We start from the raw sequence: 52,174 nt of genomic DNA, 5'->3' as shown, positions 1-52,174 counted from the left end.
TTTTGTGGAATGCATAGCCAAGAAAAACGAATTAACAACTCTTAAAGGATTCTTCATAATAATATATTAAACATGAAAACTTGATCGACAGAAAAAAAAAATATTATATATCAAATATTACAATGTAAATCGATTTACATCTCTGCCATGCACCTTCTCTCATGCATTTATAATTTGTTTCACATACCAGAAAAAAACAAAAGAACCATCTGGTCCATCTTGAACAAGATGTCTGAGGTCATGTACGTCAGCCCTATATATATATATAAAAATACTTTAAAGTTAACTAATTAGTAAAATAAACTTTAAAACTAACTAATTAGTAAAATAATATAATATTCAGTAGTGCTAGATATACCACATTTTTATACCATAATTTCATACCACCTTATGTGGCAACTTACATGGCATTCATACATTGGATACTAAAAAATAAAAAGAAAAACCCAAAAAGAAAAAGAAAAACTTTGTCCAATAAAATAATGACACGTGAGATGGTATAAGAATGTGGTATAAAAAATGTGGTAAGAATAGCATTATTCTATAATATTAAACATCATTTTGGACTCACTACACAATATAATCTCATAATCTAAATCATTTATATTTTAGGTTTCCATTCAAAGATTAACCTTGTAAAAAATCAATTAAATCATAAATCATTTAGTCATTCAATTATCATTACAATCATTTCATATTTTATTGAAAAACTTGTGTTTGTCAATTTACATAAGCACAATTACATTACTAATAGTTACTTTTTCTGATTTGAATGGAAAACTTGTGTTCGTCAATTTCATTTAGCCTAAACGATTTTTGATTTTGTTACTTTTTTCTAAAGATGATATTTGAATGAAAATCTAAAAAATAAATGATTCAGATTATGAAATTACATTGTATAGTGGACTCAAAATAATAGTTAGCGTTATATTATCTTACTAATTGGTTAATTTATAGCACTTTTCTGTATATATATCTACCGACATACTTACGTTGTAATGAGGTGGCTAATTAATTAGATTTAAAAAGTCTATTATCCCAATTATAGTTTTAATCGTTTGGACTTTAGCTATAAGTCAATATATTAACGATATATATATATACCGACCTGAATTAGTAAATTCAGAAAGGCTATACTTGCGTTGTAATGAGGTGGCTAATTAATTAGATTTAAAAAGTCTATTATCCCAATTATAGTTTTAATCGTTTGGACTTTAGCTATAAGTCAATATATTAACCTAGGGTTGAGCCCCCTCCGATCCATACCAAGTAGCTATATAGCTAGCTATAGCCTATAAGTTCCTCAGTTCAATTCACCGATCTTATCCTGATCCAATTACAAATCATACCATGTAAATATGTAATGACATGAATACCCTTTAATTATAGGATCCATTTGGATGGATTGATTTAAAGAAAAGAGTTTAATTTAAATTTGATGAAATTAAAGAGTAGAATATATAGTTTAAAAGAGTTATATAAAACATTAGCTCAAATTATTTTAAATTAGTTACTTGATAACAACATATATAGTTGAAATTGAATATCGAAATAACTATATACAAAGAATCATATCGATCCATATGTTTTAATTTTTGTTTCTTCTAATCAAGTCTTGGTATATATATATATGGATTTTGTTATATATAATTAGTCTTTTAAGCAATTTAACTATTTAGAACTCTAAAAATCTCTAGATTTATTGATTTATGTGTAAATGGCCATTTACAAATACAAATCTATTATCTCCTTTAAAATCTGATATAGCTTATTAGTAAGAAAAATCTAGCTTTGTTTTTTTTTTTTTTGCCATGGAAAATAGATGCTTAAAAGTCTAGCTTTGTTAAATAGTCTCTTTTCTTACTCTAATTTACACCATATATTACACAAGCATGATGCATGCATGCATTATTATACTTCTAGATAGTACGTGATCATTGCAATAGTTACATCATACATGCATGATAACCGGCCAGCTTGTAAGATCAATTGTATGTGGCATATACGGATATACCTGCAGAGAGATCGGGTATATCTGAAGGCTAGCTAATAGCTTGAGACTGTATAAAAAATCCCCACAATACAAAACAAACAAAACTTTTATATATAAAGAGCTAGCTAAAGCTACTATATTACAAAGATAGCTTGTATTAATTTGTGTCCTGCTTATCCTCTCCTTAATAATCAACAAGGTAATATATTGCAGGACTAAACAAAACGAATGACAAATATTTATATATCAAATTACACATGATCCTATCATTATTATTTGATAATTAATACACGTACATACATGATAATGAATCAGCTAGAAGCCTAAAACTGATTAATGGCAAGCATCCGAGACGGGCTAAGAAGATGATAATTAGACCCAGAACGCTTAGCCAAACCACATCCATGAGGAACCTTCTCACCGCAGTCGTCCATCTCCACCAACACCTTGTAGAAAACATCAACGTTACAAGGAAGCACGAGAGGACCTCGACTGTCGTACCCGAATTCGGACTCCGCTTCTTCAAGCAACATCTTGAAGAGAGGGTGGTTCGCGTATTCGGTTTTGACCACAAATCTTTGATTCTCTGGTCCCACGTACACCGAGAAGCAACCATCAGGCGCCACTTTGCGTCTGCTGGCTCGTTTTTCTTCTTTCTCGTCCGCCACGCGGATGAGCGGCCAGGATTTGCTCTTCACCATTCCCGGTGAAGTAGTGGTGCTGCTCTTGCCGCCGCGTCCTAGGGATTTGCACCGCTCCCATGTCTTGATTATCAAGCCCTTCTTACCTTTTCCCTTCATTGTGTGACAATTAATGGTCGAAAACAATGAAAATAAAGAAAAGTAGATCAATATGGATTGATGTTGGGCTTAAAAACCACACATAACACCACCCTCCATCAAGATCATATGGTATATATGATGAACTTGTGTTATCATGAATGAACAAAATAAACAAATTAAGGACTGAAAACTTGTTAACCCCTGTCATAGACCAAGTAAACCATGACCTTTACCCTTGGTTTCATTGTATTGCTCATACTTAGTTAATGAACAAACAAATCATGCAAAACAGGGATGACTCTACCCCAAAAGAGGGAAAATGGATGAAGCCCAAAAGATCCACAAAGATTAATAAATAGCGAATTATAACCCGAAAAGAGGAGGGGAATGAATAGAGGAGTATTTTGAAGAATGAGATGATCGACGAGATAGGGAATTAAAGAGAAGGATAAAAAGGGAGAGGAAAGCCTCACGAGATAAGCTCTGATCGAAATTCTAACTTGCGTCTCTGATGGGGCAATCTGAGCATGGAGAGGATGTATATAAAGCCCACATGTACCAGATATTATTCTTAAATATACCCACTTGTCAACGCCACACAGAGGGCCTGTTTTTCTCTCTGTCAATTAGTTTTTAATTTTATCCTTGCAATAAGCCAATGACACGTCAACAGGCCCACTAGCTACTGTGAATTGTTCAAATTGTGAAAGCTATCATATAATAAATTCATAACATTCATTACCCTAATTTTATGGGTTGGAAGATTTCAATGAATTAATTAATGGTGGACTACACTGGCATGGAATTACGAGCTTGAGATAATTAAGCTAGATACAGTTGATACTTGATACCATTAGCGGCAGTAAGATTAATTTATTTAATTAATGCTCTGATGAAAATCAAATGAATATTGACCAATTCAGTGCCTATCTCATTATTGATTTGTTGACAGAAGATCGCAACAAGTTCACTAGTGCATATGGTGGCTCTGAAGTCTGAAACTTTGTTAAAGCACAAAACTTCGATTCGATGAACCTAACCCCGTTCTATATATCACGTGGAAAATAAATAAATATACAATCAAACATTAAACACTTAGTCAGTAGCCTAGTATATTTGGCCGGTGAAGTGACCAATCAAGTACGTTGGTTCTGACTTTTAAAACGCATGTATCCCTTCCCTTATTAGTAATTAAACAACAGAACCAATAATTCAATTTTGAAATCATAGCACATCTTATATATTATATTAAGTGTTATTTTTTCTCGTCTTTTTGTTAATTTGTTCAAATTACATGAATATTTATTCATGTATTTTATGTTATATGTAAACTAATGCATTAGTCGTACAATATTAATATCACCTCTATGAATTGTGCACGCTTCTCTAAACTGTCTCAAAATTTAAAGAAATTAAAACCATAAATATCCAATAGTGTTCCTCAAAATATTAGAAAATGAAATTTTAAGAATCAAAATCTGATATTAATTATTTGCTTTCTTTGCCATTAATTGGTCATTGATTTTGGTTGGGTGCTGGCATGCTCCATGCACACCGTTCTTATAATTATGTATTAAATTTATATTTCAAATTAATATATAGTATATATTGCATTGAAACATTTCTATAATTTTGCCTAATATATTGTATATATTGCATGGAAACGTTAACATGTTTGCCTAATATATAGATATGTGACATATATGGATGCACTTCTCATGCTAAAGATTGTTTTTTTTTTTTTTAGGGCCGGATAAAACTTCAATTTCATTATGCTAAAGATTGTTCGATCGGGAAAATTTCATATCATAATATTAAGGGAGATTTAGGGGGGGTGTCCCCAACTCAGATTTTAAAGGAGTTTAATGGATTTTAAAATCCATAGAATCTATCAAAATCCAAAAAAATTGGGTGGAATTCTTATGAAATTTGTTATGTGTAAAAAATGCATTCAAATCCAACCAAATTCATCGAAATCCATTAAAACCTTTCACTTAATGAAATTCATGACTTTTTGAAGATACCTGGATTTCATTGGAATCCATTAAAATCTGAGTCGGGGACACCTAAAGTTCATTGGAATCCATTAAAATCTAAATTTGGGACACCTAGATTTCATTAGACTTTTAAAATCCAATGAAATCTAAGTTGGGGACACCCCCTTAGAGTTCAGTCTATTTTATGAGTCTTTCTTAGACTAAAACCGGTAGTGATTTAGGGGAGTGTCCCAAACTCATATTTTAAAGGAGTTTAATGGATTTTAAAATTCATGGAATCTATCAAAATCCAAAGGAATTGAGTGGAATTCTTGTGGAATTTGTTATGTGTAAAAAATGCATTAAAATCCAACTAAATCTATCCAAATCCATTAAAATCTTTCACTTAATGAAATCCATGACTTTTTGAGAACACCTCGGGGGGTGTCCCCAACTTAGATTTCATTGGATTTTAAAAGTCTAATGAAATTTAGGTGTCCCCAATTTAGATTTTAATGGATTCCAATGAAGTTTAGGTGTCCCCAATTCAGATTTTAATGAATTCCAATGAAATCTAGGTGTCCTCAAAAAGTCATGGATTTCATTAAGTGAAAGGTTTTAATGGATTTGGATGGATTTGGTTGGATTTGAATGCATTTTTTACACATAACAAATTCCATAAGAATTCCACCCAATTCCTTTGGATTTTGATAGATTCTATGGATTTTAAAATCCATTAAACTCCTTTAAAATCTGAGTTGGGAACACCCCCTAAATTGGGATACCTAGATTTCATTGGATTTTTAAAATCTAATGAATCTAAGTTGGGGACACCCCCCTTAGAGTTTTTAATAAAGTCATTTTTTTTTTTACGGCTTTATGTTAACTTTTAACTTTGGAATTTTGGACTCCGCCCAAAATTCTGGAGTTAAAACCTAACATGCAACCTCTATAAAGCCCACTCTACACCCTAGGAGGGGAAATATCATTCAAATCGAGAAATGACTTTGTTATGAATTAAAATGATTTTTTTATAAATTAAAAAGACTTTATTATGAATTTTAAAAAATTTCTTATAAATTAAAAGACTTTATTATGAATTAAAAAAAATTTCTTATAAATTTTAAAACACGTCCAGTCTCTATTTAAAAATTATTTTTCTAAAGAATTCAAGTTTAATTATCTCAAAAATGTCTTAAATTAGCTTAGAAATTACAGGAAATTAATTCGACATTAAATATTTAAGTGAAAGTTGAATGTTCGCAAACGACAAAATTGGTCGCAAAATCCTTCAACCACAAGACATCACTGAGACCTTAGTTTATTTTTTTAATTTTAATTTTTTGGTCTGAATTGCCCAATTATCTATCAACAATGAAGTGACGATTTAATAGTCTAAGTTTAATTAACAGAAGAAATGACGGTGCTGAAGTGACGACTATGGATGTATTAATTATCGCTTTCCTAAACCACGATAAATTGCCACGTAAAGGATGACTAATACTTGCCACATTTCCTAGCTAGTATGTTAAGTCTTTAATTATACTTCTTCAGATCTCAAATTGCAATTCATCAAGTAAACAGAAAGAGTAGTGTTATTCCCACCTCCCTTTCCCTAATTCCCCACCCACCAATTAATAAAATTTTAAATAATAAATTTATTCATTGTATTTACCTAAAAAGACAATGATTTGCAGGAAAAAAAATTTTCCTTGATGCGGTTCCAACCATGGTGGCTGCCATGGCAATCTTCAAGCATGGTGATTATCATTTTCCATGGCAGCTGCCATGGTATTTGCCTTTGATAAAAAATTAAAAAACGAAAAGAAAGAAAGACACAATATCCACATGTAATCAACATAATTTGATGGTATAATTAATCTGTGAGTGAAGGTTGTGGAGTATAGTATTCTTTGGTCTTACAAGATGTTTTGTTGTTGAAGAAATATGAAGATGGTGATGGCTCATTGAATGTTTAGAATGACAAATAGCAATCTAGGGGTTGTAGAGATATGCAACTACCGAAATGGTGATTGTAGTTCAAACAAAAATATAATGGACTTTTAGGGATTAAGGGTATTTTGGGTATATTGAGTTTATGAGATGTGGTGGGAAGAGTAGAAGTAATATTTCTTTAAGATTTAGTGGGGGTGAAAAAATGAAGGTGGATGATAATATGGAGATAAGGAGTGGGAATAGTAGTGCTCAAACAAAAAATGCCAGATAAAAAAAAGAGTGACACTATTCTCACCCACCAAACATATTTCCCCACCCTTTAAAAAAAAAAAATTAATTACAATTTTACCATTTTATAAAATTACTAAAACATACATTTGAAAAAAAAAAAAAAAAAGTTGGAGCTATATATCATGGCTGCCATGGAAAACAATATATGGAAGGGTTTGGACATCATATGTGCAACGCACTCACAAGGTGAAGTTGCTACACTAAGGGCATGTTTACTAACCAAAAATGAGAATGAGAATGGGAGGAATGAGAATGATTTCATTCATGTGTTTTCTTACATTTGAGAATCATTCTCATTCTAATTTATGTGTTTACTTAAGATTTGAGATTCATTTTCATTCTCATTCATGTATTTACTAACATATAAGGAAATGATAATGGATGTGGGGTCTACATAAAATTAGAAATGAGATTCATGATTTTGAAGGAATTGAATTCCTTAGGGGGGTCCAAAATAGGAGAGGGAGAATCAGAATAGAAATTTTATGTCTAAAATATCCTTACATATTTTTTGATAATCCAAAAATACCCTCTATAGATAAAATCCAAAAACCATAAGATGACACCATGCTCAATTTAGATGAGGTTAATATCTATTTTTTGTATAATGAAGGCTTCTATTATTAGCATTTTTAACAGAGGTTATATCAAATTTCTATTTTTTCTTTTTACACCACATCAATATTTCCAAAATATTATAAATTATAATTAAAAGTATAAAAATTAATTTTGTTCAAAATATTGTGGTAGGATTTATTTTTAGTAAAATGAATTTTGTTTTCATTTAAAATTGTGACTATTTAATAATTGACATAAATATTATTAATTTTGTATGAGGGCATTTTAGTAATCAAATTGGTTTTGATTCTGATTTCTGCCAATTAGTAAATACGTTTATGAAGATTAGTTTTATTTTCATTCTAATTCCTAACAGTTGGCAAAGCTTGCACGAACATGCTGATTCATGCTGATTCCTAACAGTTGGCAAACCCTTCCATGTTTTGAAGGAATTGAATTCCTTAGGGGGGTCCAGAATTCATTAGGTTCATGCTGATTCCGATTCAGACTCATTCTGATTCTTACTTATTTTGATTCATAATCATTCCTATTCTTCTTCATTTCGATTATATTCATTATGATTCTTACTTATTCTGATTCCAATTTAGTAAACATACCCTAAAGCATTATAATGAACATATACTTTTCTCCATCTCAAACTATATTCATGATTCAATTTACATTTTGTAAGATTTTGTTTAAAACTGTAATGTGAATACTATTAAGGAAATGGGAGATGCACTCAGACTAATTAGTATGGAAAATATCATATCAAATCTGTGCCATTAAGGTATGGAGTAACTCAAAATGAGAAAGCATGCACGAAGTCTAGTCACAAAGATAAGCTTCATTTATCTTCATGAATGAACTCGATCTGGGAGCATCAGTTAGCCATCGTTTTTTCCAAAAGCAAAGCTTTGCTTACCATGGGAGACTGGGAGTTGTGCCATGGTAGTTTTTATGAATAACCTTCAATATATTTTGCACATACCTACTTTCTTTTACCGTAACACGTACATACCTACTTTCTTTTTTTCTCGTCTCATAACTTACAATATATTTTGCACGAATATCATCCTCAAATTCACTTGTTGAGATTTTTGGTCCCACAGAAATTGTATAGATACTAATTTTAATACGAAAGAAGAAATAAATATATATCTAATATAAATAAACCAAATCTCATATGGTAACGTAAATATCATATGATAACAATAATATTATACATAATACACAATGAGAATTTCATATGTTTAACAGTAATATTGTACCAAACACGTGAAGTGGGCCCTAACAAACGAGAAAAGCTTGATTACTAATATAAATCATCAATTATGTGAAATTTTATTTTATTTGTACAACGTCTAATATTTAACAAAAGACTATTTTATAAAGAATCAAATGTAATAATAATTAGAAAATGTTTTTCATTTTTTTAATACTTGTATTTATTAGAATTTTGTTTATAATGAAATTTATTAGAATTCAAATTAATTAAAATTCCAAGTTTATTATTTTATTACGAAACACAAAATATTACTTGTTCTTTTAAGAAAAAAAATATAATGGTTCAACATAATTTTTTCTCCAAACGGAAAAACATAATAATTTAATTTTTTTTCTTGGAAAAGCATTTGAATTTGAACTATTGCTGTAATGAAAAATAAAACTGCAGCTGCCAATTTTTATTTTATTTTTTATGAAAATAGCAGCTGCCAATTTAGCGAGCAACATAACTACATACGACAGCATGCAGATTAGTATCCACGTGCTTCTCACGTGCAAGACTGGTTCGGTTGGCTCTATGTTTTTTATTTAATTTTATAGAACAGGGTCGCGCCACTCCGCATAAACGTCTTAGAAGTTAGAACCGAATATAACTCTTCATCTTCTCTTCTCTCTCTCTCTCTCTCTCTCTGTGTCGTTATCTCCCTTCAATTTCAAATTCCTCAAAAAAATTTCTCTCCCTTTCGCAGCCCGCATATAAACCCTAAATTTGAGAAACCATCACTCTCTCTGGATCGCTCTAAACCTCTCGCATTGTTCTTTAAAGTTTAAACCATATGGACTCCACCGTTTCCGTCAAGCAAGAAATCCCCGCCGAGAAAACCAGTCAAATTCCCAATCCCTCATCAATAGTCATTAGCAGCGATAGTAGCAGTAGCAGTAGTACTTCCATTGATTCTTCGGACATCGAAGACCTAAACAACAATTCCGTCTTCGATTCCTTGACAAGCAAGTTGAATAACAAACGTATTTCGGATGGAGCCGAAGAAGTTATAACCAAGAAATCGAAAAGGGAGGGCGAACGGGGCTTCGTGTTGCCTGTAGGGTTTCTGCAACCTCTGCCGCCACTGTACCCGTCGATGACGTCGTTGCCTACAGGCGGAACTTTGGCAGTGACAAAGGCGGTGCCTTTGGCTCAGGTTTTGCCGGACTCAACGTGTTTGACAGAGAACGTTGATAATGGGAGTAACCAAGTGGCTCCGGTTTTACGGAGTTGCAAGCAGTTTTGGAAAGCAGGGGACTATGAGGGTGGCATTGACAGCAATGCCAATTGTTCGTTCTCTTCTGGTAAATTAGTGCAGGCTTTGCTTTGTTTTAAAACTGTTTGATGTTATGCATGAACTCATGGATGAATTTAAATGTCTGTATGCTTTCTTATTGGTTCAAATGGGAATTGTTAATGTGTTTGAGGAGAGATGTTAATCAAATTCTAGTGCTTTTGGCTTCTTGCAGTTGGCATGGATCATCTCAGGGTCCATCCTAAGTTTTTACATTCAAATGCCACCAGTCATAAGTGGGCTTTGGGAGGTACATTATCACTAAACTTGTGAACCTTTAATGTATTTCTTTCTTTCTTTCTTTATTTTGTTTCTTATGTATGCTAGATTTTGATTGACTTGTGATCTTTCTTTGCAGCTTTTGCAGAGCTTCTAGACAATTCTTTAGATGAGGTAATTGAACATCATTTTTCTCGTTTTCCAAAAATTTATGGCAATGCATTTTTATCCTAATGTCTTTTTCTTGACTATTTATGCTGGCCAGGTCTGCAACGGAGCTACTTATGTTAATATTGACATGATGAGAAGTAAGAAAGATGGCAGTGTGATGTTGGTGGTTGAAGGTATGTTGCTGCATCTCTTTGCCTTTGTTTGCCTCGATACCTTTTCAATTTCACTTATGTAGGTGTTGAGAATAGCTTTAGGTATCCAGTATCAATTTAATTTGGTATTCACTGTATCATCTGTGTTATAGGACATATGTGCTCTGTCCGTGTTTTGGCATTTGCAATTGAATTTTACCATTCCCAATTTCTTTTGATTTTACTTGACAACATGACTCCACTCTCTTTATACAAATGATAATGGTTGTTCTTTATTTAACCTTTTGACTGCAGATGATGGTGGTGGAATGACTCCTGATAAAATGCGACAGTGCATGTCTCTTGGGTATTCCGCAAAAAGCAAAATGGCAAATACTATTGGTCAATGTGAGCTGTTTATTATTTACATGAATTTTACTTTACAAATTCCCTATGTAATTGGTAGTAGAATAAGCATTATAACAGAGAAGATAATTTCACTAATCATTATTCTCATTTTTTTCTTCAGATGGAAATGGTTTCAAGACGAGTACTATGAGGCTCGGAGCAGATGTGATAGTGTTTTCTCGTTGTGAGGGGAATGATGGAAGAAGGTTTTTCTTTCATCTGTCTAGATTAAACCTTGGATTGAATTTTACATGATTGTGCATTTTATTAGGCAACTTGCTGAAAAGTAGAGACTTGTTATTTTTTCTTTTTACTTTACACTGCCTGCTGCTTTACATTTGTTTGATTGTCAACTTTAAAAGTAATCAGCTCGTATTCTTTTATATTAGCCCAACACAGACCATTGGAATGCTATCCTACACATTTCTGAGGGGTACCGGAAAGGAAGATATTGTGGTTCCCATGGTAAGAACAATTTTTTTTGTAAATAATGGTAACAACAATGGCAACATGACTTAATACTTAGTATGTTCCTTGCCTTGCTATCTGTTTAATTTTTAATGAACAGGAATTTGTATTTTAAAGAAGCCCAAATTCTTAATTTATGATGATACTTTTTAGGCCTGGGTAATAAGTTATTGGGTTTGTTTTTGCCTTGATTCCTGGCCTTTCTGGCTGGGACTCTGGATTTGGTGTTGGAATTCATGCCATCATCTTTACTGGAGGAGTTTGATTGTTGTAAACTCTAAGATTTGCTTGTTGGTTTGAGTGTTCTCAACTCAAGGATTTGCTTGCTAGCATAACCTGTATGTTGATCAGTAAAAGCAGTAAAAGATCAATGTACTTAATTAGTGCTGAATATATAAGAGAAACTTATAAATTGGAAAACTGGGGAAATGATGTAAATTGATCAACTGCCTCCACTCAATATTTTTTTTCAAATAAACTTGTAAGAATTAATTTCTTAATTGTTAGTTTTCTTTTTCAACTGCAAGATTGACTATGAGAGAAAAGGTCCAGGTTGGGACAAGATGAGACGGGCTTCTCCAGATGTTTGGAAGAGAAACTTAGCTACCATAGTGCAGTGGTCTCCTTATTCAAGTGAACAAGATCTTCTTCAGCAAGTAAGTCTCTTCCTTTTTTTTTTTTTTTCAAATTCTGTTTTTGCTTTTTCATATTTGTGGCATAATCTAACTATGAGAGAGTGATCTAATGTAGTGTGCTGTTGCTTCTTATTGATGAACTATATTTTAGTTTTAGGGTTTGATTGTTATCCTTTATTCATTTTAATCTCATATCTTATATTCTTATATAAGTGTGCCATTTTTGTATACTATGTGAGTGCTTGGGTTTATTCTCTATACAAAAAACTGCCTTAAATAATATTCAACTTATCTTAGAAAAAAAGATTGTTAACATTTTTAAGCGCAAGTGCAGGAATGTATATCATAGTGTTAGTTCAGGTGTTTTAGTGAAACACCAAATTTTTTTGCACAATTTCACTAGTATTGTTGTCCTGTTACTAGCAAGTGAGCTAAATATAACCTGCAAGTGTTTTGAGCAAACACATTTTCAATTCATAGCTATGTTTCAGATCACCTTTTCTTTTTTGTCTTTTCTCTTCCTTATCTGATATGCTTTTATTATACTTTGTTACACTGTAGTTTAAGTTCTTCAGAAAGCATGGGACGCGTATAATAATATACAACCTTTGGGAGGATGATGAAGGACAACTGGAACTTGATTTTGATAAGGATCCCAATGTGAGCTTCTGACTCTCTTTCAGTTTCTGACCATTTTAATTTAAAGGGTAACTGTAGTTTCACATATGAGTTCTTATTTTTCACATTTGAAATGACAGGACATCCAAATTAGAGGAGTCAACAGGGATGAGAAGAACATTCAGATGGCAAAACAATATCCCAACTCTAGACACTTCTTAACTTATCGACATTCGTTAAGGGTATGTTTGAAGTGCTCATTCAACTTGAATGAATGTTGACATACATTGTGACAGGCAAATTTTTTTTTTTTTTTTTAATTCCACATATGCTCTTTACATCAGTATTCATGCTACCTCATTCATCTTTGCCAGAGTTATGCATCAATCCTGTATCTCAGGCTTCCATCTAACTTCAGAATTATTCTGCGTGGGAAAGATGTTGAACATCACAATATAGTGAATGACATGATGTTAGCTAAGGAGATGACATATAGACCTCTGAATCTTCCGGAAGGAATGTCAAAAGATGCAAATGTAATACGTTGAACTTAATCCTGGAACTAGCGTTATTCTCTGTCTTCAAATTTATAATATCCTGACTTTTTTCCTTCTTTATACAGATGATTGCCAATGTGAAACTTGGGTTTGTAAAGGATGCACGGTTTCATATTGATGTCCAAGGGTTCAATGTTTATCATAAAAATCGACTGATTAAGGTTAGCTGTCTGTGTTTTTCTGTTCAAATTGTACCATTTTTTCCATGGTCGAGAGAATAACGCCATGTCATGTGTTGTGGCTGTTAAGTATTCTAGGTTGTCATACCTCTTTAATCCGTTCTAGATATGTTTTAGGATTATTCTTACATGGATTAATGAAGGAAATAATTACAATGTACAATATGATATACTTGCTTTGTCTTTGCTAGAATTAGACGCCGGAAGAACTTGCATTCTTGTTATGTTAACAGTATATTCTCTGTTCTTGTCTTCTTTTGCCTGAAAAATCTTATTTGTCAGCCGTTTTGGCGGGTTTGGAATGCTGCTGGTAGCGATGGTCGTGGAGTTATAGGTATTTTGTATTACTTTTCAAATGAATTAATTCTAGTGCTGCGGTGACTAATTGTGATAAGAATTAGTTATGTTACCCCACTCTTGTCACATTTTTTCTCTGTAACAGGTGTGTTGGAAGCTAATTTTGTTGAACCAGCTCATGACAAACAGGGCTTTGAGCGGACAACTGTGCTTTCAAGACTTGAGGCGCGATTGGTTGCAATGCAAAAAGATTTCTGGTTTGTTCTTTTCCTCCTTTATGCCATTTGAGTAACTTGAGGTTTTATGCATTTAATTTATTTAACCATTTTTCCTAGGTCTAAAAATTGCCAGATTGTTGGTTATGCTCCAAGAAGACGTTCTAGTGATTTCTCAGAAAGAGAACCTTTAGTAGCTGGTAAAGAGAAATCCTCACGCATAAATCAGAATGGCCATGGTTCTAGTAGTGCAGGGCTTAAGACAAAGTCCAGTAACAAACTTGAAAAAGGATCATCACCAGTGAATGCTTCAAGTGAAGATGGGAGCTGTTATGAGGCATCGCATTCTTCTGTAGAACCTCAGCAAGAACCTGCTTTAGAAGCAAGGGGCCATCAAATGCTTAAGCGTTCACATTTAAAGGTCACCTTTCCCCATTTCTCAACTATAACTTCTCTGGCACATATGATTTAAAATTTTTTTGGTGCTTACACAATAAAGAAAAGAGTCAGTCACGACTCCATATCTCTCAATAACCAAAGAACTGACTATGCAGTGTTTGCTTCCTCCAAATAGTCAACTTTCCTCCTATTTTTTCCCCCTTGTATGCTTATATTCACTTCCCATTAACAGATAGCCGCTAAAACTGGAGAGGGGCATGCTTCTACTGATCCCAATATTGAGAGTTCAATTAAGTTGAGAAAAGATTGTCGTGAATCGAATGAAAGGTTCTGTCAACAGTATTTTGAAATTCTTATGTTGTTTCCTTGTGCCAATAGTTTTTTATCAAAAATTTACCGTTTAAATTTGTCTTTTTCTTTTTTCAGATTGAAGGAGACTAGTGGTCCGACTATGGCTAAATTGTTAAGTGATCTCAGTTATGAAAGAGATAGATGTAAATCTCTTCAAAAGGAAGTAAGTGCACAACTAGTTGGTTATGGTTGAGTTGGGTGCGAAGGCATGTTTTAAGTTTTAACATCAATGTGTTGCTTTTCTTCCTGTTATACCGTCTTAAAATTGGTGCTTTAAATGTTTATTTTAAATTTTTATTTGCATACAGTTCTAGCATATTCAGGATAATAATACTATTGATAAACATCAAAGGAGTACCAAGGTCATTCCACTGCAGGGCAGGCTGGATTTCCTTGCATATTTTGTACAAACAATTATTTTACTATTGATAAGCTGAATTCAAATTCGCTGCTTAGCTGAACTGAAAGTTTATTCTACGGCTGATGTGGTCTGTTGTAGCCTTGGGTAGTTGATGTTGACTATTACTGCAAATCAGTCAGCTTTGTATGGCATTGAAGACTTCAGAGTGCAACATTGACACAAAATGGATGTCTTGAAAGAACTTTAGACCACTGGAAATTAATTATGAAGAAATGAACTGGAAAAAAACTTGCTGGTTTTCATTGATGTTCAGTAACACAGGCATGCTGCATCAGTAGTTATATGTTGAAAAGGTTTTTCTTTCTGGTTGCATATTATATTATGACTTATGAATTTTCACCCCTCATACTTTTTTTTTTTTCTCTCAAATCAGCTTGAACAGGCACAACAAAGAATAGAAGATCTGGACAAAGAGCAATTAGCTATAATTGAGATATTAGTGGCAGAAAGGGCTGAGCGAGAACAGGAGGAGGAAAGACTAAGGAAAAGCTTAGCGGTGAGAAATTCCTACCAATCATTCTAGCATATTCACTTGTCCATCATCTCTATGACCTTATGTTCATTTTCTGGTTGCAGGATGCATCTAACACCATTGATGAGCTGCTTGGGAGGGTGAGACAGCTAGAAGGAAGGAAGGTAGTAAAAGCTGAGCATCAATGAAACAATAACAGTATTTGTACTAGTGGCTTATTTGTGCAGATATTTGTAGTCATGTAAAGTAAATTCCAATGCCCTTGTGTAGTTAGAAACTTCAAGTGGAAGTTGAATCTGAAAAATGGACGAACACAAGCCTTGTATACTTCACTGGCTCATTGTTTGCAATTAGCAGTTGCCCTATTTGCCTTGATCGAATCACTATGAAGGCATTAGCAATTACATTGTATAAAGAGCATATCAACTTTTTTTATTATTTTGAAAGGAGTTGAATCCTTAACTAATCCATTTATATACACTCTTGGACTAAGTCAAAGGACCTATTAATTTTGATAGCATTTGCAATGCGTCTGTTGAGGTGTTTAAAATTATTGTAGGTCAGTGTTATTCAGATCACCCTAAATTGCTGAGTTGACCACCCTATTTCAAAATTCTAATTTTATCCTTAAAACAAAAAATTTCAATTTTGTTCGTCCGGTCATTCGACAGTTATCTACAGAAATATTTATGGTTATTCGATAGTTATCTGCTGAATATTGGTGGATTATTTGGTAGATAACTACCGAATGGAAATGAAAAAGGCATTCGACAGTTATCTGCCGAAATATTTGTATTTATTCGACACATATTTGACACTTATCTGCCGAATATTGGTGGATGTTTCGGTAGATGACCACCAAATGGATCTGGGTGATTTCATCATGTTTTTGCAATAAAAGGTAAAATAAGAAAAAAATTGAAAAAAATTTATTAGGGTGGTCAACTCAGCAACTAAGGGTGGTTTTCGTAGCCTCACTCATTATTGTATTCATAAGCTTTTGGGTTGGGTTGGGTTGGGTTGGAGCCTGGGGAAGGGAAGGACCATGTTAAGGGAAAGCCCAGCCCAATTTCTGGCGCCAAGAGCGAAGAAGCAATGCCAAGCACAATTTCTTCCTTGTTTCCCCCCTTTGACAAATTTCTGCCTTCAGAACAATCCAGATTTATTCAGTGATTAGCTTCCTGAACAGGCAACTGGGTCAGGCTCATATAAGTAATAAGGTTCAAGGTACAAAACCCTACACCCCATTTTTAATTTTTTACACACATACATTGTTAGTTGGTCTTATATCATTGTGATTACAAAGAAATGTATACTTTTCTTTATTACAAAATCACGATTAAACATAGGCAATATCCAGAGTAGTTTTTGAAATTGTCCATGTTTCATTTTTAATTTCGTGGTAGGCTGGTAGCTAGAAGCTAATTCGTAGTTGCTTTCGTCCTTCTCACACACTCTGAAAGTTGAGAATAATCAGTTTACTGAGGGTTTTGCCTTTCTGTAAGTGCTGGACAAAAGTTTATGAGCAGATTCATGTCTCTCTTTTTCTGGATAATAGTTTCTTGAATCGGTTTTTTGTTATTGTATCTCATCCATTGTGCATTTGTAGCTACCACGCTCGATGTTTCTAGGAAATATATTGCTTGTTAATAATTTGGCCTCTTACCTTAGAGGCAATCATGTTCTTTTGCTAGGGGTGGGGACCTGACAAGCAAACAGATATACATATGTGTGTGTGTGTGTGTGTGTGTGTGTGTGTGTCACCTCATTGTTAGCAGTCTATATAAGTAAACTATGTGGTAATTGTTATATCCAAATGTTTTCCACCTCATACATAAACAGAAGCTTTTTTTTTTTACCATGACAAATTATAATATACTGAACATAGTTATTGTAGACATGTGAAGGAATCAAATAGTGAGACTAAAGCTATGGGTTTTGGTTTTGAGGGCTATTAGGAGGGGATGGAGGAATATGTGGTATCCAGGTTTTGGGGTCTCTAAGATTGAATGCAGGTGGTGGAGGAGGAGAAAAGACTGAAGGAATATAAGGTATCCAAGTTCTGGGGTTATTGTAGACATGTGAAGGAATCAAATAGTGAGACTAAAGCTATGGGTTTTGGTTTTGAGGGCTATTCGGAGGGGATGGAGGAATATATGGTATCCAGGTTTTGGGGTCTCTAAGATTGAATGCAGGTGGTGGAGGAGGAGAAAAGACTGAAGGGATATAAGGTATCCAAGTTCTGGGGTCTCCTAAATTAAATGCAGGTGGAGGGTTTGGGGAAAAAGGATTTGGGGATGGAGGAAAAGGAGGGATGCGTGGGAATGGGAAAGGCAAAGATGGAGGGCTTGGAAATGGTAATGGGGGGAAGGGAAAAAATGGTAATGGTGGCAAAGGAGGAAAAGGTACTGATGAAAATGGAGGTAGTGGAGGTAATGGGAATTGAGGCAAAGGGGGCCAAGGGAATCCATATGGTGGGAGGTAAAAAGGGAAAAAGAACTTGGAGGAGTTGAAGGAATTTGCCAATTCCTGCTTCCTATCTCCACATAAGGTGACGTTCTTCTGAGATGGCTTGTAACTCAGGGCATTCATGCTGTATATACACAGATTATCTTGTTTTGACTTGACCGATATTGCATCTGCTGTGGTCCTCAAACCAGGTACACTGCAGGCTGAGGATGAGCTGCCTATCAGACTTGCCTGGCACATGGACTTCATTTCCAAACTATTTATGCAGTTAACTCCATCAACAGAAGGTATTTCCAATTTATACACTCCATACTTATCTGTGGTTCTGTTGACTGAGAAATTGATCTGTTCTGTGGTTTCTGGAGAGTTTCCTCTGAATTTGCATTTTATGAGAACATCCACACCTGATCAGTGAGAGACAAGAAATTAATTGAAACACCAATATCAGATAATTAATTACTTAAACTGCTAGTAGCTGTGAAACTATACTCTATTTTGGAGATTATTACCTGGCAGAAAGTAGCTGCTTCTAGAGAATGTGTTGCTTGAACAGGTATCACAATAAACTGCTCCCACAACAGTGATCCGAGAGGCTGGTACTGTTGATTGAGCTACCAGAGCAAGTGGGTGGGTGAAAAAAGATGTAAGTAGAACAAGAAATATAATTGGATCCATGGAAGAAAACATGAGAGAGGTAGAAAGAAGCTTCTACAAAAGCATGTATGCTTATAGACTTTATAGTACTCAATCCTGTGCATCTAAAGCAGAATTATATAGCTGGAAGAGCTCATGCTGTATAGTACTGTATATGCATATAATGAGCCCGTGAGTGTTTGGTGTTAGGACCAACTGTAATCAGAGAGCTGAAATGCTTTATCTATTCACTACAAAACAAAGACATGTGAAGAACCCTTTCGGCAGATTGTCAGGGAAGAGGGGTAGAGGGGCTTCAGTTCTGTTGCAAATTAACAGGTAGTGGAAATTGAACTAAAGGCTATTTGAATTTCTAGATGGGAAAAGTTCTAAAGCTTCAAGGACTCAATTGCTGTGGGACATAGGGATTTTTTTTTCTTCTTTTTTTACATTAATTATGCATTGGGGCTCATTTTCTGCCCACTCCCTTGTGATGTTTCTTTGGTTTTGTGGCTACTTTCCACTGTTTGACAGCCACTAGATGACTGACAATTTGAAGAAAATTTCTTTATCATGGACAATTCCCTGTAGGGTGTAGCTACTAGCTAGCTAGTATATATAATGTGTGTTTGACAGACTTGGATACATTAACTGATCATGTGTGATCCGGGCCAACTCTCAAGGCTCCTAAATTGTTTGAGTTTCATAGTTTTGTCTCTTATCAAGAAGTAGCTCGAATATTCGCTGGTAAAAAGAAAGAAAACTTGTTGTTATGTTAGTACATTATAATAAGGTGTTCTCTTTCCATATATGGGATTTATTCTCCTAGTTTGAGTGTTGGAGAACTATTTGATTAATTGGTTCGGCCGGTTATCAAAGGCTTATTTGATCTATCTATATTTTACTATTCTATATGTTGTACGCTTACAACACGTAGCACGAGTCTCACTGGCTTATCATTGCTGGAATTAGATTTTGTACATATATTTAAGATCATCAAAACTGTCCCAGAATCCATGAGGGGGTACGTCTTTTATCTGCAGGCATGGTGTCCTCTTTCATATCTCTTCTCTTATAAAATTGTAATCTTGGTTTCATGCTCAGTAAACAGTTGCTAGTTGTCTTATATGGTGTGGTGTTTAATATTTTGGGAATAACGTAGTTTCTTGGCCAATTGAAACCTAGATACATAATGAAAATTGATTCTGCATGCTCTATTTCATTATAAGATCAAAGCTTGTGTGCAATTACTCTTTGCTTTCTCTTGAAAATAAATAATAACACGGTAATTATAATAATAAGATGAAAGATGATATTTTACTACCCGGTCAAACTTGTATAGCAGATCAGGTGTAATAAAATATAACCAATTAGCAATTGTATAGGATTTATTAAAATTTCACGGTCAAAGTAAAATTTTAGATCAAAACATCAAATGTTGAATATATGAAAGGCTGAAAGCCAATGAAAAACCGAAATTGTCATCTTATGACTAAAAGACAGTGGTCTAATATAATTGCAAATTATGGCCGGTGGGTTCTAACTTCTAACTTCTAAGTAAGGATTTTTTCCATGCGCCTCTCACAACAAGCCTGTTAATCTCATCACATAACAGTAACATATTATGAAAAGAAAGTTACTAAAAATGTTACCTCCAGAAAAAATTAAGTTATTAAAGATTGTTGGGTTTACCACATTTTTATAAAATAAATGTATCACCTCTTTAATAAAGATGTGATTTATATAATAAAACAAAACGGTTTCTGATGCATCTCAAATGGTTGGTTATCTATTTCTCAAATTTACTTTCCAGTTCATGACAATTGGTTTACCGCCTCTCTCTCCTTAATTAATTTCTCAAATTTATTTTTCGTTATAAATTAAATTGATTACATTTGTTAAAATATCGATATTTTGGCAATAAAAAGAGCCGTTTTGCACTTGCAGAGCGAGTGGGGAGAGGCTAATATGCTTATATGGATGGATTTTATCTCTATTAAAGATGTGGTAGCACCTATTCGTTAGTTCATTACTCAAAAGTTATATTGAATCGAAACATACAATATCATAACATAATAGAAGGGGGAGAAAAAGCGCCAAAATTGGGGGTTGGGCTGGGCCAGATTTACACTTCATGCAAGCCACATTGGCAAAACCATGCCTGTCAATTTTGCTTGGGCCTATGATACCGAATGCTGAGAAGGGCCGGTTGTAGGCGTTTGTTCCGAAGCCCAAAATCAAATGTAAGTAGAAACTAGAGTATGATTTTTTTTTGGTCAATAAAAACTAGAGTATGTTGGAAAAAGAAAGAAACTAGAACGCAGAGTTCCCATTGTTTATGACGTGGCAGACAGTGATTGGAGCTGAGGTTATGTCATGGACCCAGAAGGGACATACTGTCCCATCATCATCTAGGAAATAATATAAGCATTTAATTTTGAAGAGCAATATGGATACTCCTGAGAATTAAGAATCTCCAGAAAATGGCAAATCGACTCTGTTATGAACTTATGGTTGATCATTGGTCACTTAAAAGTTAAAACAGGAAATGAAGAAGGACGAAGCTTTTTTATATATAGAAAATTAAATTCAGGAAATGAACATAATATTTTTCCAATGTATGAAGAGCAGAGCAACCCCTTTTGTTTTTTGTGACATGTAAATTAAATTGGTAGTAGCTGACACTGAGTTGTGAGTAGTACAGCACGTACTGTTCGCTAGACAGAATGACGTGAGTGGTGCATGTGTCTCTCTGTCTCAGAGCCAGAGGGCCCCAGCCTCCTTGAGAAGTGGGACGAGGGTGCCATTGATATGGGAAGCCATGACTCGGTCCATGGCACCGATGAGCTTGCCACCGATGAAGACGACCGGCACGGCGGAGGAGTTCCCGAGCAAGCGGATGAGCGCCCTTTCGATCTCTTTCCCCCTGGGGTCCTGGTCGAGCTCGTACACCGTGGGATTCACACCCATCCCGCAGAAGAGCCTCTTCACAGCGTGGCACATGCAGCAGCTACTCACACTGAAAATCACCACGGCGCTCTTGGAGGCCAGCCTCACAACTCGCTCCAGTGGGTCCCCCAGGGCCACATAGTAACCCCACGACTCCGCCTGGTAATGCATTCTATAATATCCGAGAGTGCTGATCGAGCAAGTCTGGAACTTAATGTTGAGTTTATCAGCGTGGAATGTGGATGGCATGGGATGAAAACAAGGATGGGTAGGTGGGGTTTTTTATAGGGAATGTGTGGCGAGGATAACATGGTAATAATGAAGTGGGGAGGGCCGAGGGGGTATTGGTTGCTTTGTCTGTTGCTGTCGCAGCGCGTGCTATGAGGATCTCCTGGTTTTTGCTTTAAAAGAATTCTTGTCGGTACTACAACGTACAAGACAAGAGCATAGCTACACGTGGACAAAATACATGTTCTCCCTCTCTCTGAGCTTCTGGTGGAAGCGGCGGGTGTCAGCTGTGGAAGGCGGCCCATGGTGTATTTGTCTACGGTGGGCTATTTTCAGAGAGATGGGAAACAGGCTTTAATGAGCAGGGAGAAGAAGACTTGAGATTAGACGGCTGTGTTGGTCCTTCTTGTCGGGTCGGTCCTAAGACCAAAACCTTTTCATTCTGACGTGACCCTTACGCGCGCATGTCTCTGAATTGACCTCTTTCATTTGGATTCTCAACTCTCAACACAAGAGAACATCATCATGGTCATCATGTTCATCAACGCTTCTTCATTCTTGGGTTTCTAAATTTGACCTTCTCCCACCACTACCCAAACTCCAGCAACGCCCATTCCATGAAAAAGTAGCTGGACAAACAACAACACCAGCAACAGCATGCATGCCATGCCACTGTTTTACTTTCATTTTTTCTCGAGTCGTGTCTGCCCAAATTTCATTCTTCATAACTTTATATTATTAATATATTCAACTTTAGTTTTGTTGAGCTTCTGCTAACGTAACCCAACCATTATGCAAACGAACATGGTGGGTTCGCTTTTCATACTTGGACACAAGTACTGTACTTGACCTTTAACTTCTTCCACTAGCATTGATTATTACATGAACATCGAATAGGTATGCCATGGAACATAAGTCATATTCGTGTCCATACATAATATCTATAAGGGGACATGGGGATGCGACTTGTGTACTGTGTACGTACTCTCTCATTATATATGGAGAGTGGCAGAGTGCAAATAACGTGTTTTCATTATTTCATGGTTTATTTTCCAATTAATCATAAATAAAGTCGATCAATTCGAAATTGAATTAACATTCTACAATAATACAATTTATTGGAGTAACCAAAATACCATACATAACCCCAGATTGATGATGAATGGGAGTTCACTCTAAATCTCGAGATGGATCAAATTTAGTTTCAGTTTCGATTGGAACTTAACTATAAGTCTCTAAGTATGTGCAATAGTATGTCTATACATAAGAGACTTTCCCAACTTAAGTATGAGTAACCATGCATAGTTATATGGGAATGATGCAGTTGAATATCGCAGATCGAGGATCGACACGTACACAGACTACTGAAGCATGTAGTAGGTACTACGTAGCCAAGTAAAGCAAAGACAAAGTGACAGTACGTTGGAATAGAGAAATAAAAAGTAGGCGTGGCCTGCACCACAGACTAAGTCGGGCGGCGGGTACCAATTTGTTCCGAATACCAGCGAGATAACTAGATCTATGCATACTCTATACAAACTGGGGTTGTACATATTGTACATGTAGTTGGGGGAAGGTCGTCGGGTTTAGGTCCGACCACAAACTTAATTACTGCTTTCTTGCTTTTTCGGTGCTCTTGCTACTGTCACTGTGCTTCTCTTCTCGCACGACTCACGGCATGTTTGTTTCTAAATGCAACCAAAACAATGGTTACCAGTAGTCACTGTTTCAAATAATAGAGTCTGGTTAGCTCAACCATAGTTAGAACATGGGCATAAGCAGCAGAACTTTCCCTGGGTAACTTTTTTCTAATTCAATATGAATAAACAAGAATTTTCACATATCCATTTATTTTACTTCACATTAAAGTAAGCATGCACTTTTAATTTACATTAATTCAATTGGGTATAGGATAATCAGAGCAAATTTGCTTACCACCTTAACTAGGTCCAATCATAAACCATAAATAGAAGCCAAGCTCAAGTACTAACTCACTCAAGTTGAGTTTGGACTTTGGATTAACCCCACCCAACCTAACTTGAGTGAGTTAAGTTAGGTAATTGGGGTTTGGAATCTAAATTATGAGTTGGGCTCAAGTTTGTCTTCTAATTAATTGGTCTCTTAGTTGTATAGAACTTCTCTAGAAAGAGAGTTATTTACGTTAGTTAGATCAATAATATTAGAGATATCACGTACATTTTGTTACTACATGTTACCATTTACATTAGATAATAATTAAAGGACAAGGGAACAGATTATCCGGACTCAAATCATCTATGCTAAAAATCAAATAAATACAACATAGTTTACAAGACCATATGAATTCGTCTGCCAAAACTGAACACAAGGAAACAAGAAAACATAAAATTAATTTGGTGCTTGAAATTCCGACGACAGCTTTAGCTCCACCAATGGCTAATTGATTCATCTCCTCCTAAACATAGAAGTGGGGTTCCCATCAAACAAATCGTCGATCAAATTCTCAATATCCTCCGGTTGGTACTTTATGTACTTCTCGGGATTCCTCCCCGAATCCAAGTACTGCTTGAACCTCCCCCAGAAACCCCGATAGGCCGGAATGATGACCGCCGACACCGAAACCCGAAGCTCCGACTGAAGCTGCTCGTCGCTGACTACCCACGTGCTCTGCGTCTTGTGTATCTCTTCGAACGTGGCGTTGAAGGTCTTAAACCTGTCCTTGAGCAACTGCTTCGACACCTTCCCATTCACGGCCAGACCCTCGTGGTTCAGCAACTGCAACACCTTACTCCACGTCTCCCTCTGGTAGTTCTTGTGGTACTGCCTCAAATCCGTAGACCGCTTCCTCCGCCACGTGTCGGCCATCAACTGGTGGATCTCCGCCGAGCCTTTGACCTTCTGCATGATGTATCTCCCGTTGTTCATCAAGAAAATGTCGCGCAACGAGGGGTCCCTGTACAGCTTCGACTTCATGTCCAAGTTGGAATCCAACATGTCCATAACGGTATTTAACTGCGTTTGAAACGCAGACGACGTCGTCCCGGAGTTGCCGTGCGTCTTTTCGTATTCCTGGAACACCTGCTCCAAGGCGTCCTTGTACTCGCACGCGTATTTTAGATAGTTCATGACGTACCGCGTCAAGGGGTGCACTGCGCCACTTGGCACCGGAGTTCTTCCGTTGTCGCTTTTGATCGAGTTTTCTAGATCGCAGAAGATGCTCACGGCGGCCTCTCCGAGCCGGCTCTTCGCCGCTTCGGCCTCCGATATCAGCTCCCTCCCGACCTCCTCCGGATACGAGCTCTTCATCGCCGGGATCTGATCGCGCAGCGTCTCGTACATGTCCAGTATCTTGAACAGCTTCTCCGCCGACCGCTTCGTCAGCACCACGGCATCGGCGAAGTTGAACAGCTGGATCACCACGGCGCGCGCCAGGTTGCAGAACAGGGAGTTCGCTAAGGACTCGTGGTCGGCGAATACGGCGTCGCACAGCTTCCGCTCGCCGGAGAAGAGGACGGAGGAGCAAATCTTGACGACGCCGATCCACGCGGCGATCTCCCCCTCGAGGGACTCCCACTGCATCCTCTGCACGTCGTCGATGCTGATGTTGTCGTAGCCGAGGTCGGTGAGCGCCGCCTTGAAGGCGTTGCGGCGCGAGATGCTGTACATCATGCAGCACTCGTTGTCGTAGCCGGCGGCGATCATGGTGGAGGTGATTTTGTGCATGGTGGAGATGATTTCGGCGGAGAAGGAAGGAAAGTTGTCGTAATTGTTGTTATTTGATTCGGATGGCAGCAGTTGGTCGAGATTGTTGTTGTTGCTATTGTTGAAGGATGAAAGCTTGGACGTGATTTTTTGCGAAATCGTTTGGTCTGAATTGTAATTATCTTTAAAGGGAGTGGCATTTGGATCTTGGTCGAGATTGAGGAGGTTACGGAACTCGTCCTCCAACAAGGCCATGGCTCGTTGGAGGACGGAGCTGGTTCGGTTTAAAACCAGAGACATGGTGGAGTTTGAAGGGAAGCTCCCCAACATTATCGATAGCTTCCCGATTCGATCCACCGCTTCGAAGAAGGTGGAGTCCTCCTCCGCATCTTGGCCGAACCTTTTGCCTCCGTATTTGGCTATCCTGGACTCGACCGTTTTGGATAGTAGCTCCACGGAGCTGGGAAGCTCTGGCGGGTCCCCTTTTTCTTGGATTTGGGACAAGGCTTCAAGGAAGCGATCGACTTGTTCCAGAGCTTGAGGGAGGCTCATTTCGGTAGCAGGCTGCTCATCTTGTTCTTGGGATGATTCATGATGATTATCAGCCGGTGCATCTTCTTCTTCAGCAATGGTGTCATAGCGACTCCTTGGGAAACTTGGTGGGCCCGTATACAGGTTCTTCTTGTTCGAATGTCTTGGAAAGCTTGAGTACTTTTCAGGCACCGCTGGATTTTTCTCCATCAACTGTAGTGAACAATCACGATTCACAAACAACAATGAAAATGGAAATATTGGTGGGAGAATTATTCGGAGGGAATGGGAATTAAGGGAGGAGGTACCCACGTACGGGTGGCGTGGATTTTCATTTTTTTCTTTGTTTGTTTGTTTGTTTGGGTTCGTTCATTTCTGCTTTTTGGCCGTTAATATTTCGGGAGGTGGAACTTGGTCTGTTGACCGTTGACCTATTTGTGCATCCCACGACTGTTCCACTCTTTCTGCAATGTGCATGATCAACTCGATCTACTTTATTACATATTATCCAAGGAATCCCAATCATGCACAATCGTGTTCAATTAGATGATAACAAATAACAATATTATTTTGTAGAATTGTAGTTATAATCAGGGTTAATTAGGACTTAGAAGGCGTTGTCACGTTGTGACATTTACTATTTTTTAATGTTTTGCCCCACGTTCTATGTTTCTCTTAATTGATATTCTCTCTCTTTAAAATCATATTTGACTAACTCTAAATTGTTAAAATAGTTAGTTTAGAGATGTAGCTGTAAATTTATGCATTTGAGTTCGAGTCTCCATTTCGACTTATGAAGATAGACAGCAAGAGAGGTAAAATTATTTGTGAATCATGTAGACTCGATGTAGATTGTTTGTCTTTGACCGGCTCAAAAAATTAGTCTAATGCGTGAAAGCTAACTCAAGACACCATCAGTTAAAAAAAAAAAAACAAAAAAATATATTTGACTTCTCTTTATTTGGAGGAGGGATTTCAAACTACCAAGGAATTTCAAATTGATGGGATTTAAAATGATAGAATTCTAAATGATAGGATTTGAAAAGTTATTTGTTTGGTTAATGATAGAGTTTAAGCATGGGATTTATAGTTTAAACAAAGATCAAGTTCAAACAAAATCACACTTTCACATTCATACATTGTTTCAAACAACTGGTCGGCAAAAAATTCCAATCAGTGATGTGTATCAAGCCCAACCAATTTCTTGCAAACATATCAAGATCGCAAAATGTGGCAAAGACTTCATTTGATGTATAAAATTGAATTGGATATATATATATGCCAGAATGTTATAAAACTAATTAGTTAGTAAGATAATACAAAACTAATCACCATGTTGGGTCCACTGCACAATGTAATTTCAAAATTCAAACCATTTATTTTGTAGGCCCTACTTCAAAGATCATTCCTGTAAAAAAATCTTCAAAATCGAAAGTTATTTAGCCATTTGATTATAATAACAACTATTTTTATGTTTTTATCGAAAATACTGATCGTCTATTTATTTAATCTCAATTAGAAGACTACATGATTTTCGATTTAGTTGATTTTTTATAATGATGATATTTGAAGTAGGGCCTAAATAATTGATTGTTCGAATTATGAAATTAGTGATGTGGTTGGCCCAAAAGTATGGTTAGCTTTATATTAACTTGCTAACTGGTTAGCTTTAGAGCACTCTTCTATATATATGTGTGTGTGTGTATTAAATAACTAATTTCATGTGTATTTTTGAAATAAAATTCTAATTTGGAAGAATATAGATTAGTCATAACGCGAGAACAAATTATACCAAAAAACTTTGTGATATCAAATTTGTGTACTAAATATGAAACTCAAATAATGTTTTAGTTATATATTGTTATATTATTTGGTAGATTAATTGAGTAGCTCTAGCATTACTCAAATAATGTTATACATTGAAGCTGCGCATGATACACCCCTCGTTCCCCCAATCCCATCAATCTATGAATCCAACAATTGTTACTATGTGGCCCAACAAATTGTTATTCATTGTGAAGAAATATTTGCACATGCAAAATGCATTGCAAAACAAATCGTACAGACAACTTGGGCTTATGTTCACAATTATTAGTAGACCGTACAATTGCTAGTTACTACGATGTCCAGTTTACACGTTGTCAAATATATGGGATGGGCCTATATGCAAACATTACTATAATGTGGGCCAAGGCCCAATAATCTGAGAGTTTGTCAACTGCCGAACAACTTTCCGCGCGCATTGCGATGAAATATTGAAATGATTAAATATATGAATGTCATTTCCAGATAAAAAGTTGATAAATAAATTAAAAAGAGTGTTCCATATGCACACTAATTTCCTTTCACTACACACCCTTCCTTTTACACATTCCATCTTATTTTTTAAATTTTACAATTTCTTCCCTAAAGAGAGAGAGAGAGGAAGAAGAAGAAGAGAAGAGAAAAAGAGAGATAAAGAGTGCGCCAACCGCCGATGAGAGTAGTGTCGGAATGGTAGGAGACGTGATGGTTTGTTGTTTTTTGTTTTAAATAATGTTTGTCTTTTATGATAATTTAGAATTAAAGTAAATTTGTAATTTTTTATATTAATAGAAAGGGATGTATAGTGAGAGGAAAGAGAGTGTCCATATAGCAACACTCATTAAAAATACTTTATATCTCTGTCTGAATTCCAAAAACACCCAAACAAAAGAATAAAATGAAATAAAATTTGAAGTTTATGAATGATAACGGAACCTTCCCCTGTAGGAAGTTGTCTGCAGCATGACAAAAAATGGATATCAAAGTTTAGAATCTAGTCTGAAGAATTATGACCCTCCCATTGTGTGTTCGCTTTTGTCGGTGCCACGCTATAATTCTGTCATGCATTCATGCCATCATATTCATGGCACCATTACAAACCAGTCCAGAAAATTTACAGGCCAAACGTATGGTATCTTCAATTTGGAACAATATATTTCTTCAACGATATAAGGTTATTTCCTCTATAGATAAAGAAAATGTGGAATGAGGAGAAACTAGTTAACGTTTCTCTTGTACTATTTGAGTTTAATTTTTCAATTTTTTCTTAATTTCTAGATTAAAAAAAAAAAGGAAAAGTTTTAGTGAAAACTTCCTAATAAAATCTACATGTTTTTCATCATTATTTTAGGTTAATAATGTCCCTTAAATTTTGCAAAAAGTTTCAAATCAGTCATAAATATGATTGTTGAACAAATCGCTGCATTTGAATGGGCATAAATCAAAGGGTTGTAAATATTAGGCTTATCATCATTTTTGCCTCCTAAAAGTATAAGAAAATCTCAATTCACCCCATGTTATTTCAATTGTCTCCATTTGACACTCAATAGTATAAATTGTGTTTCAATGTGCCCCTTCGGCTCAATTCCGTCATAATCTTCATTAGCTTTGTTGACATAGCGCTTACGTGGCAGAGCATATTGGTCATTTCGACTCGCTTGGACCACTCAGCACCCTACTTTTGCCACATTGACATAAAAGTGGGTTCAAGGGAAAGTTGGCGTGGCAAGGGGTGGGTCCAATTTTTACGTCTACATGGCAAAAATAGGGTGATGAGTGGTGTAGGTGGGTCGAAATGACCAATATGCCATGCCATATCAATAAGACTAACAAAGGTTATGACATAATTGAGCTGAAGAGATATATTGAAATACATATATACTATCAAGTGGTAATTAAAACAATTGAAACAACATTGGTGAATTGAGATTTCCTTACACTTTCAGGAGGTAAAAATGATAATATGCCAAAATATTAATTGTTAATGACGTGGTGAATGACGTGAATTTTCATACATTTCCCCATGCCAGTTGTTGATGAAATTTTAGAATAATACTTAACATCACTAATCTACCAACGTAAACACAGTCAAAATATGCCAATGACCATTTGATTAAGCGGATGACATCCAATTTTCTTTTGTTGGAGTAAGTCATTAGTTTTAAAATTAATAGTTAATTAATTCAAAATTATTAGAACTAAGATGAAACTTGATACAAACCAGATAATAATTTAAAAAATTGGGAATAATATTGGAGGTGGTTTTTGGAGGAACTCGTAACCTCTAAATAACTCACGTTATTCTCTTGGTTGATGCTTAATATATTTAAGATAACGAGTTTGGCTACTATGAGAAATTGTTTTATAAGAACTTATATATTAATCAAATGACATCTAGTTTATTAATTTTATGTTAAGTTTTAACTTTAATATTCTAAGCAGAGTTAAAACGTAACATGCAACATTTACAAGCTTCATTATACATTCTATAAGGATATGAGTTGAACACCTCGACATATGGGGTAAAAAATGGTACGAGGAATGAAATAAGTTTGGTGATGTTTTATTTTTTAAAAAATGAGTTGGGGTAATAAAATAGGTGTGAGTGAAGTTTTAAGTTAATAAAAATATATATCATTAGATTAATCTAATAGCTCTTATAAAACAATCTTTCATATTAGTCATTATGCTAAGATAATGATTAGTAATAAGTAAAAGAAGTTAATGATCGAGTGAAACAACACAAAATCATTGTATACGCCAATGATTAGAGTCTAGTGGTTGTACTCAGTTTTGTTTTTGTAAGATGAAGTGATGGATCCACAAATACATTGTATCATCGTGTACAAAATTAGACACTAATGTAATACATGTGTTACGCATGTTTAGTGATGGATCCACAAATATATTGTATCATCGTCCCAAGTTGGTAGTAAATTTATTATGTTCAACATGGTGTTATTGGCTTTGGTGCGAGTAGTATATACGTAACGGGTGCACGCTAATGGTGCCGCGTAGGGTGGGGCCAACCCATGACCCGGTCCGTATGAAAAGACCCGTTTGACACACTACTTTGTGTAATCCGCCAATCCCGCCAATTGACACGTTTATGTTGTTACCGGTTGAATCCCGCACCACTTGTTGCTCAGCCGGTCACACATTTTTATCATTATTTTCATCTCCCACAACGTTAAACGGTTAAACCAAAGGTCCAAAACCAAAGATATCATGGTAAAATTTGCTTTCTCAGTTAAAAATCAACTTTTTGAGAAAATCTAGACAGACATTACAGAGTTGCCATTTTTATTTGTGGTCAAATATAGAGGGAGGGAGGGAGAGAGAGAGAGAGAGAGAGAGAGAGAGAGAGAGAGAGAGAGAGAGGGAGGGAGGGGAGTGTTGTACTGTTGTGTGTGTACAGTAGTGTATGTAAACGAAGTGGAAGACAAAGCCGGCTCTTTGGGTTCGCTCTGTTTCACTGCCCCATTATCAGAATATCTTACGCACCAAAGCATTCTCTCCCCCTGACCCTCTTTCTCTTTCTCTTTGTTATCGCGTTTGGTTTGCGAACTTGGATTCCTTTACTCTGTCCTTTTGATAGCGTCTGCATCTGCCTGATCGCTCACGGAGAGAGAGATTCCCAGAAATTTGGATGGGTCTCCGATGGGGTTGTTGTAGAACTTGGATTGTAAGACCAGTCACTGATTGAGTTTTGGATACATCTGGGATTTTTTATTTTATTTTTATTTTTTGGATTGGGAAGGAGTTAAATAAGGATTTGGGAAAATGGGTTGTTTTCCGTGTTTCGATTCGAGGGAGGAGGAGAAGCTGAATCCCCAGAAGGAAAGTGATGATCGAAAGCAGGGTCAACCAACGGTCTCTTCTAACATTTCCAGATTGCCTTCTGGTTAGTATTTAGTAATTTCAATGTGTTATTTATTGCTCGATCTGATCTGGGTATTTGAATCATTCGGTTTTATGAAGAACAAGTTGTTGATGATATGCCTGTTTCTTTTGATAATTTGGTTACTTGGTTTTGTGTATTGCTACATGATTGATTATTTCATTAAGTTTGTGAGCTCTAAATTTGAGGGGTTTTAGGTAGACCCCACCAGATTTTTGACATAGTTCATAAAAGGGTGTTCCTTTCTTTTGTAAAATTAGATCTCATGATGACTTTGGTTGCTCAGGTCGATCTGATTGGTAATCAGTGGTGCCCAAAGCTCTGGCTTGTTTTCATAATTGAAGAACTAAGATAGATTTTCATAATTTGATCACTTTGATGGTTTAGAAAATTTCAAAGTTGATCATGTATGCTCCCTTTTTTTATTGGGATTATGGTTTCATTGAATTTCATTTCTTGCAAATGCGCTGGATCTTCGGTTTTGGTTGTTTTACTAAAATCAAAGGTCTTTTCTTGATCAAGGAGGTCTAGTTTGGAATCATATGATACTAATGGATCTACACTAATTTGTTTATGATTGTATTTGCAGGAGCAGACAGACTGAGATCAAGAAGCAATGGAGGATCCAGAAGGGACCTGGGGTCCAAATTGCCTGATCTACCTGGGGTCCAAATTGCCGCTCAAACTTTCACCTTTCGCGAGCTTGCAGCTGCAACAAAGAATTTTAGGCCAGAATCTTTCATAGGGGAAGGGGGATTTGGGCGTGTATACAAGGGGCGACTCGAGACCACTGGTCAGGTAAATTCCTTTTCTGTTGCATGATCTGTTCCATGTCAAGACTATAATTATATGAAATACTTCTAATGAAGAATGCTATCTTTTGTTCTGTTATTTCAACAAAAATGAAGGATAAGATTACCAATGACAAGGCTATAATGTGTGGTGGATTGTAGACTTATCAGTGTCATAAGCATTGTTGTGAAACTTCTCATCCTGATTTTAGAGTGCTATAATTCTTGATCCCATATAAGCCTCCAATGTTAGAGAATTCTTATGATATCTGTCATGTATTATTAAATATATAGACTGGGGAGTCACTCTGACATTTCTAAATGGTCCTTGATGTGCCTAACTAGTAAAACATGTCCCAAAACTATCCTACCAATATTGTAATTCATTTTAAATATGACATATTTGCTTTGAGGCTGCAAATTAGTACTTCAAATGTTTGACCTATCAAGGAGAAAAGAGAAGTAGTGCGCAATTTGCGAAATGCAATTCTTCTTCCAAAAACTAAACTCTATAAACCATTATCTAGAAATTAACTCCAGGCATGGTTGAGGTGATTTTGGATTCTTAACATTGCTTTATGGGTTTCACAGATTGTTGCTGTTAAACAATTGGATAGGAATGGACTTCAGGGTAACAGAGAATTTCTGGTTGAGGTTCTCATGCTCAGTCTTCTGCATCACCCTAATCTAGTGAATTTGATTGGGTACTGTGCTGATGGAGATCAGCGGCTTCTTGTTTATGAATTTATGCCCTTAGGATCATTGGAAGATCACCTTCATGGTAACTTTTCCCTTTTGTGCCCCCTCTTTTGGCTTTTTGTCTGTTTCTCTGACTAGACAACTTTTCCTTTCTAATTTCCGTTTCATTTAATATCAACTAGTGAATAGTGATCATGGAATCACTTTGTAGTGTTCAATCTTACAAATCTAACATTTCCGCTCTGCAAGAACTGATGTTTGAACCTTTTATTTATTTGTTTTTAAATGAGTAGATTCAATGAGTGGTGAATTTGAAGTATTTCATAGGGCAATAAAAGTATCTTATATTGGGAATGAATAAACAAAAATTGAACCTTTATGCACACAACTTCTGTTTGTCTGTTATTGGACCATTCGTTTTCCCTAATGTAATGGTGACTTAAAAGCCTGAATGTAGTTTATTCATCTTTTGTCATTATCAACTCACAAATTACCTACCAGAGTTATTTACAAGTGATTTCAATGAATCATCTATAATAGGGTGCTGATCCCTGTGCAGATCTTCCACCTGATAAGGAAGCATTGGATTGGAACACAAGAATGAAAATAGCTGCTGGTGCAGCCAAAGGATTGGAATACCTGCATGACAAGGCAAACCCTCCGGTTATTTACAGGGACTTCAAATCATCCAATATATTACTGGAAGAAGGATTTCACCCAAAGCTTTCAGATTTCGGGCTTGCAAAGCTTGGTCCCACTGGAGACAAGTCACATGTGTCCACCAGGGTTATGGGCACTTACGGTTATTGTGCTCCAGAGTATGCAATGACTGGCCAACTGACAGTGAAATCTGACGTCTACAGTTTTGGGGTAGTCTTTTTGGAGCTGATTACTGGACGCAAAGCCATTGATAGCACCCGACCCCATGGAGAACAGAACCTTGTCACATGGGTAATTTTCTAGTTTTTTGTTGCATTGTTGCCTAAAACTTATCTTATTGTCGTGCATGCTTTCTGGGTCTGGCAAATATGGGCACTGTGCTTGTGAAATAATTGAATGGCAGTGATTTTATGTCTATGCAGGCACGTCCATTCTTCAATGATCGAAGGAAGTTTTCAAAATTGGCAGATCCACGACTGCAGGGGAGGTATCCAATGCGGGGTCTCTACCAAGCTCTTGCTGTGGCATCCATGTGCATCCAGGAACAGGCTGCCACACGTCCTCTCATCGGGGATGTGGTTACTGCTCTCTCTTACCTTGCCAACCAGTCATATGACCCTAACATGGCTTCGGGGCATGGCCACAGAGGTTCTGGAGAGAAGGATGAGAAAAGGCACAGAGATGAGAGAGGTGGAAGGATATTGAGGAATGAGGAAGGGGGAGGATCAGGACGCAGATGGGATTTAGATGGGTCTGAGAAGGATGATTCCCCCAAGGAAACTGCAAGGATGCTAGACAGAGAACGAGCTGTTGCTGAGGCCAAGATGTGGGGAGAGAATTGGCGAGAGAAAAGACGACAGAGTGCACAAGGCAGTTTTGACGGCACTAATTTGTAGTGCCATAGTGTACAATGCACCATCTTCGACCTTCACTCATCTCGTCTTCTCAGCAGATGGGTTGAAGAATGTCAGAAGCTGTGTTTTATTCTTGGTGCTCAATGTAAGGGAGTTGGCACACACGCAAACATGTTGTCTAATTTAACCCTTTTCCTTTTATTTTTCTTTTATCCAAACATGAAGAAGAAGAAACCATAAATGGAAAGTGTACATTATCTTCTAGGGAACGGAGTGAGAACAGAAGAACAAGACGTATTTAAAATTTTGAGAGTAAACACGTCTGGGTAATGCTATATGATTCTTCTATCTCTTGTACTCGTGTTTTTTTAAAAACAAAATATCTGTGGTCTGTACTCTGTACTCGACTCCTTTTCAACCACATTTTATCAAGTATTTGACATGCATGTTTCTTTGGAGATGCGTTCATGCTCATGGTTCAATCGAGTGTCTATGATTCTTCTCCTTGTTTTGACATAATAACTTTTGGAATTTGGGATATTATTTAATAACTTTGCACTGTTTTCTATCTTCGTATAATGTCCACAACTGACCATAGGCAAACTTCTTTGTCGATATGAAGTCATGAAGGCATGCATTTTTCGAATCTCAAAAACTAGGAGAGGGCTGGTTCAGGCCCATTGTAGAAAAACAAATCATGTATGCGGGTTAACCCAGCCCATCAAACCCTCACCCCATTCCCATTTCTCAGGCACCAGACATTGGTAACAGCAGTGTCCGTGACCTGTCACATGCTTTATTTCATTTTATGTTGTAATTAATATCTGATGTTCGACTCAAGTCACAATCTGTGAGAGAATTGTGTTAAAGCTCTACAAGCAAACTCCATCTTATAATTAAGTTAATTAAGGCTTAAGCTATAGTAACACCTCAAGTCTGGATTATTAATTAAGAAAGAAATTAAAATATTAGGAGAATTAACTAACTAATTAATTAACAAGTGGTCTACACCAAACGGCCCAAACTCGGCTGATCTCTGTTATGAAGTAGAGAGAAATAGAAGGAAAACGACAATAATAACAAGAAGAAGGAGTATTGAAGCCAGCGAAGCGTAGGGTAGCTGTAGCTTTTCCACTCTTACGTATACATGGATGGAAGAGCAAGCCAGATGAATCACAAAAACAACAAGTAGAGCTAGCAGATGTGAACACTTGGCCTGCACAAAATTCATGCGCGATTCACATCAAAGGACGGTCCATCCTAATTAACAAGTACACACTTGGGCAGATGCATATATCGATCGATCACACAGCACAACATTCATTGGGTTTAAGCTCATGATTCTCTGTTTCTACTAACTCCTGCTCCTTTGCATCTTTGCCCACTTCATTATCATCTTCACATTTATAGGGTTGAGCATCCACCGGATGAACTTCGGAAGTTGCATTTATCACAATGTTTTTCATGTTCTCCGGCAGCTTTTTCTCATCATCATCTATCACCACCTTTTTGGAGTTTCTGTATATTACATACAGCAGCATCTGAAGTAGGCCCAACACGAAGCCCAATACGTTTGGGAGCTGTTATAGGAGTACCCATTTCAACACAAACAAAGAAAGAGGGAAATTAGTATGATTCATTATGTGAAATTAATAAATTAGGGATATATTTATAATTTTGCAATTGGTCATCATTTTAGGACTACTCACTGCAATGCATATGTCCTTGAGGAACAGACCATAGGCAAACCACATTACGGCACTCAATGTTAGGAAAAATGACAGACTAAATGGCATAAATTCAACACTCCTTGTTCGGATCACCTGTGCCTGCAGTAGACAAAAAAATTAGTAGTCAAGTGAATATGCTTATACATGCATGCTACGAGTGTAATTAATTAATTTAAGGTAATTAATGCCAAATGAGAGGATTCTTCAATAAAGACTTAAAATAGACGGTTTAGATTAAAAGATCTCTCGATAGTTATATAAGTATATAATTACGTACTCACCACAATGCTTAAGGGGGCAGCAAAGACACTGACAGAAATGGCAACATTAATCCATCCAAGAACTGGGACACGGTATGCACTTCTCACTACAAAGTGTGTAAGGACAAGGATCAAGGAGAAGAGCCCCACGTTCATGGCACCAAATAGTTTGATGGTGAACTTCTGCATTCAAATAATATTTCAATCTTCAAATAACATATAACAGGGTAAATAACACATGTCTGTTAGCCTAAACATCTGAAACTCTTGGCCCAAAATTAAAAACATCTGAAACTAAAATATATGTTGTTTTTACCCTGGCCTCCTTTGGTGCATAAACAATGTACATGATGATGTAGATAATCTCTATCCCACTTCCGAATGAGTTAATGGTAATGAGAAGCACAGCATTCTTTTTCAGCATCGCATAGTAAAACCAGAGCATCGCACTAAACAATGCTACCAAATAAGGCACCGATTGGAAACCTTCTGTCGATTTCTTTCTGTAAATTCGATAAAATGTTGGCCTGCCATAATAAAACAAAAATAAATAAAGTTATGTCCCTATATATATCCTTTATATTAGAAAAAAAAAACATGTATGCATGTATAATGTAAAGACAAAGAGACAGTTAAAAAATACTTACACAGGGGCTAAGTAAACCAAGGTCGAGATTATATTACCTGCCATCAAAAAAAGTGTATTAGCTGATCGGTTCTTTGTAAATATTAGATATGTAGTTATGTAAGCTAGTGGTCATTCAAATAGAATTTCCAAACTACCATGATTGTAAAAATGGAATATACATGCACCCTCTGAAGAGCTAGCTAACAACTTCCTCATGAAGAGACATGTATATTAATTGTTGATTCATGTGGGTAAAATTTAATAATCGTTATCTAGTGATGAGAAGGACGTTGGTCACCAAACAAACAATTATTTACAAAGTTACAAAATATAAACACTGACCTATAAATTAACTAGAATTTAGAAAGAAAGAAAAAGGACAACTAATTAAATCAACTCAATTATTCTTTCAATTTTGGTGTATTTAGATTTTCCGGATCGCTAGCAGTTTTAGTTGCTGATCATTCAGAGCATTAACATATATATGGAAGGAGCTAGAATATGGCCAAGATGATGACCGCGATTAGATAACAAATGCGGGCCACCTAAGTAAAGGTTGTAGTACTGAGTCATAACTCATAACAAGCAGCTGAGAACAACATGACAATAACAGACAAGAGTATGTGACACTCAACAAATTTCTTGAGCTAGCACAAAAAAATGACACATGTAGCATGCTCTTTAATTTGGTACCCACACTGCAAAAAATGTGAATAAAGGTCACCTTCATTAGTTGTACAGAAAAGGGTGGCATTTGAGAACTTTAGACTCTATTGCTTAATTGCCACCAATTTTTGTTAAAATCGAGGCACTTTAGTCTCTAATGTCTAATTGCCACCCCTTTCTGTGCAACCAATGAATGTGGTTTGTGCTCACATTTCTTGTAGGCCAGCTAGCTAGTATGTATAGCTAACTTGTTGCACCATATTCAATGAGCTGATTGATGGTGGGTTAATTTCAACCTGTTTCAAAATTTTCATGGAAGTAATATTGTTCAAAGAATTTTACCTAGGATGCCAAATGTGAATGCCCAAGGATGGTGACTATCTGCTAATACAGCCATCTCTGATCTGTATACAGCAAATTAATAGAACTCAAGGAAATGAAAATGAAAGGAAGTACTAGAAAAGAAGAAGGTGGGTAGCTTAAGGGCCGCAGCTGGGTGAGAAACCCTAGCTCTTTCTCTTCCTCTCTTTCTCTCCCAAACCCTTAATTCTCATGCAGAAAAATAGAGTGATATGCGAGGATGGTTTGTGGGTTTACGCAGCCTGTTTATATACACACATAAAGTGAATAAAAGAGAATGAGGGGTGTGTGCGTATTGAACTCATTTTGGTTGCATGACAGATGGAGCATTAGTAGGTAGTGTACCATAAACTCATTCACTCAAACCACAAACACAAGGCCCACGTTCCCCACCATCGCGTGTGAGCAAAAGTAGAGCACTCATCACACTGCTTGGATAGCAATTAGGATAACGCGAAAGTCATAACCACAATTAAATTAATAGTAATAATATTTAGTTTTCTTTTCCATTAATCTATTTTAATTAACTATTTGATGTAACATGAATCCCACGCGCCTTGAGAGGGCGTGGCTCTAACTAGAACACAAATAAGATTTTCCACGTTACTCTCCCACACTGAAAGGTGTCCCGAGTAGGGATCGATTCACGTGACCTCTTCACTCCAAACGCTGGCTTGAGCCGTTTCTGCATCGCTCAGGCCCAAAACGAAACACGCATCGCCACATCAGCCCTCATTACTTGTCATTTGCAAATTTGCATTTTTTTTTGCACAAACACACACAACAAGCTTTTATTTTTATTGAATTCCGTTGCTGTTTGTTTGGTAGTGCTATACTGTTCATGCAATTACAGGTTTCGTGTGTATCGGGGATCTAACTCACTGACTTTTTTGTGCTTCAAGTTGGGAAGTTGAAATAGCCCAGCTTTTTACTCAGCTTTTATTGCATTTTTTTCGGTTATAGGAGGTGTGGAGGGTAAGGAATTGGTTTCAAAGTTAGGACAAATTGAGAACCATGAAAATAAAAAGGAGCCAGAAAACAATAATGGTGTTGTTATTCTGTTCTTGTCTGTATTATATGGTTGGGATTCGGGAATGCTATAGGTGGATACAGAGGGAGCCTTGGAGAAAGAGAGAGAGAGATGGCAGATATGGCCCTTTTCATTTCCAAGGGATGTGAATTTGTGATTTGATTTGATGGCGTACGTTGTTTTCTTTTGTTGCTGTATAAAATTCGCCATATCTCTTTGTGCAATTTTTTTTTTCTTCTGATGATTAAATTGTTTATTTTTTATTTAACTTTTTGAAAAAGAACCTTTTTATAAAAAATTAATAAAATTAAAAATCATTTAACCATTTAACCATTTAACTATAATTAAATAATAAACAATTTTAATAAAAATTTATTTATTTAATAAGGGTTAAAGGCTAACAGTTTAATACAGATAACATTATTTTCTTTTATTAGTGTATAAAATTAAGCTAATATGCAGATGTTCGTATGGGGTAAAATATTCTTATTGTGCAGATGTTATTGTCATTTTCTGATCAGTGGATTTATCCGATTCGATTTGTTATATCTAAATTTAATAATCGTTTGATCATTTTGCATGCCGTGCATAAAGTCTCAAAAATTAAATGCGTAGCTGCCTTAAAAGGCTAAATATTTTGGTGGAAATTATAATGAATGCATGAATTGCTTTCATGAGTATAAATATTGGTGATGACTCTCTGAAATGATTTGGCCTTTTTATCTGATGATGAGAGAGAGTCAGAGAGACCAATAATGCAGTGATATAGACTCATTCATTTAGTGCGACCAGTACTATTAATGTTATTCAATCAAACATGATAACGTTTTTCGCTCCTTAATCATAGGGGATGAGTCGGATGACCGATCGATATTCGATGAATAAAGATATAAAGGCAATCATGGATGAAAATTTAATGTTGAATTTCCAATTTGCATGTTGTTGGCCAGCATATGTCGACCTTGGTGGATATTTCAACACCCAAAATAAATTTGAAATTGCCTTCTGAATTTGTGATCACTTATATAGTCCTTATAGATCTTAGAAAAGAAGCTTTTTTTTTTTTTTTTGTCAACTAAAAAGTACATGCATGCATATATAGAGGAGTACAGTGTGTGGTATGATTGATCATTCACGATAATGATTAAAATTTGTTATCTCATCAATAAAAAAAGCTGCTGCCATTTCCTATCGGTAAAAGAGAAGGCTTACATGCATATTGACAGACATAAAGAATATTCTCCTATGATTTTTCATCTCTTTATACTGTGCATGGTTCAAATCAAGTCCTTAATTATATATATCTCTGCACAAATTAGAGATGTTCGATCGATTAAATTAAATTATGTATTAACATCCACATGCACCCTTATAAAATCTCCTTAGAATAAGAAGTGGTTTAATTTGTATTTGACTTTTATGAATTAAATTAAGTAGCACAGTAGTTAAAATCCCGAGAAAATAGGAGATCGAGTTTCCTCCAATTTGATACTTGCTAGAGGACCATATAGTTTTCCACCATGTTGTATATGAATAGAGGTGAAGTTCTGACTTAGGATGAGTTTCACATGTATTAAAAATATGATACAAATAATTTTATTTACTAGTTATATATATATGTACGTGTTTAAATCAAATTTTGGGTACATATTTTTATGAATCAAGAAGCTTATAATATTTTCGTAGGTGTGAATAGTCTTGAATAGTCAACTGAAGATATATATGAATTTTTATTTAATTAATTGACTCTTCGATATCATTGAATGTTTACGACATTTCATTTCAGATTTCCAGTCAAAGAAATATAGGGTTAGGTTAGTGGCGATGATGACGTTGTCTTTCCTTTTCCTACTATTGGTTGGAGTCAGTTCACCATGTCATAACAAGCAAAGAGATAAGGAAAAGGTACAAGATGATGATATATATGAGCTATCTTGAGGAATAGGAGTACTGATCTAGCTAGCTTCAGCTTTTGATCATGTTGGTGTCAAATTAATCAGCTTTCTAGTGTCTATCCCATGATCACAATATATTAAAATCACAAAATCCGGTCTTTGTGAGTTGCAGCCAGAGGCGCTATAGCTCATCATGATCTAAACATGTTAGAATTTAAATCATTTGATTGATTACGTGCAGTGCAGTGCAAGCAGGAGCTTGCTACCACTTCGTACGTATTCATGTAAAAACATTGCAATTACTCAATCTTGCATTACGTTCATGGCACATAATACTCTCTTTGATTTCAACCTAGCTAGCTAGATATAGAAGCCTAAGAAAAAAAAAGTAGTAGCCTGTGTATTATAGTCTCATAGATGAAGAAAACAAGTAAAGACCTTGATTTAACATGAAGGACTCCCATTAGTTCACAACTCTTAATGGCAATGTACGTAACAGTTTTGACTTCTTCTTTTTTTTTTTTTTGGCCACGCGTAACTGTTTTGAGTTAAATATACAAAAACCCTGTTTTTAACAACAAGGTTCTATGGTGTAGTGGTTAGCACTCTGGACTTTGAATCCAGCGACCTGGGTTCGACTCCCGGTAGGACCTTGGTTAATTTGTTTTTTGGACTTTTTAAAATTAATCATTTACCGTTGGGTAACTCAGTAAACATCCTCACTGTTTATCTTCACTTCTTTGGCTATGTTTCATTCCCTCTCTCTCTCGTCTTCATTCTTCAGCCACTGAAAGACAAATATGGCGAACTACGCAACCCTAGAAATCGTTCAGAAAAAGCCAAACACCTCCGTCTTCTACCTCTATCTGAATCGCCCAACCCATCGCAACGCTCTATCACGCGACTTCTTCACCGAATTCCCCAGAGCCCTCTTGTCCCTCGACCAAAACCCCAACGTCAACGTCATCGTCCTCTCCGGCGCCGGAGACCACTTCTGCTCCGGAATCGACCTCAAAACCCTCACGTCGATCGAGCAGTCCGTGACCGGAGACCGAGGCCGCGCCGGAGAGAAGCTTCGGCGAGAGATCAAGGGCCTGCAAGATGCCATCACGGCGATCGAACGATGCCGGAAGCCAGTAATCGCATCGATCCACGGGGCGTGCATCGGCGGCGGTGTTGATATCGTCACTGCCTGTGACATAAGGTTTTGTAGCAAGGACGCGTTCTTTTCGGTCAAAGAGGTTGACTTGGCGATCACGGCCGACCTTGGGACGCTTCAGAGGCTGCCTAGCATCGTCGGGTTCGGTAACGCGCTTGAATTGGCGCTTACGGGTCGGAGGTTCTCGGGTTCGGAGGCCAAGGAGTTGGGACTGGTTTCTAGAGTATTCGGCTCCAAGGAGGAGTTGGATAACGGTGTACGTGTCGTCGCTGAGGGTAAGTTGGTCATTTCAACCTGCTTTACCTTCTAGAAATAATTAAACCGTGATTCACTTAAAAATAATGCAATTTATGAACATGGGTTGGTTGAATAGTGCAGTGGGTTTTAACGAGGATAAAAGATGCTTCTTCAATCATGAATGAACAATTATAATTGATTTCCACATTTTTATTTAATTTCATAGTTTCCTTGAAAATTTGGAAATGCGACAATTATGATGTAGTTTTCTTGGTGGGTAGAGTGACAATGATAGTGGTTGATGTATATAGAGCAAATATTAATGAATGAAAGGTTGGGTTGTGGCAGGAATTGGTTCAAAATCTCCACTGGCAGTTATTGGGACGAAAGCAGTGTTACTAAGAAGTAGGGAGATGAGTGTAGAGCAAGGATTGGACTACGTTGCAACGTGGAACTCGGCGATGCTGATATCTGATGATTTAACTGAGGCAGTCTCAGCTCACACCCAGAAAAGAAAGCCTGTTTTTGCCAAGCTCTGATTCATTGTAGATTTTGTTTTAATTACAGATAAAATTTGGAAAATGGAGTGGGATGGATGATGATTGATGGATCCCCACTTCGAATTGTAATGTTTTCATCGATTTATAATTGTTGTAATAAATAGTTGGTTGGTTGGCACTTTGGTTAGGTTCCTATCAGAACTGGGAACTGGGTCCACAATGAATCCACACACTATAACAATCCAAATATATAAATTCATAATTCGTACCACCAAAGTTTTGTTCTCTCTCTCCGCATTCTTTACTTATTTATTAATACTTCTGCCGACAGCTTAAGCTATCCATCCATGGTCTTAATACACTAATTGGATCCTTCAGAGCTTGACTTAAACAGCCCAAAGATATGTTGGGCTGGCTTGGCCCAATTGGGTCATATAGTTTAATAGTTGTCAAATAGATACATGTTTTCCAATGAAATTTTGTCATATAGTTGTCCAAAACGCATTTTGCTCATTTTAACAAATTTTTTGTTTTCTGAAATGTCAATCTCTGATAGTGACCATAGATTTTTAATCCAGAAATTTCTTTACGACTCTATCATGAAGTCTCAGGAAGAATCCACACCACATGATTGATTGTTACTTTTTTTTGGCCAGGCACATGATTGATTATTTGATTATGTGATTATATGATTAATATGAAAGACTGAAAGTTACCGTTGATATACCAAGAATAAACATTATGGTCATACTTATTACTGAATGATCATGGAAGGAGGTTTAGACAGGAAAGAATCAGATGTGCTGCTTGCCTCAAAACCACACTAAATACATAGCCTTTTTTTTTTTTTTTTTTAACATACAAGAGAATTTGAATTCGTTCCATCTCATCACGTGAAAGGACCGAAGAAAATTGAGTATAGCAAAACTAATGCACAATAAGAGGAGAGGTTCAAGACTTTTATAAGCACTTATATAATTTTCTAATGTAGAATAACACATTCCACATTTTCACATATCTCAGTATTACTTAAGTCAAACACATGAATAACTCATATTGGGTGACGTAGGCATGAGAGTCGATCAAGTAGGGTCGGATTGAGGCCTAACCCACCAGCCGGGCCGAATGGTCGGGTTTGGAAACTCCTCACCCAAACTACCCAAGATGTAAATAGCTCGATTCAGGTTGTGACAGCCTCGGTTTAGCGGGCGAGTTGGTTTGAGCTCGACAACAACGACAAGAAAAGAAATCAACTTCGGTGGCAGCAACTATAAAGTCTGATGGTGGCTGAAGTGGAAAGGAAGAGAATATAAAGAAAAAAAAGAAGAAGAAGAAGACAAAAGAGGAGATATGTATTGAAGAAGGCTGCAGATCTAGAGAGAACGGATAGAAGTGAGGGTGGTAGCGGCGTGACGAAGATGATGAGTGAAGTGTTGGGGGTTTTTAACTGTGTTTTGACTTTTGAGTGTTTTACTGAATGATTTTAGGGATTATGGCAATTAATGTTTTAGTTTTGGAATAAAAAGTATTAAAAAAAATAATGTTTACTTTTAAAGATATTTAAAAAATACATATATATTATTTAAATGTTAATTGGGTGGATCGGTTTGTACGGGTAGGCCAATACCCAAACCCATAATCGACCCATATAAAATCAGTTTGGGCGGGTTAATGTAGACGGTTTGCTTTTTTGGCTTTGCACTCAACCCGACCTAAGTCATTCGGGTTGATGCCTACCACTAGGCAATAGAAGTAGAGACCAAAGACCCTTATAAGCATTTATACAATGTGGGGCAACACACTCCACATTCTCACAATAAAAATGTTTTTTTTTTTTTTTCCAACTCAAGTACTATTCTCAAGTAATCTTACAAACTTATTTATCAACTCAAGTAATCTTATTGAATTCTATAAGATTATTATTTTCTTAATACAATTCATCACATAAATCTAAATAAGTCTTGAATAGTCGATCAAATCTTAGGGGATGTATATATAATTTTTAAAACCTCAAAAGATATATGTGAAAAGACTGATAAATTTAAGGAAGTATAAGTGTAAATAAATTGAAATGCTAATCAAAGTTTAATCTATATCCTCATTCCTCGGTAGGCAAATATAGAAAACACTAAATGTAGAAACTTAACTTGTAGTTAGAAAGATTCAAATTGCCGCCCTAAATAAAGATATGTTATCAACAAATAGAAGAAGAAAGACATAGATATGTACATGTATAGACATGCTCCTTCTATTGAGGTATACCTCAACTTATCTATGTTGAGGTATACCTTGTTAGGGCCCACACGAGTCGTTTTGTGTCGATCCGAACCATTCATTTTTTACATCTCCATTGATAGATCATTCTTGCAAAAAATTAGCCAAATCAGAAATCATTTGTCTATCTAACTTTAATCAAATAAATGGATGAACCAAATATTTTCGATGAAACCGTCCATTAGTGTTATCAAAATTAGATAGGCAAATGATTTCCGATTTGACTAATTTTTTGTAAAGATGATCTATCAATGAAGATGATCCTAGCGAACGGTTCGGATCGACACAAAATGACTCTTGTAGGCCCCAACAAGGTCATACCTCAACATAAATAAGTTGAGGTATACCTCAATAGAAGGAGCCTGCATGTATAGATATTTATAAGCATAATCACTTGGAAAAACCCAAATCCCCCATTTTTTTTTTTTAATACCCAAATCGTAATACCCCAAAAAATTAGCGAAATAAAGATAGAGCACCGCAGAGGATCTTTCAAATAGAATATTCTGTCCATGTGTCTGAATTTGAACATTCTCTCCTGATTTTTGTTTTTCCAAATAATGACAAAATAAGAATTAGTTGGCATGTGTCTATTATTTCAGTTTGGCGCTTAAATACCTCCCATCACTATCCCTTCCCCGAGCTTCATGTTCTAACGATGGTGCCAATTTTCAGAGTTTTCTCTTTCTTTCTTTTTTAATTTAATCCTAAGCTTGCAATTTGCAGGACGAAAAATGGCTTTGGCTATGGAGGCCGTGCATGTCTCAGACGTTCCCAATCTCGACCAAGTCCCTGAAAATGCCGCATTCGCCCTCATCAGTTCACCATTGTTGGCTGAAGGTGCTCAGACTTAATTCAATCAAATTATGAATTTGCTTGTTTTTAAAAAAATAAAAGAGAATTTGATTTTGGGTTTTGTGAATAGGTGTGAATGATGAAGGTGAAGAGACCAAATGGGGATTCAAATGGCCCAAGTTCGTGGTGATGGGACATAGAGGCAACGGAATGAACATGTTGCAGTTATCTGATAGCAGAATGAAATCCATCAAAGAAAACTCGATTCGCGCCTTCAACTCCGTCGCTAAATTCCCTGTCGATCGATTTCATCGAGATCGATGTTCAGGTGACCATAATCTTTCTTCTTTTTCTTTTGGGTTCCCAGAAACAAAACAATTCATGAAATTAAGAATATTGTTGCAGTTTTTTTCTTATTATAAATTTTGGGTTTATTATATACATATTTATATATAGTTACTTTCAAATTATCCATCAAATCGAGGGTACTAATTACTAGCTTCTTTTTTTCTTCTTGTTTTTTTTTTTTTTTTTTTTTTGGGGTTTTCTTGCTTTTACTATTGGGTGGCTGGAGATTTCTTAGAGGAAACTGTAAACCTATTTTTGTAGGTGACCAAAGATGACTGTCCAGTCATTTTTCATGACAATTTTATTTCCACTGAGGAAAAGGTTAGTTCTATATATATCTCTCCCATAACGGCATTATTTTCTATGTTCAATGTGGACTCTGCAATGATAAATTAGTACATACCATACTCAATACTTACCTTTTTTGTTATTTGATTTCAGGGTGTTCTTGTTGAGAAAAAAGTCACATACATTACTCTGCCAGAATTTCTTTCCTATGGATCCCAGAAAGAGCCCGGAAAGGTAAATCATCAATGGTTCCTTTTTCATTTTTAAATTGATAATATTTATGTTGATAGTCTCTGTTGTCATTAATATCCAGATGGGGAAGCCTCTGTTTAGAAAAACAAAAGATGGAAGAATTTTTGAGTGGAAGGTAGAAGAGGATGACCCCCTATGCACATTGCAAGAGGTGTTCCAGAAAGTTGAGCATTCCAAAGGGTTTAATATAGAATTGAAGTTTGATGATCAGATAGTCTACAAAGAGCAAGAACTCCAACGCATCCTTCAGGCAATCATGCAGGTAAAGAATATATGCTTCAATACTAGCTTGCTTTATAGCATATTGGGTATTAAATTCACCCTCATTCTTTATCCAATATTGATTTTTTTAACTGTGTAGAAAGTAAGAAGAATTCTGTGGATTTGACTGATAATATTTACTAAAAGTTATGTAACCAGGTGGTAAATGAGTATGCCATGGATAGACCAATCCTCTTTTCAAGCTTTCAGCCTGATGCTGCGTTGTTGATGAGAAAAAAGCAGAGCAGATACCCTGTAAGATTGCCTTCCAAACTTGATGCAGAACGGATGACGGAGAAGTTTATGCAACAACTTGATCGTTGCAAACCCAAGAATGCATATCGTTGGGAAATGATTTCTACTAGTTGGAGGGTTTCACTCTGAAAGTGGCACTAATGCATATCATTTCCAAGGGAATCGTGAGACGAGTCAAACACATAGTTATGCTATTATGTATGAGCTTTTTCAGCCTTCTGAAGTCGTTTAGAGCCTCAAAACTGTATTTTAAAACATTTTATTTATTTGAGTTTCTATTTTATTTGAGGTAATTATCCGTGGGCCTTAATTATAAGGTTGCTTGCGCCCTAAGATTTCTTTAAATGTACTTAAGCAATTTTATAATTGCTAGCCGGATTATTCTTTTATTATTTTATCAAATTAATTATTGAAGTTTTTCTCTCAATTTCTTGGTGGATTTCAGGGTTTTTGTTTTTTTAGGTTTACGCTTGTAAGCCTTGGCTGATTGTACTGCATCAAAACTTTGTTTGGAAATGATTTTGAATAAGATTGAAACATTCTAAGTGACTTACTTGTAAAGTTGTAATCCAGGTGTATTTCCTTACTAATGGAGGGTCCGAAATTTATGCAGATGCAAGAAGGAATTCCTTGGAAGAGGCCATTAAGGTGTGCTTGGCAGGTAGCTTGCATGGAATTGTTTCAGAAGCAAGAGCTATATTGAGAGATCCAGAAGCAGTAACCAGGATTAAAGACTCCAAACTTGGCCTTTTAACCTACGGTCAATTAAAGTGAGTTATGCTTTTGAGTTTTGACATGATGTTTGTTTTAATTTCCTGAGTTTTTTGTTTTTTTGTTTTTGGTTCCAAATAATAATGAGATGATCTTATATATGCTGCTGGTGAACTTGCAGAAATGTACCGGAGACAGTGTACATGCAACATCTAATGGGAGTTGAGGGAGTGATATATTGTTGACCTTGTTGGAGAGATCACAGAGGCAAATTGAGGCAGTTTCTGAGTAGTACACGAATCCGACCAACAATGCAACTTAAAAACTAAACCCCAATTCTTGCAGGATAAACTTGATTTGGAACTTTCTTTCCTGATAGAGCTTATAATATACCAGAGTAAATACAACATTGAAGGCCATACATATTACATGTACATAGCCAAAATTAACCAGAATAAAATCTTATGTATAGAGTAAAACTTTATTGACAATACCGTAGGTTAATTTAGTTGTATCCAAATGGTTTCTTGAATGGAAGATGAGTTCTGTGTTCAAATAATCAATGAGAATTTCAGGAATGAATTGACCATTTTCAAATTCATTTCAATATATACCTTCTTGAGTAGTGAGTCTAGAGACTACTGTTTTCAACATACTTATAACTTAACATGTATGCCAAAGTCAGTTCAGTTGGATCTCGAGCTAGTGGGGGATTATACCAGCAGGCATGAAACCATGGGAGGGCTCTTATGGGCTTTAGTCCGGCCCAGCTCAGAAATAGATGCAAAAATTCTAGTGCAATATTTGTGCAAATGTTACAAGAAGAACCACTTTGTCCAAATTAAGAAAGTTCCTCTTATAACACAATATTGGAAGAGCTTTGGCCAACACCATGTTAAAGAAATATATGCATCTATTTCAAAATTAATCGACAATAAGAGAGGACTAGCCCAAGAACTTTATAAGCTACTATGCAAAATTATAATTTTCCAATGTAGAACAACACTTTACATTCTCACATATTTGAGCGTCACTCATTAGTGTGTTTTCTTGCAAGATCATAATAATCTATTGTACAGTTCTACTGACCAAGTAACTCATAACCGAACCAAATCAAATAATTTAACCCACCATAACATGGGTCAAGTGTATTGCCCTCTTTGATTTTCAGTAGAAAAATAATGCTTATCCTAGAAGCCCTTAAAAGCTGTTACAAAGTTGAGGACGTGCGATGTAACTTGCTTCTAAAACTAGAACATGTACATATATACCTTGTGTGTTTCGTACAATGAGGTTTAAAGACATGGCTTTACATCAAGTGGGCCAGTTGTTCGCATCCAAAGACACCGGTCTTTGTTAGCATTTGATGGGCCTTTTGAGGAAGTTTCTTTCAGGTGTGTAAAGCAAGGCTTAAGATTCCAAGTTCCAAGTTGGCAGCTAAAAGTGCTTTTATACTAAGCAAGAAAAGTACGTTTCATGTACGATTATACAATTTATACTTACGTACAAGCATTAGACTATAAGAGCAAGTGGACAAGTCACAAATACAATGAATTTTTGTTTTTTGGTCTGAGACTAATACATTGAATTAATACACTCACCACAATTGCTAGGTCTAGTTAGGAAATCACGACATTGAAATTACAGGTGATTATTCCTTGCCCCCAAAAAAAATTACAGGTGATTATTGGTACATCATTGTCATCTGATCGGTCCCAAAGAGCCTTGTTCAACTTTTCTATAATTATACCATACAATTAGACTATGTAATTAGTATATTACTATGCACACACACACAAAAAAAAAAAATGATCAAAATCCTCCCAACAAATCAAAATTAATACAAAGAATCTATATCTGGTTTTGGTTGTGTTTTAATCATGTTGGTCATCCTGTCCCAAAACCTTGGGCTTTCCTGTAAGTAAGAAAGACAGCTATCCTTAATCCTATCCGGCAGTATTTTTTATTTGATGCTTACACACATGTTTGTGGAAATTAATCTCATTTCTTGCTTGCAGGCTGGTGTTGACAAAGTTAATTTCTATCTTTAAAATGAAGAAAATGAGCTCAATCAGACAATCACTCTATGCACAATTAATGCACGTATAAGAAATAATTAATGACCCTTGAATTTGAAATAAACAATAGCTGGGTCAACTTTGAAATCTATGACGACTCTTGAATTTCTTTATACTCTTAACCCTTCTTCTAGAAATTCTTTCAATTCATTGGATATTGGTTTACTTGTCGATGCATCACATATGTACGTATATGTCATAAAAAATAGCTACAATATTTATATTTTATAACATAATAAAACATATATGTCACTTGTCTACATTGCAAGCGATTGCTTGCATATATTTTTTATAGCATGATATGATATCACTCATCTATTTTTCTACTGGGGCCAAACGAGATATTAATTATCATTCCTTATTGAACTCCACGAAACCCCAATGTTATAAAATATACAAAATTTTCATATATAAAAATAAGTATGTCATTGTAATGAGACAGCACTTAGAAAATGGGAAATGATGCCTATAAAGAAAAGAGCACACATAATACTTAAATGATTGACATAAAGGAGAGTGAGCACCATTTCCTCTTCCACATCAACTTCCCTTTTCACTTGGTGCTGCTACTCTTTCCAGCTAATAATTAAATGAAAACATTTTGCTACTATTGTTCCCTGTTCAATTATTAATTAATTATACTATGGAGTATAGAGACCTTAAAGCTGCTTTGTCACTAATTTATTGCAAGAATGAACAATTAACAAAGTCATGCAGCACCTTGTGTTAAAAAGGACCAGTCAATGTGCTATAAGGAAACCCCAAATTCTCCTATGGCTTGCTTTTCTTTCCAAGCAACCCCTTTTATTGGTTTCTCCAAATGAAATTTCAAAACTCTCACTCTCTCTCTCTCACTCTACATGTGAACTTGTGGAGAAGGTTTATGTCTAATTCATTTTATTCGGGCAATGGTATGTATTAGCCATTAGGATGCTTGTAATGGGGGCAACCTTGAAAGTTGAAAAGATGAATTCCCATAAAAGTAAAAAGAGTGAGGAAGTAGGGGAAGAAAAGCAGGCCGAACCCCACAAGCCCAAAAGGCCAAAACCAAAATGCTTTGGTTATTACTTATTATAAATAAATAAATAAATAAATATGTGTATGTGATTGATTATAGGGGGAAGCAGAAAGGCATTTTCCACTAAACAACATATTTTACTCAAAACTCAATAATTGCAGCCTTTGACGTTTCTCTCTTGCTCCTTAAAACCCTCTTCAACACCCACACGCAACCTCCTTTGACCCTCAAAACAAAAGGCAAATATGAGAAAATAAAATCACAGCCGCAATTTGGCTTACGAAACCCAATTCCAACTATTCTTTCCATTTCTCTATTTTAATTTATTCATGCAAGTGGGGGTTGAGAATTGAGATCGAGAACAATACAGACCATTTGCTTCATAGCTTATTTGCTTGTGGGGATCTCATTCATCCACTAATATTCCCCTTTTTAATTTTAATTTTAATTTTTCTGTTTCTTTTGGTTTTTATAATTCGGTCCTCCAATTTTTTATTTTTAAAAAATTTTAAGGTAGAAAGGGGTTTCCCTTCTCCCTACGGAGTCAGGCTTCTTCATTTGTCAATGTT

At 36.0% G+C, this 52,174-nt stretch overlaps 9 protein-coding genes and 1 non-coding gene across 10 annotated transcripts; 5 read left to right on the top strand and 5 right to left on the bottom strand.

The window, feature by feature from the left end:
- Nucleotides 1-2,226: 2,226 nt before the first annotated feature.
- Nucleotides 2,227-3,147, bottom strand: LOC147294669 (indole-3-acetic acid-induced protein ARG7-like). The gene has a single exon (XM_086234137.1). It carries the CDS (start codon nt 2,791-2,793, stop codon nt 2,317-2,319), a length of 477 nt encoding a protein of 158 aa, XP_086090263.1. The 5' UTR covers nt 2,794-3,147; the 3' UTR covers nt 2,227-2,316.
- A 7,475-nt stretch (nt 3,148-10,622) lies between these two features.
- On the top strand, nt 10,623-15,849 carry LOC147294668 (Histidine kinase-, DNA gyrase B-, and HSP90-like ATPase family protein). The gene is made up of 16 exons (XM_086232570.1): nt 10,623-10,683; nt 10,957-11,049; nt 11,171-11,255; nt 11,439-11,514; nt 12,045-12,173; nt 12,714-12,812; nt 12,911-13,012; nt 13,145-13,306; nt 13,393-13,488; nt 13,789-13,840; nt 13,949-14,060; nt 14,139-14,439; nt 14,650-14,744; nt 14,844-14,931; nt 15,563-15,685; nt 15,766-15,849. The coding sequence occupies exons 1-16, from the start codon at nt 10,638-10,640 to the stop codon at nt 15,847-15,849; spliced, it is 1,743 nt and encodes a 580-aa protein (XP_086088696.1). The 5' UTR covers nt 10,623-10,637.
- Nucleotides 15,850-17,554: 1,705 nt separating this feature from the next.
- Nucleotides 17,555-19,287, bottom strand: LOC147294667 (Pollen Ole e 1 allergen and extensin family protein). The gene is made up of 2 exons (XM_086232924.1): nt 18,640-19,287; nt 17,555-18,534 (listed from the first exon to the last, which is right to left on the bottom strand). The coding sequence occupies exons 1-2, from the start codon at nt 18,815-18,817 to the stop codon at nt 17,771-17,773; spliced, it is 942 nt and encodes a 313-aa protein (XP_086089050.1). The 5' UTR covers nt 18,818-19,287; the 3' UTR covers nt 17,555-17,770.
- Nucleotides 19,288-21,520: 2,233 nt separating this feature from the next.
- LOC147294666 (glutaredoxin-C1-like) lies at nt 21,521-21,883 on the bottom strand. Its single transcript, XM_086233061.1, has one exon. The coding sequence runs from the start codon at nt 21,881-21,883 to the stop codon at nt 21,521-21,523; it is 363 nt and encodes a 120-aa protein (XP_086089187.1).
- A 2,481-nt stretch (nt 21,884-24,364) lies between these two features.
- On the bottom strand, nt 24,365-26,362 carry EXO70C1 (exocyst subunit exo70 family protein C1). The gene has a single exon (XM_086231450.1). The coding sequence runs from the start codon at nt 26,360-26,362 to the stop codon at nt 24,365-24,367; it is 1,998 nt and encodes a 665-aa protein (XP_086087576.1).
- Nucleotides 26,363-31,309: 4,947 nt separating this feature from the next.
- On the top strand, nt 31,310-35,312 carry PBS1 (Protein kinase superfamily protein). Its single transcript, XM_086231451.1, has 5 exons — nt 31,310-31,859; nt 32,446-32,654; nt 33,239-33,428; nt 33,906-34,297; nt 34,429-35,312. The coding sequence occupies exons 1-5, from the start codon at nt 31,739-31,741 to the stop codon at nt 34,900-34,902; spliced, it is 1,386 nt and encodes a 461-aa protein (XP_086087577.1). The 5' UTR covers nt 31,310-31,738; the 3' UTR covers nt 34,903-35,312.
- A 595-nt stretch (nt 35,313-35,907) lies between these two features.
- Nucleotides 35,908-38,711, bottom strand: SAG29 (senescence-associated gene 29). Its single transcript, XM_086231452.1, has 6 exons — nt 38,487-38,711; nt 37,498-37,534; nt 37,167-37,377; nt 36,872-37,033; nt 36,570-36,689; nt 35,908-36,440 (listed from the first exon to the last, which is right to left on the bottom strand). The coding sequence occupies exons 1-6, from the start codon at nt 38,539-38,541 to the stop codon at nt 36,165-36,167; spliced, it is 861 nt and encodes a 286-aa protein (XP_086087578.1). The 5' UTR covers nt 38,542-38,711; the 3' UTR covers nt 35,908-36,164.
- Nucleotides 38,712-42,010: 3,299 nt separating this feature from the next.
- Nucleotides 42,011-42,082, top strand: TRNAQ-UUG (transfer RNA glutamine (anticodon UUG)). The gene has a single exon. It is a non-coding gene; the product is annotated as a tRNA-Gln (tRNA).
- A 42-nt stretch (nt 42,083-42,124) lies between these two features.
- DCI1 (delta(3,5),delta(2,4)-dienoyl-CoA isomerase 1) lies at nt 42,125-43,588 on the top strand. Its single transcript, XM_086231453.1, has 2 exons — nt 42,125-42,863; nt 43,174-43,588. The coding sequence occupies exons 1-2, from the start codon at nt 42,230-42,232 to the stop codon at nt 43,362-43,364; spliced, it is 825 nt and encodes a 274-aa protein (XP_086087579.1). The 5' UTR covers nt 42,125-42,229; the 3' UTR covers nt 43,365-43,588.
- Nucleotides 43,589-46,333: 2,745 nt separating this feature from the next.
- LOC147294660 (glycerophosphodiester phosphodiesterase GDPD3-like) lies at nt 46,334-48,785 on the top strand. The gene is given in 10 exon segments (XM_086231207.1): nt 46,334-46,439; nt 46,525-46,694; nt 46,696-46,722; nt 47,004-47,063; nt 47,184-47,264; nt 47,344-47,544; nt 47,703-47,798; nt 48,372-48,568; nt 48,691-48,745; nt 48,747-48,785. Coding segments are annotated over 10 exon segments (1,032 nt in total).
- The last annotated feature ends 3,389 nt before the right edge of the window (nt 48,786-52,174 follow it).

This window comes from Dryas octopetala, chromosome 2, assembly GCF_963921425.1.
Source record: "Dryas octopetala chromosome 2, drDryOcto1.1, whole genome shotgun sequence".
NCBI lineage: Eukaryota > Viridiplantae > Streptophyta > Magnoliopsida > Rosales > Rosaceae > Dryas > Dryas octopetala.
This window is presented reverse-complemented; position numbering and strand designations above follow the sequence as displayed.

Bases quoted from the DNA above. Each gene is read 5' to 3' on its own strand.
- EXO70C1 (XM_086231450.1), bottom strand. From the start codon at position 26,362: ATGGAGAAAAATCCAGCGGTGCCTGAAAAGTACTCAAGCTTTCCAAGA.
- DCI1 (XM_086231453.1), top strand. From the start codon at position 42,230: ATGGCGAACTACGCAACCCTAGAAATCGTTCAGAAAAAGCCAAACACC. The intron at 42,864-43,173 runs GTAAGTTGGTCA...GGGTTGTGGCAG, and splicing joins TGTACGTGTCGTCGCTGAGG to GAATTGGTTCAAAATCTCCA.
- LOC147294668 (XM_086232570.1), top strand. From the start codon at position 10,638: ATGATGAGAAGTAAGAAAGATGGCAGTGTGATGTTGGTGGTTGAAG. The intron at 12,174-12,713 runs GTAAGTCTCTTC...GTTACACTGTAG, and splicing joins AACAAGATCTTCTTCAGCAA to TTTAAGTTCTTCAGAAAGCA. The intron at 12,813-12,910 runs GTGAGCTTCTGA...TTGAAATGACAG, and splicing joins ATTTTGATAAGGATCCCAAT to GACATCCAAATTAGAGGAGT.
- LOC147294667 (XM_086232924.1), bottom strand. From the start codon at position 18,817: ATGTTTTCTTCCATGGATCCAATTATATTTCTTGTTCTACTTACATCT. The intron at 18,535-18,639 runs GTAATAATCTCC...CTCACTGATCAG, and splicing joins AAGCAGCTACTTTCTGCCAG to GTGTGGATGTTCTCATAAAA.
- LOC147294669 (XM_086234137.1), bottom strand. From the start codon at position 2,793: ATGAAGGGAAAAGGTAAGAAGGGCTTGATAATCAAGACATGGGAGCGG.
- LOC147294666 (XM_086233061.1), bottom strand. From the start codon at position 21,883: ATGCATTACCAGGCGGAGTCGTGGGGTTACTATGTGGCCCTGGGGGAC.
- SAG29 (XM_086231452.1), bottom strand. From the start codon at position 38,541: ATGGCTGTATTAGCAGATAGTCACCATCCTTGGGCATTCACATTTGGC. The intron at 37,535-38,486 runs GTAAAATTCTTT...TTTTGATGGCAG, and splicing joins ATTCACATTTGGCATCCTAG to GTAATATAATCTCGACCTTG. The intron at 37,378-37,497 runs GTAAGTATTTTT...TTATTATGGCAG, and splicing joins TTGGTTTACTTAGCCCCTGT to GCCAACATTTTATCGAATTT.
- PBS1 (XM_086231451.1), top strand. From the start codon at position 31,739: ATGGGTTGTTTTCCGTGTTTCGATTCGAGGGAGGAGGAGAAGCTGAAT. The intron at 33,429-33,905 runs GTAACTTTTCCC...ATCCCTGTGCAG, and splicing joins ATTGGAAGATCACCTTCATG to ATCTTCCACCTGATAAGGAA. The intron at 34,298-34,428 runs GTAATTTTCTAG...ATGTCTATGCAG, and splicing joins AACAGAACCTTGTCACATGG to GCACGTCCATTCTTCAATGA.